The 68,923-nt window shown below is 51.7% G+C and overlaps 5 protein-coding genes across 6 annotated transcripts; 4 read left to right on the forward strand and 1 right to left on the reverse strand.

Annotated features, from left to right (window-relative positions):
- Positions 1-582: 582 nt before the first annotated feature.
- On the forward strand, positions 583-4,731 carry LOC130022427 (CD209 antigen-like protein E). Of its 2 annotated transcripts, none has more exons than XM_056113197.1 (8): positions 583-690; positions 819-893; positions 1,001-1,087; positions 1,361-1,423; positions 1,686-1,763; positions 2,374-2,525; positions 3,350-3,459; positions 4,420-4,731. In XM_056113197.1, exons 1-8 carry the CDS (start codon positions 651-653, stop codon positions 4,565-4,567), a joined length of 753 nt encoding a protein of 250 aa, XP_055969172.1. In that variant the 5' UTR covers positions 583-650; the 3' UTR covers positions 4,568-4,731. The 2 variants fall into 2 exon arrangements, with proteins under 2 accessions (XP_055969172.1, XP_055969173.1); XM_056113198.1 differs by having other exon boundaries at positions 603-690; positions 824-893.
- An 11,799-nt stretch (positions 4,732-16,530) lies between these two features.
- On the forward strand, positions 16,531-19,842 carry LOC130022470 (CD209 antigen-like protein C). Its single transcript, XM_056113242.1, has 8 exons — positions 16,531-16,618; positions 16,722-16,793; positions 16,891-16,977; positions 17,414-17,476; positions 17,926-17,997; positions 18,183-18,334; positions 18,697-18,809; positions 19,701-19,842. Exons 1-8 carry the CDS (start codon positions 16,531-16,533, stop codon positions 19,840-19,842), a joined length of 789 nt encoding a protein of 262 aa, XP_055969217.1.
- An 8,218-nt stretch (positions 19,843-28,060) lies between these two features.
- Positions 28,061-31,309, reverse strand: LOC130022471 (CD209 antigen-like protein C). The gene is made up of 7 exons (XM_056113243.1): positions 31,270-31,309; positions 31,095-31,166; positions 30,911-30,997; positions 29,910-29,981; positions 29,577-29,725; positions 29,099-29,211; positions 28,061-28,202 (listed from the first exon to the last, which is right to left on the reverse strand). Exons 1-7 carry the CDS (start codon positions 31,307-31,309, stop codon positions 28,061-28,063), a joined length of 675 nt encoding a protein of 224 aa, XP_055969218.1.
- Positions 31,310-39,881: 8,572 nt separating this feature from the next.
- Positions 39,882-44,205, forward strand: LOC130022472 (CD209 antigen-like protein C). Its single transcript, XM_056113244.1, has 6 exons — positions 39,882-39,930; positions 40,038-40,124; positions 40,725-40,802; positions 41,590-41,741; positions 42,563-42,672; positions 44,064-44,205. The coding sequence occupies exons 1-6, from the start codon at positions 39,882-39,884 to the stop codon at positions 44,203-44,205; spliced, it is 618 nt and encodes a 205-aa protein (XP_055969219.1).
- Positions 44,206-47,918: 3,713 nt separating this feature from the next.
- On the forward strand, positions 47,919-51,239 carry LOC130022473 (CD209 antigen-like protein C). The gene is made up of 8 exons (XM_056113245.1): positions 47,919-48,003; positions 48,108-48,179; positions 48,277-48,363; positions 48,810-48,872; positions 49,323-49,394; positions 49,582-49,730; positions 50,096-50,208; positions 51,098-51,239. Exons 1-8 carry the CDS (start codon positions 47,919-47,921, stop codon positions 51,237-51,239), a joined length of 783 nt encoding a protein of 260 aa, XP_055969220.1.
- The last annotated feature ends 17,684 nt before the right edge of the window (positions 51,240-68,923 follow it).

Genomic DNA, 68,923 nt, shown 5'->3' on the forward strand with positions numbered 1-68,923 from the left:
TGTGACCCAAAAAGAAAAAAAAGCGCCCAGAATTATCCCTTGAGCACAGAGCCAGGAGTAGCCAAGTAACAGCTCCAATAGCATTAGGAGAGAAATAAAGGATTCAAGTGTTGCTTTATGTACCTGGTCCCACCTCCAAACCTTCACAAACCTTTTCACAGGATTCATCAATGTCTCACCTTCCCCGCTCCCGTCCATCAGGAGAGTTGGGTGGTTTTTTTTAAATGAATGACACTAGGCCAACAGGAACCCCTCCATTGATGGGTCCAGGATCCTGAGCACTGAAAGGCATTGATGACCGAGCAAAACCCAGAACCTCACGGAGCATGTCCCTGAGTTTGACTCTTTGGACTGGGTCATGACTTTTTTTCTTTTTTTTTTTTTAAAAAAAAAAGGGAAAAGAAAGATCTGCCCTGCCCAACGTTCTCCCTCCAGCTGTGTCAGGAAGTTTTCTCTTCCGGTCCTTTCCCCCACCCCCATTCCATCCACACATACACACCCACACACCCAGTGACTTTTCGGGGAAAAGTGAGGACACCAAGCTCTTCCTTGTTCTCCTTTCTGACGGAGACGGGGGCCAGATCAGGGATCAAGCTCTGGATTATAAAAACCAGAGTCCGTGGGAGGCGGTGGAGCAGGGAGACCAGAGGATGGGGGAGATGCTTCACCCCCAAGGACCAAGGGACCAAGGTGAGGCCGGAAGATAAGGGGAGCATGGAGCTTTGGGGTGCTGGGGAAACCCAGGCTGGCTTCCAGCTCTCATTCCGGGGAGTTGGGTTTATCTAGGGAAAGACTCAGTATGTGTCTGTCCCGATCAGAGCAGGGCACGTTTGGGGATGTGAACATGGCTGAGGAGGAGGCTGGAATATTCCAGAACGTGAGGAGGTGGTCAGGTAGGGAGTGTGTCAGCCACCTGGCGAAGGGTGTGGGGTTCTGGGAGGCGTCTCTGGAATAGGAACTAGGAACGTTGGTCTCAGCTCTGCCCCTGGCCACTCCGCAGGGCGCCTGCCCCGGGTCAGCCTGTCTCTGTTTCAGCTTCTAATCAGCCTGATCTTCTTCCTGGTCCTCATCACCATCTTGGCCCGCGGTGAGTCCTGGGAACTGTGTGTCCAGGCTCACACTGGCTTTTCCCGCTAGGATGTCCTTGACCCTTTTCTCCCTGGTCCCCCCAAATGCTGAGGGTTTGGGCTCCGTGTCCCGTGCTCTGTGGTGTTGCAGCTCTGACACACTCTCTCTGAGCCCGATTTCCCGGCCATGGCAGGCTGCTCTGCTTCCTGGCTCTCTGCAACCTCCAGTCGTGAGGTGGCATCACACACACGGTTCAGGGGCCACTCAAGGGGGTTTCTCTGTTGCTTTGTAGTCTCTAGGGTCCACCAGACCCTGCAGAGCTGGCCTGGGGCCCATCAGAGGAGCCAGAGCTCAGGTGAGGAGTGGATATCACACATTCCAGCGTTGGGGGGTTCCCAGCTCAGTGCCTGGAGGGACCACCCAGCTCCGGGGGAAAGCTGGGGGGGGTGTATGCGTGCTGGAGCCCTGAGAGCTCACTGGGCTATGCGGCTCTGTGAGCCTCACTCTTCTCATCTGTAAAATGGGCTTCGAGTCTCTGTGGGACCCACCCAGCATGCTCTGGGGGGCGGGAGGGAGCCTCTATCGTTGGTGCTTAATCTCTGAGTCCTCGTCTGCAGCTGATGCACGTGAGCAACAGATCCAGGCCGGTCTGCACTTGGTCAACCAGCAGCTTTCCCGGATAAACGACTCCCTGGGTAGGTTCGAGTCAGGTCCCAGTCTGGAGGGGCTGTGTGTGGGGTGCTGGGACGGAAGGGCTGCTCCCACTTTTTTCTTTTTCCTATTTTTCTTTTTGGGTCACACCCGGCGATGCTCACGGGTTACTACTGGCTCTGCACTCAGGAATTACTCCTGGCGGTGCTTGGGGGACCCTATGGGATGCTGGGAATCGAACACGGGTTGGTCGCGTGCTAGGCAAACGCCCTCCTCGCTGTGCTGTTGCTCCAGCCCTGCTCCCATTTTCTAGGCTAAAGGTGTCTGGAAGGGACTGGAGCAATAGCACAGAGGGTAGGGCGTTTGCCTTGCGTGCAGCCAACCCGAGTTTGAATCCCAGCCTCCCATAGGGTCCCCCGAGCCACGCCAGGAGTGATTCCTGAGTGCAGAGCCAGGAGTAACACCTGTGCATCGCCGGGTGTGACCCAAAATAAAAAAATAAAATAAAATAAACTCGAGCAAAATAAAATAAAATAAAATAAAGGTGTCTGGAAGGCTGTGTGGGTCGGAGCTGTTCCCTGCGGGTCCCACGCGCTGAGCTGACCCCAGGCTCGAGTCTCTGAGATCTGACCCACTCCCTTCTCTCCTTCCCAGAGAGGCTCTGCCGTGCCTGCCCCTGGGGCTGGGAGCACTTTCGGGGAAACTGCTACCTGTACTCCAGGTCCGCAGGAGATTGGTTTCATGCTATGTCCGCCTGTCGGCGCACGAATTCCCAGCTGGTGATCGTCAACAGTGCCCCGGAGGAGGTGTGTTGGCCGGGCGTCCTTGGCTGCTCTCAAGACCCTCTCTCCCACCTTCCTCTATCTCCTGCGATTGGGAGACTCAGGGGTTCGGATGTGGTCAGGGGAGAGTCACTCAGGGAAGTCTTCCTGGAGGAAGAAGCGGCGGGCTCATGAGGCGTGTCCCAGAGAGAAAACATAGAGAAAAGGAACATTTTTTTTTTTTTTTAGCTTTTGGGTCACATCCTGAGCATTGCCAGAGTTCCTCCTAACTCTGCGTTTAGGAATTATTCCTGGCGGTGCTCGGGGGCCTTATGGGATCCTGGGGATCGAACCCTTGTCAGCTGTGTGCAAAGCAAAGGTTTGCCTTGCTATGCTATTGTTACTGCCCTAGGAGCTTTTTATTTATTTATTTATTTATTTATTTATTTAATTTTTGGACAGACAGGAGGTCTTCATGAGGTCTTTGCTCACGATATACACACATGCTCTCACACCTACTACTGATTTTATTTTATTTTATTTTTTGCTTTTTGCTTTTGGGATGTGCAGGGGTTACTCCTGGCTCTGCACTCAGGAATTACTCCTGGCGGTGCTCAGGGGACCATGTGGGATGCTGGGAATCGAAGTGGGATCGGCCACATGCAAGGCAAACGTCCATCACTCTAGCCCCTCACGTGTCCTACTGAAACACACATGCGATTCCACGCGCAGGGCAAGTTTGGAGGTTCAAGGTAGACTGGCCCCCAGAAGAACCGCTCTGGGAACAGGAAAGGGAAGGGGTGCGTTTGGGAGTCTTCCTTCGGACGCCCCTCCCCCCGACCCCTATCCTTGGATGCTTCCACCTCCAGAAATTCCTACAATTTTGGGAAGTGCAGAAGAAGGGTCTGTGGATTGGCCTCAGCGACCATCACGAAGAGGGGTCCTGGCAGTGGATAGACGGAAGTCCCCTCAATATCAGGTAAACTTTCAGAGACACTGGCTGGGGTGGGCAGTGGGGGTGGGGGAGACCCGGGAAACCTTCCCTCCAATTCAGGTGATGCCCCCAAAATGGCCTCGAAGAGTATGAGGGAGCCTCACCTTCAGCTTCAGAGCCCCCCTGAGCAAGTGGGGGGAACAGTGGAATCCTGGCACCACCCTCAGGGGGTGGAGGTGGGGCTATCCTACTGATTTTATTTTATTTTGGGTCACATCCTGAGCATTGCCAGAGTTCCTCCTAACTCTGCGTTTAGGAATTATTCCTGGCGGTGCTCGGGGGCCTTATGGGATGCTGGGGATCGAACCCTTGTCAGCTGTGTGCAAAGCAAAGGCTTGCCTGGCTATGCTATTGTTACTGCCATTAACAATAGCATTGTTGCTATTGTTGGGGTGCTGCCATTTGTTTTTTGTTTATTTGGGGGTGTCTGGGGCCCACCGGCAATGTTCAGGTTGGAGTCCTGGCTCTGCACTCAGGAATTGCTCCTGGCAGTGCTCAGGGCCTTTTGGGATGCGGGAAATCAAACCTGGGTTGCCTGTGTGCCAGGCCAGCGCCCAGCATGGCACCCACTGAACTTTTTTTTTGCTTTTGGGGGTCACACCTAGCGATGCTCAGGAGTTACTCCTGGCTCTGCACTCAGGAATTACTCCTGGCGGTACTCGGGGTACCATATGGGATGCTGGGAATCGAACCTGGGTCCGCCAGGTGCATGGCAAACGCCCTACCCGCTGTGCTATTGCTCCAGCCCCAGCACCTACTGAACTTTTATTCCGAGGTGGTTCGGTCCACACGTGCTCACGCTGCCCGCATGGGGGCGCCTTCTCTGCCCTCGTGGCTTTGCAGATATCTCCCGACTCCCACCTCCTCCACGTGGGTCCAGATGGGCTGGGAGATGGGGGTGGGGGTGGGCTAAGGAAGGGGCTCGGACCTCCCCTGTCCTCATAGCTTCTGGAGTCCAGGAGAACCCAACAACTCTGGCAATGAGGACTGCGTGCAGGTGCTGGAGCGCGGCTGGAACGACGTCAAGTGTCAGTCAGAGCTTCCTTGGGTCTGTGAGAAGCCAGCCTCCCCCTGCCCCGAGCTCTGGCTCTGACTGGGCACCCTGGGGTCATGCCCTCTGCCCACTGCTCTTCTGCTCCCCTCCCCCAAGCTATGGTCCATCCCCCCGTAGACGAGCGACAACCCCCTCCTATGGACGGTTTCAACCTGCACCTGCCTCCTGTCATTCCCCTTAATAAATTTACACGTGGAACTGTGTCTATGCCTCCGCCATGGCTTCCATTCTCTTACTTTTAGAGATGTCAAATATATATCCCCTGTATCACTCGTGTCACTTGTCATCCCGTTGCTCATCGATTTGCTCCAGTGGGCACCAGTAACCTCTCCATTCGTCCCTGTCGTGTGCTAGTGTAGCCCAGCGGATTCCACGGGATGTCAAAAGAACAGCTGGCTGCCCACCTACGAGATGGTCGGACTTCTTCGTCAAGACCCTGAATGAGGGGCCGGAGTCATAACACGGTGGGTAGGGCGTTGGCCTTGCATGCGGCCGACCCTGGTTAGATTCCCAGCATCCCATATGGTTCCCTGAGCACTGCCAGGAGTGATTCCTGAGTGCAAAGCCAGGAGTAACCTCTGTGCATCACCAGGTGTGACCCCCCCAGAAAAGGCCCGGAATGAACAGTTTGATGCTCTTCATGTTTCTAGAGCAAGCAGATGCCACTGGATTAAATATATATATACATATATTGTATATTATGTTTGGGGGTCACACCCAGCGACCCTCAGGGGTTAGTCCTGACTCTGGGCTCATGCATCCCCCCTGGTAAACTCAGGGAACCATATAGGATGCCAGGGATTGAATCTGGGTAAGCCGTATGCAAGGCAAACTCTCTATCTTCTGTATTATGACACTAGACTCCCGTTATATTTTCTAGGACAATGTCTATTTGCATATTTTTGCATATTTTCCTCTACTGTTGAGTATTTAATTGCCCAGGGGTCATTTCAGTAGGTGTGAACTTTTTTTTAATGTAGGAGTATTGCTATTTATTCAGCCATTGATTAGGCTGATTGAATTGGGCATGAATTCCACCTTACCTTTTTTTTCTTTTTCATAAATTTATTTATTGAATCACCGTGAGAGCAGTTACAAGCTTTCGGGTTAAAGTCTCGGTCATACTATGCTGAAACACCCGTCCCTTCACCAGTGCCCATTCTCCACCACTAGAACACCCAGTATGCCCCCGATCCCACATCCTCCCCCTTCCTGTGGGGTAGATTATTTCCACATTACTCTCTACTTTGATTACATTCAATATTTCAACACCAGATCCACCATTATTATTTGGGATTTTACCCCAAGACTCAGATCTGCCGAAAAGGCAACTGTAGACAATTTGTTTTCTATTGCTTGTTGTGAATAACATATGATGTTGTGCGGCCGCAGCAGTGGCTGTGCGATTTTGGAATTCCGACAATTTAACAATTAAATCTGGAGGAATTTCTGCCAAAACCTTCTGGGTTCCGAGATTTGTTCCTGCGTCTCTGGGATCATGGCCGTTAAGTAGCTTGATCAGGAGCCAGAGAGGTCATTTATGGGCAGCAACTCGGGGTCTCGTTGGCGCGGGGAGGACAGAACCGGCTCCACCCCCATCCTGTAAGGCCCCGCGTGTCTCGTCACTGCGGGCCCAAACCTGACTGTCCAGTGGTCTCAGGAGGATGGTGGCAACCGAGCCACCAGGGAAAACAGGCCAAGGCACAAAACCTATTCCCACCTGGGCTTGCCCCACGTCGGTAACAGTAGGTGTGAACTTTTTTTTTTTGGTAAGACTCTTCTGTACTTATCTTAAAACTTTTTTTTAAGCTTTATTAGTGAAACACCATGAGGTACAGTTGTAGACTTACACATTTTTGTGCTTGGGTTTCAGTTATACAATGATTGAACACGGATCCCTCCACCAGTGCCCATTCTCCACCACCACTGATCCCAGTATCCCTCCCATGAGATTTCATTTGAATGTCTGTTCTTCAGGTCTGTCTTTCATTCCACACCCACCCATCCACGTACCCATTCATCACCATTTGGCCATTCATCCTCCATCTATCCATCCACCCACCTATCCATCACCCATCAACAATTCATCCATCCACCCACCCACCCATCCATCATCCACTCACCCACTCACCCACCCACTGACCCATCCATCCACCCACCCACCCATCCATCCCTCATCCATTCATCCATCATCCATCAATTAATCCATCCTTCATCCATTCATCCATTCATTATCCATACATCCATCCATGCACCCGCTCATCCATTCATCCTCTCACCTACCCACCCATCCATCATTCCTCTGTCCATCCATCCATTCATATACCTATCACCCATCTGTCCATCCTCCTGGTACCTAGTGAGAGCCCTTCCCCAGGGAGCAGAGGGGTGCGGTGGGCAGTTCTTCCCTCTGAGTGTCTAGCACTGGAATAAGAAAATGCATGCGGTCCTGTTGGACATTGATCTGTCAGACTTCATCATCAGAGAGTGAAGTGGGTCTCTTCCTGGAGGGTAAGCGGAGGATCTGATAATGTGAGCTGAAGATCACAGCGTCAAGACCGTATTTTGAAGCTGGCCATTTAACTGACCAAGGGCCTCCGTGCATGTGCTATGTATGGTTATCCTCGCCTACGTGACCCTGAAAAAGCGGGTCCTGACTTGCGCTAATCTGGTACTGCGTCTGCTCTGACCGCAGCCTATGCATATTCTGAGCTATGGATTGTTATCTAAAAGAAAACATTTGTCACAGCTAGCCCAAGAATAAGAAGTAACTGACACTGATTAACCAAGCATATGAAACATGTAGTCTTTGTAACTCTCCTAACCGTGATGTAATTGCCTTCTGTGATGTAAGCATAGTTTCCTGCGTCACAAAGTATATAATACCCCTGCAGCCCTGAATAAAGTCCTGTCCTGTCCCTTTTTATCTCTGCTTCTAAACTTCATTATGTCTCTTGTGTCTTGTGTTCATTCAGTTGGTCTCTCCTTGCACCTACGGACCCTAGGGCCACCTCCGCAGGCCAGAGGAGTGGTCTGGCGGACCCCCCCGCAACTGGCGCCCACGCGGGGCGGTGTCTGGGAGACGACCTGCGAACTCCCCTCCAGGAAGCGGTGGCCGTCGGGACGCACGGAAAACTAAGTGCGTGCCTAATCTGGAAATCCCAGTCTCGTTCAAGGCCAAGTGGGTAGAGATCCCCGTCTCGTTCGAGGCTGAGAGGATACAATCTCCCGTCTCGTAATTGAGGCTGAGAGGATGGCATCAGGGGAGAATTGAGTGTTCAGTCTCATAATAGGTGTATGAGACGGTCACTGGTAGGGATAAGGCCCCCCGGCGCCCCTTTGTCGTGTCCTCTGTGGAATGTGTGTGTGAGTGAATGAGCGGTCAGAGGCGTCCTCGCCTCTGATTCGAGTCTGTGGTTCCACGGCTGGGCACCCTTAAGGTCCCTGAAAGGCTACGAAATCCGAGTGGGCTGTCCGCAATTCCACGGGAAACATATGGTCTATGGTGGTGTTGACTTAGACGTCTGTTGCAAGTCACCTTTGGATGATCCACTACGGCTAAGTTTCCCACTGGCCAGACAAGCACCTGAGTGGGCCCCTTTGTCGGGCCTCCCCCATGTCTCGCATCTGTTTCTCCCAGGTATTCACGTGGGGGACAGTATTCCAGTGACCCATTTATGTTGCGTCTTCTTTCTCTTTCATGTGAGTGTCTTTCTCCTTCTTTTTTCTCCTCTGTAGTTTTCTCTTTTTCCCTCTTTTGTTCACTCTTGTCCCTTGGTCCACCATCAGTAGTCATAGGGCAGACCCTGACTAAGAGGGAATTGTTTAAGACTTCCCTTAAACATCGCAGAAGTCAAGGTGAAGAAAAAGGACCTTGTTGATTTCTTCCTTCTTCTTGAAAATGTGTGTATAAGAGATGCTGGGGGCGTGTGGAGACTGTAAAATCCCCGCCCTGACCTTTTTCCTATTGGAACCTTATCAATGGACGCTGGGGCCGTGTGGGAGACTGTCTTAAATCCCCGTCCTGGCCTTTTACTACTGGCAATGAGAGTTAGAGACCTTCTTAAAGGGCTACTGGCCCCTCTCCTCCACAGTCACGCGGCCCTTCTAGGACTCCCTCTGTTCTCTCCCAACTCCCATCAGCCCGAATTTGTTTTGGGTGGCCCGGTTATTGGGCCGATCTCTCTTCCTCTCAATTTCTCAGTCACTTTCTCCGCTCTTTACCCCCCTCCCCTTTCCTTTTTCTGGCGGTTCCTCCCTGCGGGCACGGGTCGAGCACTTAAAAGCCTCTAGGGCACTCGCCACTAGAAGTCTCCTGTGACAGGATGAGGGGGTCACAGCCACGATTCCCAGAATAAAATCGCGTCCCCCGCAAAAGAAAAACTGTGCCTTGTTAGATACTCGTAAGCCAAGCACATCCATGCCCCCACATTTGAAAACGCCGCCTTTCTCTCTCCCTCTCCCTTCCCCTCCTTTCTCACTACCAGACCGTGGGAAGTTCTCTTATAATTGAAAAAATAAAACTTGGGCCCCTATGGGGGAGTGCCTGAGTGAAGCACTGCTAATTAGTAACTTGATCTGTCCCTCCGCTAATAACTCTCCCCTTATGAGCCTCCACAGGAATGCAGGTGTCCACAGCTGTAAATCATAGGGAGCTCAAAACCAGATGTCTGAGTTATGAGATACCCGCTAGTCACAATGCCCATGATTGGGAGGACATATTCTCTGGGTTCTCATCTGTTCTGGAAAACCTGGCGCCAGGAGAAGACTTGGAAGAACTAAACCCTCTGAAGGTGAAAATCACGTTCACGCCCTTTGGGCAAATTCGGGAATCCCAATGTGACTGTGGTGAGTGTGGTGCGCACCTGTGTGAATGGAGGACCGGTCCTAGCGAGTGTAGGAGTGTGATCTGTGCGTGTGTCCCTAGTGTGTGTATTGTCTTATAATCTTTCTCCTGGTTCTGTTTATTAAGATTGTTTAACATGGGTCAGAATCGATCGACCCCCAGAGCTTTAATTCTTGATCAGTTCTCTGAGATCCACAGGAAAGCTCAGGATCTGGGCTTGAGGATCAAGAAAGGTAAGCTTGGCATTTCTTGTTCATCAGAATGAACTTCGTTTGGTGTGGATTGGCCCCCACAAGGTTCCTTCTCACCAAACCTTGTGGCTCCAGTAAAAGAGGTAATCTGTAGAAAATCTGCTCTGAAGGTATGCTCCCTTGGAAATCTCTAGGGGGGATGGGGAAGGAATGTGATAACCTCTGTGTGAATGGTCTCTGCAAAGAGGCACCCCTTCTTTCTCTGTTTTGCGTAACCGTCCACCATGGGAGGGACAGGAGGAAACCCACTAGTGAGAAGGATTCTGGGAAACTGAGGCAGACCAATTTCCAGGCATAAGATCCTTTTCCCCACCCAGTGTCAGTCTAACCAGAAGATCAGCTAGAGGTCAATTGAAATGCTAATAAAGGCAGTTCAGATGTAAGGCAAAAAAGAAAAAAAAGGGGGGGTGTAAAAGGCAGGTAAGAGGCCTGAGAAGAGCTGCAAGCCAGCGAAAAGCAAAAAGCAGGGAAGAGGCAGCAAGCTAAGCAAGTCAGAACTGTTTTTTAAGAGGCAAAGTTTTTAAGACCACAGCACTAGGTTCAGCGGGCACACAGCTGTGGGTCTGCCCAACGCCAGGCCCGCCCAGGTGGAGACGTCCAAATCCAATGAGCCTCTGAGTAAAGGCCAACTTACAGGGCGGTTAGAGTCCCCTTGGGAGAGGCCAAAGTGATAGACCTGGAGAAAAGTTTTGCCAAGGAACTATCCTTTTTCATAGATTATTGATTGCAATTAGAAAAACATCCTAGGAGCTTCCAACTAGGTAGTTTAGATAAAGAGTATCCTGCTGACCTCTGTAACACCATGTGGCCTGAGTATAGTGGGGAAAGATAGTCAGTGAATGGCAGTTTGCATTACCAGATTATTTTGGAGTCAGATCTTTGCAGGTAACAAAAGAAATAGGAGTATCAAAGCAGAGGAGGCAGGAAAGTGTAAGATCTTATGATTAACTGTTTGACATCAGAAACAAAGAAGTGTGTCACTAAGGCAGCCTATTCCCATGTCTGATAAGAATCTCCCTGCCTCAGAATTAGCCTTGGCCAAAATATGGTAACATCTTTGTCATAGTTTATTTTGCCAGCTTATACCAACAAAAGTGCTTTCCTGACCCATTTTTAACAAGCAGGAGACTGGCTGGTCAGGCTGGGAAATGGGGAGCAGTGTTCCCAATTGGCCGATAAGGTTTCTTCGCCCTGGGAACTGTCCCTTCCTTTCTCAGTTCCTCAATTTCTCCCTGTCATCTTTTGAAGGGTCAGATCGATCGATCAACTGCAGATGTGTGCACATGTACGTGTGGTGTTTTTAGTCAGTTCATTGTCTGTCTGTCTGTCTGTCTATGTGAACACTCGAGTGTTGAAACCAGGCTGATATCAGAAGTAGAAATTTTAGAGAAGTCAGTGATATGCAACCCAGTGATTTAAGAAATGCAGTTGTTTTGGGAACCTGTTAGACAAGGGTTAAGCAATGAGTTCTTATCAGAAGGTTGAGCCTACAGAGAAAGCAGAATTCTCAAACTAAATTTCTTGTTAGAAGAACATTAATGATTATATGATTATTAACAGTTGAAATTGTTTCGAACTGAAGAATCTGTACTATCTAGAAGAGCTATGGAACTAGAGCCTGAAACTAAAGTGAAATAAAGTTCAGAGAACACAAGGCTTTATCTTACAAGCCTCAGTCAATTGTAATGAGGAATTTAGCTGTTTAAAAACAACAGAGGTACAGAAGACATCAAAATACACAACGTTTTCTTATGGTTACACAAACATTGATAGTCCAAGTGTTATTTTTTATGATAATATCAAAGTTTGGTAAACACCCAAAAGGATTTTTTTCTGTGTCTGAAAGCATGTTTGTATTCTTGTGGAATTGTTAAAAGTATCTGGTGTAGAGAGCTCATGATTTTAAATAAGTTAGGTATAAGAATTATTGAAATTAAGCCAAAGAAGGTTTTATCATGTTTTATAAAAACATATATTTTTTAATATAAAATCCAGCTCCCGGACGAGAACAGTGCAGTCTGCCCCCACGCCTGGCTGTTCCTCGCCGGGGCTCGTTGGAGGGGAGCGGGTTGAGCTTTCCTCCCTGCCCCAACCAGGGCTCAGGCAGCTGAAGACCTCCAGGACCAGCCACCACCATGCTGAGACCACTCTCTGCACACCTGAAGGTACTGGCAGAGGGACAGATTCACGCGGGTTCCGGGGCCGAGATCTCCCAGCCTACTCGAATTGGAGTCGAGCATCCTCCACCCAGATCCTCCAAATTCCAGTAGGCGGGGGTCACACCCACCACCTGGCCCCCTGGCGCCGTGTAATCCCATCAACGGCCAAGACTCAGAGACTATAAAATCCAGCTCCCGGAATCCAGCATTCGCGGCCGCGCGACATCTTATCAGACATCTTTTATGACATCTTATTATCTCATTCCTACTTTGGACAAACTTGCAGGCTATCGAATGTAGCCTGCCCACAGGGCAGAGTCTGGCAAACTCCCCGTGGCGTACCAAATATGCCAAATACCAGTAACAATGATGGGTCTCATTCTCCTAAAGAGCCTTGAATATAATCTCAGGGTTAGGATGAAAGAGACGTTACTGGGGCCTGCTCGAGGCAATCGACGAATAACAGGATGATGAAATGAAATGAAAAATAAAAATTGATTGTTCATAGGTCTTATGCTGTTATGTTACTGTATATATTTGTATTTGTATTGGATTAGAATATTTGACCTAGAAAATCTTGTGAGTTAAAATAACTATGACACATGAAAACAGGCTCAAAAAGTAATGGTTTAGTTTAAACATGAGTTTCTAGAGTTATAAAATTGGTTTCAAAACTTGCCCTACCAGTGCTCTATCTGATCTCTGAGACTCCTGGTAACTAAAATTTCTAGAACTACTAAGAGTTATAAAGTGGGTTAATCTCAGATGTCAGCCTTCTGTAATGGCTTCGGAGTATGGAGAATTTCATGGAAAATGTGGGAAATTTTACTAACTATATTGGTAATCAGCCTGTGCAGGGCTTGAAAGTACATGCTACTATTTTGATAACTTTATTTCATGCAAAGCCTTGTCACCAGGTATCAACTTGGCCCTGTTCTTCAGAAAGCTTTGCACACGAGTGTGAAATACTTAATGTTTCATAACAATCTATGAGCGCTTTAATCTTTTTGTATTTGTGCTTTCCTGGAAATCAGAATTTTAAGATGTCTTCTGGTTAACTTCTAATGTAAAGTGATCTTTTGCCCAGTGAATATACCTTGTAAGAGCTTGAATTGTGAGCATTTTTAAGGCTTTTTGAATATCTATGGAAGCACTGCAGAGTACAGTTTTCTCATGTTAAGTGAGATTAAGATAAGGTCAGCACTTCCAGGTGGTCCCCCGTATTTTGTACCACCCAACTTCCACCCTTTATGATTACTGGTCCCTGCGTGATATTGCCTCAGCCTGCCAATTCCGCCTGTCTCCGCCATTACCATCCCACCCTGTTCACCCTTGGCCTTGCGGGTGCCGGTACAGGCATCATCACCCTGGCTTCTCAGCACTCCGGTCTAGCTACACTTTGTGCCGCCATGGATGCCGACTTAGAGCGCCTTGAACAACTCATCTTTCACCCCAAGGATTCGCTGACGTTTCTTTCGGAGGTTGCTCTTCAAAACCACCGGGGACTGGACTTGCTCTTTATGAAAGAGGGGGTTTGTGTGCTGCCTTGGGGGAGGAGTGTTGCTTTTAACCACAGTGGAGTGATTAAAAACTGCATGTGAAGAACTAAGGAAAGGTTTGGAGCAGAGACAACCGGGACGTGGGTCTTCTAGCTCTCGGTGGGCCCGGCACTCTCTACTCCCTTACTTGTTGCCACTGTTGGGTCCCCTGACTGCCCTTTTCTTGATTGCTATTGTGGGCCCCTGCATTTTTAACCGGATTATCGCTTTTGTTACACAACACATAGCTTCTTTATCTGCCGACTTCATACAAGTGCATTACCACCGCCTGGCAATGAAAGGTGCTTCCCTGGACCATGCGACCACAAAATCTGCTGCAGCAGAGGATGGTTCACGGGTCGTGGGTGGTTGGACCCAACCTTGAGTTGTTTATGGCGAGCTCTCCCGCCCCTCTCTGATCTGACACTCTGGGTACGAAAGAGTCGGACTTTATCCTATTCCATTTTTGTTCAGCCACCAGGTGTCTGGAAAAGCACTGCAAAGGAGGCCGCATGGCTGCTTCCAACTCCCTGTGGAGTACACTGGGCCTGCATGGAGGTTTCCTCTGCCTAGCCTGGCCCTTTTCCGCAGCTCCCCTCCGCTAGTAGAATGAGCAGGGGAAACGGGCTCTGTTTACTCTCCTCCCCTCGGCAAAACAGAGGTCTTCTTGATATCCTGGAGGGGTCCAGTCAATGCTCCCCCTAGCTGGCGTCTTTTATAAAAAAGGAAGGGCGAGATGGTCGGACTTCTTTGTCAATACCCTGAATGAGGGGCTGGAGTGATAGCACGGAGGGTAGGGCGTTTACCTTGCACGCGGCCGACCCTAGTTCGATTCCCAGCATCCAATATGGTTCCCTGAGCACCGCCAGGAGTGATTCCTGAGTGCAAAGCTAGGAGTAACCCCTATCCATTACCAGGTGTGATCCAACCAAAATAAGGCCCTGAAAGAACTGTTTGATGCTCTTCATGTTTCTAGAGCAAGGAGACGCCAGATAGTACAGCGGGTAGGGCGTTCGCCTTACAAGCGGCCAACATGGCCGACCCGAGTTTGATTCCTCCGCCCCTCTCGGAGAGCCCGGCAAGCTCCCCGTGACGTATTCGATATGCCAGACACAGTAACAACAAAGTCTCCAATGGAGACGTTACTGGGCCCGCTCGAGCAAATCGACGATCAACGGGAGGGCCTTTACCTTTACCTGGGATTAAATATATACATATATATTAGATATTAGGTTTGGAGGTCACACCCAGCGACGCTCAGGGATTGGTCCTGACTCTGGGCTCATGAATACCCCCTGGTAAACTCAGGGAACCATAAAGGATGCCAGGGATTGAATCTGGGTAAGCTGTATGCAAGGCAAACTTCCTAGCTCCAGTATTATGACTCTAGACTCCCGTGATATTTTCTAGGACAATGTATATTTGCATATTTTTGCATATATTCCTCTATTATTGAGTATTTAATTGCCCAGGAATCATTACAGTAGGTGTGAACTTTTTTTTTAAATGTAGGAGTATTGCTATTTATTCAACCATTGATTAGGCTGATTGAATTGGGCATGAACTCCACCTTCCTTCCCCCCCCCTTTTTTTTTTATAAATTTATTTATTGAATCACCGTGAGAGCAGTTACAAAGATTTTGGGTTTAAGTCTCTGTCATACAATGATGAAACACCCGTCCCAACACCAGTGCCCATTCTCCACCACCAAAAAACCCCCAGTATGTCCCTGATCCCGCATCCTCTCCCTACCTGTGGGGCAGATTATTTCCACATTACTCTCTCTCTACTTTGATTACATTCAATATTTCAACACAAGATCTATCATTATTATTTGGGATTTTACCCCAAGACTCAGATCTGCCGAAAAGGCAACTGTAGACAATTTGTTTTCTATTGCTGGTTATGAATAACATATGATGTTGTGCGGCCACAGCAGTGGCTGCGCGATTTTGGAATTCCGACATTTTAACAATTAAATCTGGAGGAATTTCTGCCAAAACCTGCTGGGTTCCGAGATTTGTTCCTGTGAGGACATGGCCCCCACAGGATCATGGCCATTAAGTAGCTTGATCAGGAGCCAGAGAGGCCATTTGTGGGCGGCAACTCGGGGTCTCGTTGGTGTCGGGAGGAAAGAGCCAGCTCCACCCCCATCCTGTGAGGCCCCACGTGTCTCGTCACTGCGGGCCCAAACTTGACTGTGCAATGGTCTCAGGAGAATGGCGGTCACTGAGCCACCCGGGGAAACTGGTCAAGGCACAAAACCTATTCCCACCTGGTGTTGCTCCGTGTCGGTAACAGTAGGTGTACTTCAGATGAGATTTCCTTTTAATGTGTGGGTCTGTTTCTCATTCCCCATCCACCCATCCATGTACCCACTCATCACCATTTGGCCATCCATACACTCACCCATACTTCACGATCCATCTATCCATCCACCCACCTATCCATCATCCATCCATCCATCCATCCATCCATCCATCCACCCATCCATCAACAATTCATCCATCCATCCATCCACCCATCCATCAACAATTCATCCATCCACCCACCCACCCATACATCCATCATCCATCAATTCATCCATCCCTCATCCATTCACCCATTCACCCATTCACCCATTCATTATCCATACATCCAACCATGCACCCGCTCATCCATTCATCCTCTCACCTACCCACCCATCCATCATTCCTCTGTCCATCCATCCATTCATATACCTATCACCTATCTGTCCATCCTCCTGGTACCTAGTGAGAGCCCTTCCCCAGGGAGCAGAGGGGTGCGGTGGGCAGTTCTTCCCACTGAGTGTCTAGCACCAGAATAAGCAAATGCATGGGGTCCTGTTGGACACTGATCTGTCAGACTTCAACATCTGAGAGTGAAGCGGAGTTACGTCCTGGAGAGGAAGCAGAGGATCTGATAATCTGAAGATCACAGGGTCAAGACTGGGGGCCCAGGGCCCGAGCTGCTCTTGCCATCAGAGTCGCTGGGAAACATCTCTGCAATGCTATAAAGTTCCCTCCTCCCTCCTCGGCGGGCGGAAGTGTGGTGTTCGATTGGCTTCTTGTTCTTCTCATCGTGTGCACGGACAAGGTAAGGAGCCACGAGGCAACCCCTGAGCTCTAAAACTAAAACTAGAGAGGAGAAGGAGGAGGAGGAGTTGGAGGAGGAAGAGGAAGAGGGAGAGGAAGAAGAGAAAGAGAAGATGATGGAGAAAGAGGAGAAGGTGGAAAGGAGCAGGGAGCACTGCACGATGGACAGTAACTCTGACTACGAGGAGCCAGATGGTTCCGGTAAGGCAGGCGGGGCTAGTGGGTCTGTGTCACTGGGTCCTGGGTGCCGGGGTGGAAAGCCCAGCCCAACTGTGGCACTCACAGACGTCTCTGTCCCCTTCAGAAAGGGTCTATGTCAACTTAAAGGTGGCTGAGAATGAGGTTCCGCAGCCCCAGACCGTGAGGTTCTGTTCGGGTAGGTCAGCCGCCTGGGGACGAGGGTGCCCGGGAGGCGGGTCTGGTAGAGACACTGTGGGCCTGAGCCTCAGCCCTGCCCCCGGCCACTCCCGCAGGGCGTCTGGTCCGGGTCAGCAAGTACCTCCTGCAGCTTCTCACCTGTCTGGGCGTCTTCCTGCTCCTCGTGTTCATCCTGGTCCAGGGTGAGTTCAAGGGACATGGGCTTGGAGTCAGCTTTTCTTTCTTTTTTTTTTTTTTGCTTTTTTGGGGGCTCACATCCGGCGATGCACATGGGTTACTCCTGGCTCTGTACTCAGGAATTATTCCTGGCGGTGCTCGGGGGACCCTTTGGGATGCTGGGAATAGAACCGGGGCCTCTTCCTGCTCCTAGTGACCATCCTGGCCCAGAGTGAGTCCAAGGGGCCGTGGGCTTGAGTTTGAGGTCCCTTTGGGTTCTCTCTCTGATACGTTAGTTCTCTAAAGGCATAGGGTTTTGACTCCATCTCATCTGCTGTGTGACATTGTCCCTCCTACACACCCTCTCTGAGCCCATTTCCCACTCAGGATCCCTGCATGGGACACAGAGTCACAGACGGTTTGGGGAGGGGCACTCACGGGGGCTTCTCTGCTCTCTTGTAGTCTCCAGATTCCACCAGTCCCTGCAGAACTGGCCTGAGGCCTGTCAGAAAAGCCAGAGCCTAGGTGAGGAGTTGAACAGCAGATAGTCCAGTGGGTGGGCTCCCAGGATGCAGGGCCTGGAGGGAGCCCCCAGCTCAGGGGAAATGAGGGAGAGCTGGGTGGGCTGGAACCCCGCGTGTGCTCACTGGATAGAGCTCTTCTGTGAGCCTTACTCTTCCTCTCTGTAAAATGGGCTCTGAGGGGGCTGGAGTGACAGCACAGAGGGGATGGCGTTTGCCTTGCATGTGGCCAATCCAGGTTCGATCCCCGGCATAACATAGGATCCCCTGAGCACCGCCAGGAGTAACTCCTGGGTGCAGAGCCAGACAAAAAGGCAAAAAACAAAACAAAAAACAACAACAACAAAAAAAAACTCTAGGGGGAGCTTTGCGGTCTCTGTGGGATTTGCCAGCACATCCTCGCGGGGACTTTCCACCCGTGGTTGTTGCTTGACACTGAGTCCTTGCCTGCAGATACGCAGAAGCAGATTCCAGAAGAACTCGAAGTCATCGGCAAGCGGCTTGCTTGGATGAATGGCATTCTGGGTACGTCAGGAGGAGGACCCGGGTCAGGAAGGGCGTGCAGGGGGCCGGGGGCTTCTGGCTACAGGCTTGAGGAGGGCGGGTGTGCTGGGGACACTTCCTTGAAGGACCCCATGCTCTGAGCTGACACAGCACAATGGGACCCAGCGCCCCCCACCCCGGGATCTGACGCTGCCCTTCTCCCCCAGACAGACTCTGCCGCCAGTGCCCCTGGGGCTGGGAGTTCTTCCAGGGAAGCTGCTACTGGTTCTCCAGGTCCCAGACCGATTGGGCGTCTTCAGACCCTGCCTGTCAGAGCATGAACGCCCGGCTGGTGGTTGTCAACAACGTCTCCGAGGAGGTGTGGCCCCCTGGCTGGTCTCAACACACTCTTTGGCACCCTTCTGGGTGGTCAAGCCCAATAGGCATAGGATGGACCATGGGTGTAGTCAGGGGAGGCTTCCTGGAGGAGCAGGAGGAAGGTCCCGTGATAGGTCATGTATGAGAGCCACTGCGGTGAGGACAGATGGGGCCTCTCTCCACCACCCACCCCATCCCGCGAAGGAGACTCAGCACTGCAAACAGCTACTCTGGTGTCCTGGGTTCAGGCTGTGCCCGGACTTCAGGACTTTCCTGGGTGCAGGGTCCACGGGAGTGTGGACAGGGGTGCTCAGCGCTGTGTGTGGGATCTTCCCTCTGATGTCCCCCATTTTCCACCCACAGAAATTCCTCCAGTCTTGGGAGGTCCGGCATGAGAAAAGAACTTGGATCGGACTCAGTGACCACCACGAAGAGGCGTCCTGGCAATGGGTGGACGGGACCCCTTTCCAACTCAGGTGACCCCGCCCAAACACTGCGTGAGGGGCGGAACATGGAGGGGGAATCCCAGATCCAAGCAGAGCGTGCGATCGATTTCTGGGATCACCACCCCAGTTTCCCGGGCCACGACAGAGAGCCCCATTCAAGACCCAGGTCCAGGAATCAGCCATTTATTCCCATGTCATCTGAATCTTGATTTCTTTTTTTTTTGCTTTTTGGGTCACACCCAGCGATGCTCAGGGGTTACTCCCGGTTCCGCACTCAGGAATTACTCCAGGCAGTGCTCAGGGGACCCTACGGGATACCAGGGATAGAACCTAGGTCTGTCGAGTGTGAGGCAAATGCCCTACCTGCTGTGCTATTGCTCCGGCCCCAGATTCTTGATTTCTTTGTTTCATGCCACATCCAGTGGTGGGCAAGGCTTAGTCCTGGTTTTGTGACCAGGGATCATTCATGGTGGGATTCAGGGGACAAGATGCGATGCCAGAGTTCAAACCCAAGTTTGCTGCGTGTGAGGCAAGAGCCGTCCCCGCTGTGCTATCTCTCCAGCCCCTTATAGGAATAAATTTTTACAACCCTTTCTTTGGAGCTGGAGTGATGGGACAGCGGGGAAGGCACTTCCTCTGCATGTGGCCACTTGGGCTCAGTTCCCAGCACCACTGATGATGTCCTGAGCCCCACCAAGGGTGACCCCTGAGCACAGAGCTAGGAATAAGCCAGGAGTAAGCGCTGGCAAACGTGGCCCTGACACCAACTATATTTAACAAACCTGCCTCGGAATTTCTCCCCTCCTGTTGGAAACTGGCTGCAAAGTGCCAGAGAGCATCCCCTCACGGAGCGGGGCAGGTGGGATTGGTTGGAGCTGAGGACAGGCCGTGGGGGGCTCATTGCATCACTGCTGTTCACAGCTTTTGGAGACCAGGAGAACCCAACAACCATGGCGATGAGGACTGTGTGGAATTGTTCAATGATGGCTGGAACGATATCCCGTGTAGTCAAGAGAAGCCGTGGATTTGTGAGAAGCCCGCGGTGTCCTGCTCCCAACCGTGATGACCATTGTCCCCCTCGGTGAGGCTGCTCTGGGGCTCCGTGAGGCGCTCCTGCCCCAACTGTGGCTTCCTCCTCCTGGACCCTGGAGATCCCCAGAGATCCCGAGACCCCCTTGCCCACGTCCTGCCCCCCATCGGCTAGAGGTCACCCCCTCCCTTGGGTTCCACTTCCTCCCCTCGGCCCCTGTGGCATCCCCTGAATAAAGTCACACACTGGATAGTGTCGTCGTTGAACACGGTGTCTGTGCTTTCGCCGCTGCTTCAAGTGGTTTTGTCGATGACATTTGCTCTTTGCTACGACAGTGTTTCTTTCTTCCTCTTTTTTTAAAAATTTTTTGCTTTTCGGGTCACACCTGGCGATGCATAAGGGTTACTCCTGGCTCTGCATTCAGGAATTACTCCTGGTGGTGCTTGGGGGGCCATATGGGATGCTGGGAATTGAACCCGGGTCGGCTGCGTGCAAGGCAAACGCCCTACCCGCTGTGCTATCTCTCCAGCCCCACCACACTGTTTCTTTCAATGTCTTTCTTTCTCTAGGGGCGTTAATTTGCTTTCTTGCGTACCATTTTGATATGCTTTGTAAAGCTGATGACAAGTACACCTGTGTGGACATATATCTACCAGACTTTGTTTTGACTGTTTATCCATCTGTCTGCCCAAACCCTGACCTATCCTTCATCATTCATCTATCCATCAGTCCATCCACCTACACACCTACACATCCCTTTCTTTCTTTCTTTCTTTCTTTCTTTCTTTCTTTCTTTCTTTCTTTCTTTCTTCCTTCCTTCCTTCCTTTTTTTACTGTCACTGTAGTATACTGTCCTCCGTTGTTCATTGATTTTGCTCTACCAGGCACCAGTAACGTTTCCATTGTGAGACTTGTTGTTACTGTTTTTGGCATATCGAATACACCACAGGGAACTTACTCTCGGTAGCTTGCCGGGCTCTCTGAGGGATGGAGGAATCGAACCTGGGTCGGCTGCATGCAAGGCAAACGCTGTACCCGCTGTGCTATCATTTTTTAAATTTTTATTTTATAAGATGGTTCACGGGCTGGAGTGATAGCACAGCGGGTAGGGCGTTTACCTTGCAAGCGGCCAACATGGCCAACCCGAGTTTGATTCCTCTGCCCCTCTCCGAGTAGCCCGGCAAGCTACCGAGAGTATCTCGCCCGCACGGCAAAGCCTGGCAAGCTCCCCGTGACGTATTCGATATGCCAAATACAGTAACAACAAGTCTCATGATGGAGACGTTATTGGGCCCGCTCAAGCAAATCGATGAACAATGGGAGGACAGTGAAGATGCAGCCCAGTTGATTCCACGGGACGTCAAAAGAACGCCTGGCTGCCCACCTACGAGATGGTCGGACTTCTTCGTCAAGACCCTGAATGAGGGGCTGGAGTGATACCACGGTGGGTAGGGCGTTTGCCTGGCACGCGGCCGACCCTGTTTTGATTCCCAGCATCCCATATAGTTCCCTGAGCACCGCCAGGAGTGATTCCTGAGTGCAAATCCAGGAGTAACCCCTGTGCATCGCCAGGTTTAACCTCCCCAGTCACCCCTGAAAAAAAAAGGCCCTGAAAGAACGATTTGATGCTCTTCATGTTCCTAGAGCAAGCAGATACCATTGGACTAAATATATATACATATGTATTAGATATTAGGTTTTGGGGTCACACCCAGCGACCCTCAGGGGTTAGTCCTGACTCTGGGCTCATGAATCCCCCCTGGTAAACTCAGGGAACCATAAAGGATGCCAGGGATCGAATCTGGGTAAGCCGTATGCAAGGCAAACTCCCTAGCTCCTGTATTATGACTCTAGATTCCCGTGATATTTCCTAGGACAATGTCTATTTGCATATTTTTGCATAGATTCCTCTACTATTGAGTATTTAATTGCCCAGGGATCATTTCAGTAGATGTGAACTTTTTTTAAATGTAGGAGTATTGCTATTTATTCAGCCATTGATTAGGCTGATTGAATTGGGCATGAACTCCACCTTACTTTTTTCCCCCTTTTTATAAATTTATTTATTGAATCACAGTGAGAGCAGTTACAAAGTTTTCGGGTTTAAGTCTCGAAACACCCGTCCCTACACTAGTGCCCATTCTCCCCCACCAAAAAAACCCAGTATGCCCCCGATCCCACATCCTCCCCCTACCTGTGGGGCAGATTATTTCCTCATTACTCTCTACTTTGATTACATTCAATATTTCAACACCAGATCCACCATTATTATTTGGGATTTTACCCCAAGACTCAGATCTGCCGTGGTGGTGCCAGGATTCCACTGTTCCCCCCACTTGCTCAGGGAACCATATGGGGTGAGGCTCCCTCATACTCTTTGAGGCCATTTTGGGGGATCACCTGAGTTGGAGGAAAGGTTTCCCGAGTGTCCCCCACCCCCCCGCCCAGCCCGGCCAATGTCTCTTAAGGTTCACCTGATATTGAGGGGGCTTTCGTCTATCCACTGCCAGGACCCCTCATCATGGTGGTCGCTGAGGCCAATCCACAGACCCTTCTTCTGCACTTTCCAAAATTGTAGGAATTTCTGGAGGTGGAAGGATCCAAGGATAGGGGTCAGGGGGAGGGGCGTCCGAAGGAAGACACCCAAACGCTTCCCTTCCCTTTCCTGTTCCCAGAGCTGTTCTTCTGGGGGCCAGTCTACATTGAACCTCCAAACTTGCCCTGCGCGTGGAATTGCATGTGTGTTTCAGTAGGACACGTGAGGGGCTAGAGTGATGGGCATCTGCCTTGCATGTGGCCGACCGCGGTTCGATTCCCAGCATCCCACATGGTCCCCTGAGCACCGCCAGGAGTAATTCCTGAGTGCAGAGCCAGGAGTAACCCCTGCACATCCCAAAAGCAAAAAGCAAAAAATAAAATAAAATGAAATAAAATCAGTAGCAGGTGTGAGAGCATGTGTGTATATCGTGAGCAAAGACCTCATGAAGACCTCCTGTCTGTTCAAAAATAAATAAATAAATTAAAAGCTCCCAGGGCAGAAACAATAGGCAAGCCTTTGCTTTGCACACAGCTGACCAGGGCTCGATCCCCAGCATCTCATATGGCTCCCGAGCACCGCCAGGAATAATTCCTGAAGGCAGAGCCAGGAGGAACTCTGGCGATGCTCAGGGTGTGACCCAAAAGTTAAAAAAAAATCAACCAAAAAATAAACAAAGGAAAAAGTTCCTTTTCTCTATGTTTTCTCTGGGGGACACGCCTCATGTGCCCGCCGCTTCTTCCTCCAGGAAGACTTCCCTGAGTGACTCTCCCCTGACCACATCCGAACCCCTGAGTCTCCGAATCGCAGGAGAGAGAGGAAGGTGGGAGAGAGGGTCTTGAGAGCAGCCAAGGACGCCCGGCCAACACACCTCCTCCGGGGCACTGTTGACGATCACCAGCTGGGAATTCGTGCGCCGACAGGTGGACATAGCATGGAACCAATCCCCCGCGGACCTGGAATACAGGTAGCAGCTTCCCCGAAAGTGCTCCCAGCCTCAGGGGCAGGCACAGCAGAGCCTCTCTGGGGAGGAGAGAAGGGAGTGGGTCAGATCTCAGAGACTCGGGCCTGGGGTCAGCTCAGCGCGTGGGACCCTTAGGGAACAGCTCCGACCCACACAGCCTTCCAGACACCTTTATTTTATTTTATTTTATTTTTGGATTTTGGGTCACACCCGGTGATGCACAGGGGTTCCTCCTGGCTCTGCACTCAGGAATTACCCCCTTGGCGGTGCCTGGGGGACCCTATGGGATGCTAGGATTCAAACCCGGGTTGGCCGCGCTCAAGGCAAACGCCCTACCCTCTGTGCTATTGCTCCAGTCCCTTCCAGACACCTTTAGCCTAGGAAATGGGAGCAGGGCTGGGGCGACAGCACAGCGAGGAGGGCGTTTGCCTTGCACGCGGCCAACCCAGGTTCGATTCCCAGCATCCCATAGGATCCCCTGAGCACCACCAGGAGTAATTCCTGAGTGCAGAGCCAGGAGGAACCCCTGTGCATCGCCTGGTGTGACCCAAAAAGCAAAAAAAAAAAAAAAAAAAAAAAAAAAAAGAAAAGAAAAGAAAATGGGAGCAGGGCTGGAGCGATAGCACAGCGAGGAGGGCGTTTGCCTTGCATGCGGCCAACCCAGGTTCGATTCCCAGCATCCCATAGGGTCCTCTGAGCACTGCCAGGAGTAATTCCTGAGTGCAGAGCCAGAGTAACCCCTGAGCATTGCTGGGTGAGACCCAAAAAGAAAAATAGAAAGAAGAAAAAAGTGGGAGCAGCCCTTGCGTCCCAGCACCCCACACACAGCCCCTCCAGACTGGGACCTGACTCAAACCTACCCAGGGAGTCGTTTATCCGGGCAAGCTTCTGTTTGACCAAGTGGAGACCGGCCTGGATCTGTTGCTCACGGGCATCAGTTGCAGACGAGGACTCAAAGTCTAAGCACCAACAATAGAGGCCCCCTCCCGCCACCCAGAGCATGCTGGGTGGGTCCCACAGAGACCTCGAAGCCCATTTTACAGATGAGAAGAGTGAGGCTCACAGAGCCGCATAGCCCAGTGAGCTCTCGGGGCTCCAGCACGCAAACACCCCCCCAGCTTTCCCCCAGAGCTGGGTGGTCCCTCCAGGCGCTGAGCTGGGAATCCCCCACGCTGGAATGTGTGATATCCACTCCTCACCTGAGCTCTGGCTCCTCTGATGGGCCCCAGGCCAGCTCTGCAGGGTCTGGTGGACCCTAGAGACTACAAAGCAACAGAGAAACCCCCTTGAGTGGCCCCTGAACCGTGTGTGTGATGCCACCTCACGACTGGAGGTTGCAGAGAGCCAGGAAGCAGAGCAGCCTGCCATGGCCGGGAAATTGGGCTCAGAGAGAGTGTGTCAGAGCTGCAACACCACAGAGCACGGGGCACAGAGCCCAAACCCTCAGCATTTCAGGGGACCAGGGAGAAAAGGGTCAAGGACATCCTAGCGGGAAAAGCCGGTGTGAGCCTGGACACACAGTTCCCCAGGACTCACCGCGGGCCAAGATGATGATGAGGACCAGGAGGAAGATCAGGCTGATTAGAAGCTGAAACAGAGACAGGCTGACCCGGGGCAGGAGCCCTGCGGAGTGGCCAGGGGCAGAGTTGAGACCAACGTTCCTAGTTCGTATTCCAGAGACGCCTCCCAGAACCCCCCACCCTACGCCAGGTGGCTGACACACTCCCTACCTGACCACCTCCTCACGTTCTGGAATATTCCAGCCTCCTCCAGGGCCATGTTCACATCCCCAAACGTGCCCTGCTCTGATCGGGACAGACACATACTGAGTCTTTCCCTAGATAAACCCAACTCCCCGGATTGAGAGCTGGAAGCCAGCCTGGGTTTCCGCAGCACCCCAAAGCTCCATGCCCCCCTTATCTGCCGGCCTCACCTTGGTCCCTTGGTCCTTGGGGGTGAAGCATCTCCCCCATCCTCTGGTCTCCCTGCTCCACCGCCTCCCGCGGACTCTGGTTTTTATAATCCAGAGCTTGATCCCTGATCTGGCCCCCGTCTCCGTCAGAAAGGAGAACAAGAAAGGGCTTGGTGTCCTCACTTTTCCCCGAAAAATCACTGGGTGTGTGTGTGTGTGTGTGGATGGAACGGGGGTGGGGGAAAGGACCGGAAGAGAAAACTTCCTGACACAGCTGGAGGGAGGACGTTGGGCAGGGCAGATCTTTCTTTTCCCTTTTTTTTAAAAAAAAAGATAAAAAGTCATGACCAGTCCAAAGAGTCAAACTCAGGGACATGCTCCGTGAGGTTCTGGGTTTTGCCCGGTCATCAATGTCTTTCAGTGCTCAGGATCCTGGACACCTCCTTTGAGGGGTTCCTGTTGGCCCAGTGTCATTCGTGAAAAAAAAAAAAAACCAGCCAACTCTCCTGATGGACAGGAGCGGGGAAGGCGAGACATTGATGAATCCTGTGAAAGGGTTTGTGAAGGTTTGGAGGCGGGACCAGGTACATGAAACAACACTTGAATCCTTTATTTCTCTCTTAATGCTCTTGGGGCTGTTACTTGGCTACTCCTGGCTCTGTGCTCAAGGGATAACTCTGGGTGTTTTTTTTTCTTTTTGGGTCACACCCGGCTGTGCACAATGCTTATTCCTGGCTCTTCACTCAGGAATTATTCCTGGCGGTGATCAGGGACCATAAGGGATGCTGAGAATCGAACCTGGGTTGGCCACGTGCAAGGCAAATGTCCTACCCGCTGTTCTATCGCTCCAGCACTTCTGGGCACTTTCTTAGTATCTGATACAGCACTGGAGATTGAACCATAGCCAGCTGCATGCAATGCAAACACCTTAACCCTTGTATTATCTCTCTCCTGCTGCACCCTCAAAACTATCTGATATACATCCAGGGAAGAAGGCAGGCCGAGAAGTCCACACCTCCCAGGCAAGGTGCACCAAGCAATGTTGGAAAAACAGCGCACCAGTCAAAAATGACTGTGTGAAACCTCATTTGTGAGAGTGACAAGATCAGATCCCTTTGTTCTGAATAAGCTGTGTCTCCCCCACCAAAAAAAGTGTAAAAACCGCTGAAGTTCTGAATCCAAGGGTAAGTCAGCAGGGCTGGAATGAGAGCACAGCAGGTAGGGCATTTGCCTTGCACGTGGCTGACCAGCATTCAAGTCCCAGCATCCCGTATGGTCCTCTGAGCACCGCCAGGAGTAACTCCTGAGTGTGGATCAAGCAGTAACCCCTGTGCATCGCTGGGTGTGATCCAAAAACGAAAAAAAAAAAGAGTAAGCCAGTACTGCCCTAACTCAACCAGACTTTCATATGAAGAAGTCTTCCATAGAGAAGGTAGATTGGATAGATGGATGGATGGATGGATGGATGGATGGATGGATGGATGGATGGATGAATTGGTGGGTGGGTAGATGGATGTATCGGTAAGTGTATAGATGGGTGCATGCATGGGAGGATAAATAGATGATAGGTAGATGAATGAATGGATGCATTAATGTATGGATGAATGAATGGTTGGATGGATTGGTTGGCGGGTGGATGAATGGGACGTGTGGAGGGTAGGTAGTGGATGGGTTGACGGATGGGTGGATGGGTGGGTGGGTTGGTGGTGGGTGGGTAATGTGTAGATGAATGGATGGATTGATAGGTATAGAAATGAATGGATGGGTCACATCACCATAAGTCACCTCCTGCTGGCGCCAGATAATTTCCTCATCGGCCGCCATCCAGATCACACGGCTTTTTCTCCCAGAAGAAAGCAACATGACGCCCGCCATAGCTATGCCACCGAACTCCGCACCAGGCTGTTTCACTCGGGGCACCCCAGAGGGCTTAGGTGAGAGCCCTCCCTGCCCCAAGGGACCCAGCTCCAGTAGCCGAAAACCTCCAGAACCCAACCGCCACCACACTCAAGGCCATTCCCCAGTGCTCGGGCTGAACCTCACATACGAGACACATCATGAAATGGTTTTGCACAACAAACAATATAAAATATATTATTTCGGTTGTGCTGTGGGACAGGGATTGGCCTTGGGATGGAAACATCCCAAATTTGGTGCTGGGAAGGTGTCATGGTGATGGGGTTGGTTTTTGAATATTAACTGTAATCAAATACTGGGAACGACCTTATAAAATAAAAATTTAAAAAATGATAGCACAGGGGCTGGAGTGATAGCACAGCGGGTAGGGTGTTTGCCTTGCATGGAGCCGACCCGGGTTCGATTCCCAGCGTCCCATATGGTCCCCCAGGCAACACCAGGGGTAATTCCTGAGTGCATGAGCCAGGAATAACCCTTGTGCATTGCCTACTGTGACCCGAAAAGCAAAAAATTAAAAAGTAGAAGAAGAAGAAGAAGAAAAAGAAAGAAAGGAAGAAAGAAAGAAAGAGGGAAAGGAAGAAAGAAGGAAAGAAAGAAAGACTGTCGTAGCAAACAGCAAATGTCATCGACAAGAGCACTTGAAGCAGTGGCGAAAGCACAGACACCGTGTTCAACGACGACAGTATCTAGTGTGTGACTTTATTCAGGGGATGCCACTGGGGCCGAGAGGAGGAAGAGGCACCCAAGGGAGGAAGAGACACCCAAGGGAGGGGGTGACCTCTAACCGATGGGGGGGCGGGCTGTGGACAAGGGGGTCTCGGAATCTCTGGGGATCTTCAGGGTCCAGGAGGAGAAAGCCACAGTTGGGGCAGGAGCGCCTCACGGAGCCCCAGAGCAGCCTGACCGAGGGGGACAATGGTCATCACGGTTGGGAGCAGGACACCAAGGGCTTCTCACAAATCCACGGCTTCTCCTTACTACACTGGTCATCGTTCCAGCCATCATTCCACAATTCCACACAGTCCTCATCCTCATCGTTGTTGGGTTCTCCTGGTTTCCAGAAGCTGTGAACAGCAGTGATGCAATGAGCCCCCCACGGCCCGTCCTTAGATCCAATCGAGCCCACCTGACCCGCTCTGTGAGGGGCTGCTCTCTGGCACTTTGCAGCCAATTTCCAACAGGAGGGGAGAAATTCCGAGGCAGGATTGTTAATATAGTTGGTGTCAGGGCCACGTTTGCCAGTGCTTACTCCTGGCTTACGCCTAGCTCTGTGCTCAGGGGTCACCCTTGGTGGGGCTCAGGACATCATCAGTGGTGCTGGGGACTGAGCCCACGTGGCCACATGCAGGGCAAGTGTCTTCCCCGCTGTCCCATCACTCCAGCTCCAAAGAAAGGGTTGTAAAAATTTATTCCTATAAGGGGCTGGAGAGATAGCACAGCGGGGACGGCTCTTGCCTCTCACGCAGCAAACTGGGGTTTCATCTCTGGCATCGCATCTTGTCCCCTGAATCCCACCATGAATGACCCCTGGTCAAAAACCAGGACTAAGCCGTGCCCACCACTGGATGTGGCTTAAACCAAAGAAATCAAGAATCTGGGGCCGGAGCAATAGCACAGCAGGTAGGGCATTTGCCTTACACTCGACAGACCTAGGTTCTATCCCTGGCATCCCATAGGGTCCCCTGAGGACCGCCTGGAGCAATTCCTGAGTGCAGAACCGGGAGTAACCCCTGAGCATCGCTGAGTGTGACCCAAAAAGCAAAAAAAAAAAAAAAGAAATTAAGATTCAGATGACATTGGGGTAAATGGCTGATTTCTGGGCCTGACTCTTGAATGGACCTCTCTGTCGTGGCCCCGGGCAACTGGGGTGGCGATCCCAGAAGTCGATCGCACGCTCTTCTTGGGGTCGGGGATTCCCCCTCCATGTTCCGGCCCCAAGGCAGTGTTTGGGAGGGGTCACCTGAGTTGGAAAGGGGTCCCGTCCACCCATTGCCAGGACGCCTCTTCGTGGTGGTCACTGAGTCCGATCCAAGTTCTTTTCTCATACCGGACCTCCCAAGACTGGAGGAATTTCTGTGGGTGCAAAATGGGGGACATCAGAGGGAAGATCCCCAACACAGCCCTGAGCACCCCTGTCCACACTTCCGCGGACCCTGCACCCAGGAAAGTCCTTCTGCAGTCCGGGCACAACCTGAACCCAGGACACCAGAGTAGCTGTTTGCAGTGCTGAGTCTCCTTCCCAGGATGGGGTGAGGTGTGGAGAGAGGCCCCATCTGCCCTCACCACAGTGCCCCTCATACATGACCTATCATGGGACCTTCCTCCTGCTCCTCCAGGAAGCCTTCCCTGACTGTACCCATGGTCCATCCTATGCCCATTGGGCTTGACCTCCCATAAGTGTGGCAGAGAGGGTGTTGAGACCAGCCAAGGTGCCACACCTCCTCAGAGACGCTGTTGACGACCACCAGCCGGGCGTTCATGCTCTGACAGACTGGGTCTGAAGACGTCCAATTGCTCTTGGACCTGGAAAACCAGTAGCAGCTTCCCTGGAAGAGCTCCCAGCCCCAGGGGCACTGGCAGAGTCTCTCTGGGGGAGAAGGGCAGCGTCAGATACAGGGGTGGGGGGCGCTGGGTCCCAGTGTGCTGTGTCAGCTCAGAGCATGGGGTCCTTCATGGAAGTGTCCCCAGCACACCCGCCCTCCTCAAGCCTGTAGCCAGAAGCCCCCGGCCCCATGCACGCCCCTCCTGACCCGGTCCTCCACCTGACGTACCCAGAGTGCCATTCATTCGAGCAATCCGCTTGCCGATGATTTCAAGTTTCTCTTGAATCTGCTTCTGCGTATCTGCAGGCAAGGACTCAGTGTCAAGCACCAACCACGGGTGGACAGTCCCTGGGAGGATCTGCTGGCAGATCCCGCAGAGACCGCAAAGCTCCCCCTAGAGTTTTTTTGTTGTTCTGGTTGTTTTGTTTTTCCTTTTTGTCTGGCTCTGAACCCAGGAATGACTCCTGGTGGCTCTCAGAGGATCTTATGGGATGCCGGGGATCGAACCTGGATTGGCCGCATGCAAGGCAAACGCCATCCCCTCTGGGCTGTCACTCCGGCCTCCTCAGAGCCCATTTTACAGACGGGAAGAGTGAGGCTCACAGAATAGCTCTCCCCAGCGAGCACACGCTCTCCCTCGTTTCCCCTGAGCTGGGGGCTCCCTCCAGGCCCTGCATCCTGGGAGCCCACCCACTGGACTATGTGCTGTCCAACTCCTCACCTGGGCTCTGGCTTTTCTGACGGGCCCCAGGCCAGTTCTGCAGGGACTGGTGGAATCTGGAGACTACAAGAGAGCAGAGAAGACCCCGTGAGTGACCCCCATCCCAAACCGTCTGTGACTCTGTGTCCCATGCAGGGATCCTGAGTGGGAAATGGGCTCAGAGAGGGTGTTTGGGAGGGACAATGTCACACAGCAGATGAGATGGAGTCAAAACCCTATCCCTTTAGAGAACTAACGTATCAGAGAGAGAATCCAAAGGGACCTCAGACTCCAAGCCCACGGCCCCTTGGACTCACACTGGGCCTGGATGGTCACTAGGAGCAGGAAGACGCCTCGGTTCGATTCCAAGCATCCCATAGGGTTCCCCGAGCACCGCCAGGAATAATTCCTGAGTACAGAGCCAGGAGTAACCCCTGTGCATCGCCGGGTGTGACCCCCCAAAAAAAAGCAAAAAAAAAAAAAAAAAAGAAAGAAAACCTGACTCCAAGCCCACGTCCCTTGAACTCACCCTGGACCAGGATGAACACGAGGAGCAGGAAGACGCCCAGAGAGGTGAGAAGCTGCAGGAGGTCCTTGCTGACCCAGGCCGGACGCCCTGCGGGAGTGGCTGGGGGCAGGGCTGAGGCTCAGGCCCACAGTGTCTCTGCCAGACCCGCCTCCCGGGCACCCTCTTCCCCAGGCGGCTGACCTACCCGAACAGAACCTCACGGTCTTTGGCTGCGGAACCTCATTCTCATCCACCTTTAAGTCGACATAGATCCTTTCTGAAGGGGACAGAGACGACTGTGAGTGCGACAGCTGGGCTGTGGCTTTCCACCCCGGCACTCAGGACCCAGTGGCATAGACCCACTAGCTCGCTTGCCTTACCGGGACCATCTGGGTCCTCGTAGTCAGAGTTACTGTCCATCGTGCAGTGCTCCCTGCTCCTTTCCACCTCCTCCTCTTTCTCTATTGTCTCCTGTTTCTCTTCTTCCTCTCCCTCTTCTTCCTCCTGCTCCTCCTCTTCTTTCTCCTCCTCTTTTCTGGCTAGTTTTAGAGCTCAGGGGTTGCCTCGTGGCTCCTTACCTTCTCCGTGCACACGAAGAGAAGAACAAGAAGCCAATCGAACACCACACTTCTGCCCGCCGAGGAGGGAGGAGGGAACTTTATAGCATTGCAGAGATGTTTCCCAGCGACTCTGATGGCAAGAGCAGCTCGGGCCCCGGGCCCCCGGTTTTGACCCTTTGATCTTCAGATTATCAGATCCTCTGCTTCCTCTCCAGGACGTAACTCTGCTTCACTCTCAGATGATGAAGTCTGACAGATCAGTGTCCAACAGGACCCCATGCATTTGCTTATTCTGGTGCTAGACACTCAGTGGGAAGAACTGCCCACCGCACCCCTCTGCTCCCTGGGGAAGGGCTCTCACTAGGTACCAGGAGGATGGACAGATAGGTGATAGGTATATGAATGGATGGATGGACAGAGGAATGATGGATGGGTGGGTAGGTGAGAGGATGAATGGATGAGCGGGTGCATGGATGGATGTATGGATAATGAATGGATGAATGGATGAGGGATGGATGAATTGATGGATGATGGATGTATGGGTGGGTGGGTGGATGGATGAATTGTTGATGGATGGGTGGATGGATGGATGGATGATGGATAGGTGGGTGGATGGATAGATGGATCGTGAAGTATGGGTGAGTGTATGGATGGCCAAATGGTGATGAGTGGGTACATGGATGGGTGGATGGGGAATGAGAAACAGACCCACACATTAAAAGGAAATCTCATCTGAAGTACACCTACTGTTACCGACACGGAGCAACCCCAGGTGGGAATAGGTTTTGTGCCTTGGCCAGTTTCCCCGGGTGGCTCAGTGACCGCCATTCTCCTGAGAGCATTGGACAGTCAAGTTTGGGCCCGCAGTGACGAGACACGTGGGGCCTCACAGGATGGGGGTGGAGCTGGCTCTTTCCTCCCCGCCCCAACGAGACCCCGAGTTGCCGCCCATAAATGGCCTCTCTGGCTCCTGATCAAGCTACTTAATGGCCATGATCCTGTGGGGGCCATGTCCTCACAGGAACACATCTCGGAACCCAGCAGGTTTTGGCAGAAATTCCTCCAGATTTAATTGTTAAAATGTCAGAATTCCAATATTGCGCAGCCACTGCTGTGGCCGCGCAACATCATATGTTATTCATAACCAGCAATAGAAAACAAATTGTCTACACTTGCCTTTTCGGCAGATCTGAGTCTTGGGGTAAAATCACAAATAATAATGGTGGATCTGGTGTTGAAATATTGAATGTAATCAAAGTAGAGAGAGAGTAATGTGGAAATAATCTGCCCCACAGGTAGGGAGAGGATGTGGGATCAGGGACATACTGCGTTTTTTTGGTGGTGGAGAATGGGCACTGGTGTTGGGACGGGTGTTTCATCATTCTATGACAGAGACTTAAGCCCGAAAGCTTTGAACCTGCTCTCAAGGCGATTCAATAAATAAATTTATGAAAAAGAAAAAAAAAGTAAGGTGAAGTTTATGCCCAATTCAATCAGCCTAATCAATGGCTGAATAAATAGCAATACTCCTACATTTAAAAAAAGTTCACACCTACTGTAATGATTCCTGGGCAACTAAATACTCAATAGTAGAGGAATATATGCAAAAATATGCAAATAGACATTGTCCTAGGAAATATCACGGGAGTCTAGAGTCATAATACAGGAGCTAGGAAGTTTGCCTTGCATACAGCTTACCCAGATTCGATCCCTGTCATCTTTTATGGTTCCCTGAGTTTACCAGGGGGTATTCAGGAGCCCAGAGTCAGGACTAATCCCTGAGCGTCGCTGGGTGTGACCCCTAAACCTAATATCTAATATATATGTATATATATTTAATCCACTGGCATCTGCTTGCTCTAGAAACATGAAGAGCATCAAAAGTTCTTTCAGGGCCTAATTTTGGGTGAGTCACACCTGGTAATGGACAGGGGTTACTCCTGGCTTTGCACTCAGGAATCACTCCTGGCGGTGCTCAGGGAACCAAATGGGATGCTGGGAATCGAACCAGGGTCGGCCGCGTGCAAGGCCAATGCCCTCCCCAACGTGCTATCACTCTAGCCCCTCATTCAGGGTATTGACGAAGAAGTCCGACCATCTCCCCCTTCCTTTATTATAAAAGACGCCAGCTAGGGGGAGCATTGACTGGACCCCTCCAGGATATCAAGAAGACCTCTGTTTTGCCGAGGGGAGGAGAGTAAACAGAGCCCGTTTCCCCTGCTCATTCTACTAGCGGAGGGGAGCTGCGGAAAAGGGCCAGGCTAGGCAGGGAAAACCTCCATGCAGGCCCAGTGTACTCCACAGGGAGTTGGAAGCAGCCATGCGGCCTCCTTTGCAGTGCTTTTCCAGACACCTGGTGGCTGAACAAAAATGGAATAGGATAAAGTCCGACTCTTTCGTACCCAGAGTGTCAGATCAGAGAGGGGCGGGGGAGCTCGCCATAAACAACTCAAGCTTGGGTCCAACCAACCACGACCCGTGAACCATCCTCTGCAGCAGCAGATTTTGCGGCCGCATGGTCCAGGGAAGCACCTTTCATTGCCAGGCGGTGGTAATGCACTTGTATGAAGTTGGCAGATAAAGGAGCTATGTGTTGTGTAACAAAAGCGATAATCCGGTTAAAAATGCAGGGGCCCACAATAGCAACCAAGAAAAGGGCAGTCAGGGGACCCAACAGTGGCAACAAGTAAGGGAGTAGAGAGTGCCGGGCCCACCGAGAGCTAGAAGACCCACGTCCCGGTCGTCTCTGCTCCAAACCTTCCCTTAGTTCTTCACATGCAGTTTTTAATCACTCCACTCTGGTTAAAAGCAACACGCCTGCCCCAAGGCAGCACACAATCCCCCCTCTTTCATAAAGAGCAAGTCCAGTCCCCGGTGGTTTTGAAGAGCAACCTCCGAAAGAAACGTCAGCGAATCCTTGGGGTGAAAGATGAGTTTTTCAAGGCGCTCTAAGTCGGCATCCATGGCGGCACAAAGTGTAGCTAGACCGGAGTGCTGAGAAGCCAGGGCAGTGATGCCTGTACCGGCACCCGCAAGGCCAAGAGTGAACAGGGTGGGGATGGTAATGGCGGAGACAGGCGGAATTGGCAGGCTGAGGCAATATCACGCAGGGACCAGTAATCATAAAGGGTGGAAGTTGGGTGGTACAAAATACGGGGGACCACCTGGAAGTGCTGACCTTATCTTAATCTCACTTAACATGAGAAAACTGTACTCTGCAGTGCTTCCATAGATATTCAAAAAGCCTTAAAAATGCTCACAATTCAAGCTCTTACAAGGTATATTCACTGGGCAAAAGATCACTTTACATTAGAAGTTAACCAGAAGACGTCTTAAAATTCTGATTTCCAGGAAAGCACAAATACAAAAAGATTAAAGCACTCATAGATTATTATGAAACATTAAGTATTTCACACTCGTGTGCAAATCTTTCTGAAGAACAGGGCCAAGTTGATACCTGGTGACAAGGCTTTGCATGAAATAAAGTTATCAAAATAGTAGCACGTACTTTCAAGCACTGCACAGGCTGATTACCAATATAGTTAGTAAAATTTCCCACATTTTCCATGAAATTCTCCATACTCCGAAGCCATTACAGAAGGCTGACATCTGAGATTAACCCACTTTATAACTCTTAGTAGTTCTAGAAATTTTAGTTACCAGGAGTCTCAGAGATCAGATAGAGCACTGGTAGGGCAAGTTTTGAAACCAATTTTATAACTCTAGAAACTCATGTTTAAACTAAACCGTTACTTTTTGAACCTGTTTTCATGTGTCATAGTTGTTTTAACTCACAAGATTTTCTAGGTCAAATATTCTAATCCAATACAAATACAAATATATACAGTAGCATAACAGCATAAGACCTATGAACAATCAATTTTTATTTTTCATTTCATTTCATCATCCTGTTATTCGTCGATTGCCTCGAGCAGGCCCCAGTAACGTCTCTTTCATCCTAACCCTGAGATTATATTCAAGGCTCTTTAGGAGAATGAGACCCATCATTGTTACTGGTATTTGGCATATTTGGTACGCCACGGGGAGTTTGCCAGACTCTGCCCTGTGGGCAGGCTACATTCGATAGCCTGCAAGTTTGTCCAAAGTAGGAATGAAATAATAAGATCTCATAAAAGATGTCTGATAAGATGTCGCGCGGCCGTGAATGCTGGATTCCGGGAGCTGGATTTTATAGTCTCTGAGTCTTGGCCGTTGATGGGATTACACGGCGCCAGGGGGCCAGGTGGTGGGTGTGACCCCCGCCTACTGGAATTTGGAGGATCTGGGTGGAGGATGCTCGACTCCAATCCGAGTAGGCTGGGAGATCTCGGCCCCGGAACCCGCGTGAATCTGTCCCTCTGCCAGTACCTTCAGGTGTGCGGAGAGTGGTCTCAGCATGGTGGTGGCTGGTCCTGGAGGTCTTCAGCTTCCTGAGCCCTGGTTGGGGCAGGGAGGAAAGCTCAACCCGCTCCCCTCCAACGAGCCCCGGCGAGGAACAGCCAGGCGTGGGGGCAGACTGCACGGTTCTCGTCCGGGAGCTGGATTTTATATTACAAATATATGTTTTTATAAAACATGATAAAACCTTCTTTGGCTTAATTTCAATAATTCTTATACCTTACTTATTTAAAATCATGAGCTCTCTACACCAGATACTTTTAACAATTCCACAAGAATACAAACATGCTTTCAGACACAGAAAAAAAACCTTTTGTGTGTTTACCAAACTTTGATATTATCATAAAAAATAACACTTGGACTATCAATGTTTGTGTAACCATAAGAAAACTTTGTGTATTTTGATGTCTTCTGTACCTCTGTTGTTTTTAAAACAGCTAAATTCCTCATTACAATTACAATTGGTTGAGGCTTGTAAGATAAAGCCTTGTGTTCTCTGAACTTTATTTCACTTTAGTTTCAGGCTCTAGTTCCATAGCTCTTCTAGATAGTACAGATTCTTCAGTTCGAAAGGATTTCAACTGTTAATAATCATATAATCATTAATGTTCTTCTAACAAGAAATTTAGTTTGAGAATTCTGCTTTCTCTGTAGGCTCAACCTTCTGATAAGAACTCATTGCTTAACCCTTGTCTAACAGGTTCCCAAAACAACTGCATTTCTTAAATCACTGGGTTGCATATCACTGACTTCTCTAAAATTTCTACTTCTGATATCAGCCTGGTTTCAACACTCGAGTGTTCACAGAGACAGACAGACAGACAGACAGACAGACAATGAACTGACTAAAAACACGACACGTACATGTGCACACATCTGCAGTTGATCGATCGATCTGACCCTTCAAAAGATGACAGGGAGAAACTGAGGGACTGAGAAAGGAAGGGACAGTCCCCAGGCGAAGAAACCTTATCGGCCAATTGGGAACACTGCTCCCCATTTCCCAGCCTGACCAGCCAGCCTCCTGCTTGTTAAAAATGTGTCAGGAAAGCACTTTTGTTGGTATAAGCTGGCAAAATAAACTATGACAAAGATGTTACCATATTTTGGCCAAGGCTAATTCTGAGGCAGGGAGATTCTTATCAGACATGGGAATAGGCTGCCTTAGTGACACACTTCTTTGTTTCTGATGTCAAACAGTTAATCATAAGATCTTACACTTTCCTGCCTCCTCTGCTTTGATACTCCTATTTCTTTTGTTACCTGCAGAGATCTGACTCCAAAATAATCTGGTAATGCAAACTGCCATTCACTGACTATCTTTCCCCACTATACTCAGGCCACATGGTGTTACAGAGGTCAGCAAGATACTCTTTATCTAAACTACCTAGTTGGAAGCTCCTAGGATGTTTTTCCAATTGCAAGCAATAATCTATGAAAAAGGATGGTTCCTTGGCAAAACTTTTCTCCAGGTCTATCACTTTGGCCTCTCCCGAGGGGACTATAACCCCCTGTAAGTTGGCCTTTACTCAGAGGCTCATTGGATTTGGACGTCTCCACCTGGGCGGGCTTGGCGTTGGGCAGACCCACAGCTGTGTGCCCGCTGAACCTAGTGCTGTGCTCTTAAAAACTTTGCCTCTTAAAAAAACAGTTCTGACTTGCTTAGCTTGCTGCCTCTTCCCTGCTTTTTGCTTTTCGCTGGCTTGCAGCTCTTCTCAGGCCTCTTACCTGCCTTTTACACCCCCCTTTTTTTTCTTTTTTGCCTTACATCTGAACTGCCTTTATTAGCATTTCAATTGACCTCTAGCTGATCTTCTGGTTAGACTGAGACTGGGTGGGGAAAAGGATCTTATGCCTGGAAATTGGTCTGCCTCAGTTTCCCAGAGTCCTTCTCACTAGTGGGTTTCCTCCTAGTGGAGGGTGACGCAAAACAGGCAAAGGAGGGGTCCCTCTTTGCAGAGACCATTCACGCAGAGGTTATCACATTCCTTCCCCATCGGCCCTAGAGATTTCCAAGGGAGCATACCTTCAGAGCAGATTTTCTACAGATTACCTCTTTTACTGGAGCCACAAGGTTTGGTGAGAAGGAACCTTGTGGGGGCCAATCCACACCAAACGAAGTTCATTCTGATGAACAAGAAATGCCAAGCTTACCTTTCTTGATCCTCAAGCCCAGATCCTGAGCTTTCCTGTGGATCTCAGAGAACTGATCAAGAATTAAAGCTCTGTGGGTCAATCGATTCTGACCCATGTTAAACAATCTTAATAAACAGAACCAGGAGAAAGATTATAAGACAATACACACACTAGGGACACACGCACTGATCACACTCCTACACTTGCTCGGACCGGTCCTCCTCTCACACTGGTGCGCACCACACTCACCACAGTCACATTGGGATTCCCGAATTTGCCCAAAGGGCGTGCACGTGATTTTCCCCTGCAGAGGGTTTAGTTCTTCCAAGTCTTCTCCTGGGGCCAGGTTTTCCAGAACAGATGAGAACCCAGAGAATATGTCCTCCCAATCATGGGCATTGTGACTAGCGGGTATCTCATAACTCAGACATCTGGTTTTGAGCTCCCTATGATTTACAGCTGTGGACACCTGCATTCCTGTGGAGGCTCATAAGGGGAGAGTTATTAGCGGAGGGACAGATCAAGTTACTAATTAGCAGTGCTTCACTCAGGCACTCCCCCATAGGGGCCCAAGTTTTTTTTTTTCAATTATAAGAGAACTTCCCACAGTCTGGTAGTGAGAAAGGAGGGGAAGGGAGAGGGAGAGAGAAAGGCGGCGTTTTCAAATGTGGGGGCGTGGATGTGCTTGGCTTACGAGTACCTAACAAGGCAAAGTTTTTCTTTTGCGGGGGACGTGATTTTATTCTGGGAATCGTGGCTGTGACCCCCTCATCCTGTCACAGGAGACTTCTAGCGACAAGTGCCCTAGAGGCTTTTAAGTGCTCCACCCGTGCCCGCAGGGAGGAACCGCCAGGAAAAGGAAACGGGGGGGGGGGGGGGGAGGTAAAGAGCAGAGAAAGTGACTGAGAAATTGAGAGGAAGAGAGATCGGCCCAATAACCGGGCCACCCAAAACAAATTCGGGCTGATGGGAGTTGGGAGAGAATAGAGGGAGTCCTAGAAGGGCCGCGTGACTGTGGAGGAGAGGGGCCAGTAGCCCTTTAAGAAGGTCTCTAAGTCTCATTGCCAGTAGTAAAAGGCCAGGACGGGGATTTAAGACAGTCTCCCACACGGCCCCAGTGTCCATTGATAAGGTTCCAATAGGAAAAAGGTCAGGCGGGGATTTTACAGTCTCCACATGCCCCCAGCATCTCTTATACACACATTTTCAAGAAGTAGGAAGAAATCAACAAGGTCCTTTTTCTTCACCTTGACTTCTGCGATGTTTAAGGGAAGTCTTAAACAATTCCCTCTTAGTCAGGGTCTGCCCTATGACTACTGATGGTGGACCAAGGGACAAGAGTGAACAAAAGAGGGAAAAAGAGAAAACTACAGAGGAGAAAAAAAGAAGGAGAAAGACACATGAAAGAGAAAGAAGACGCAACATAAATGGGTTGCTGGAAGACTGTCCCCCTCGTGAATACCTGGGAGAAACAGACCCGAGACATGGGGGAGGCCCGACAAAGGGGCCTAGTCAGGTGATTGTCTGCAAAGTGGGAAACTTGCCCGTAGTGGATCAGCCAAAGGTGACTTGCGACCGACGTCTAAGTCAACACCACCATAGACCATATGTTCCCCGTGGAATCGCAGACAGCACACTCGGATTTCATAGCCTTTCAGGGACCTTAAGGGTGCCTAGCCGTGGAACCACAGACTCGAATCAGAGGCGAGGACGCCTCTGACTGCTCATTAACTCACACACACATTCCACAGAGGACACGACAAAGGGGCGCGGGGGGGCCTTATCCCACCCAATGACCGTCTCATACACCTATTATGAGACTGAACACTCAATTCTCCCCTGATGCCGTCCTCTCAGCCTCAATTACGAGACGGGAGATAGTATCCTCTGCTGTGAACATGGCTGAGGAGGAGGCTGGAATATTCCAGAACGTGAGGAGGCAGTCAGGTAGGGAGTCTGTCAGCCACCTGGCGAAGGGTGGGTGGTTCTGGGAGGCGTCTCTGGAATAGGAACAAAGAATGTTGGCCTAAGCTCTGCCCCTGGCCACTCCGCAGGGCGCCTGCCCCGGGGCAGCCTGTCTCTGTTTCAGCTTCTCATCAGCCTGATCTTCTTCCTGGTCCTCCTCATCATCTTGGCCCACGGTGAGTCCTGGGAACTGTGTGTCCAGGCTCACATTGGCTTTTCCCGCTAGGATGTCCTTGACCCTTTTCTCCCTGGTCCCCCCAAATGCTGAGGTTTGGGCTCTGTGTCCCATGCTCTGTGATCTTGCAGCTCTGACACACCCTCTCTGAGCCCGATTTCCTGACCATGGCAGGCAGCTCTGTGTCCCGGCTCTCTCCAACCCCCAGTCGTGAGGTGGCATCACACACACGGTTCAGGGGCCACTCAAGGGGGTTTCTCTGTTGCTTTGTAGTCTCCAAGGTCCACCAGACCCTGCAGAGCTGACCTGGGGCCCATCAGAGGAGCCAGAGCTCCGGTGAGGAGTGGTATTACACATCCCAGCGTGGGGGGATTCCCAGCTCAGCGCCTGGAGGGACCACCCAGCTCCGGGGGAAAGCTGGGGGGTGTTTGTGTGCTGGACTCCGAGAGCTCACTGGGCTATGCGGCTCTGTGAGCCTCACTCTTCTCATCTGTAAAATGGGCTTCGAGGTGTCTGTGGGACCCACCCAGCATGCTCTGGGGGGGGGGGGCGGGAGGGAGCCTCTATCGTTGGTGCTTAATCTCTGAGTCCTCGTCTGCAGCTGATGCGCGTGAGCAACAGATTCAGGCCGGTCTTCAGTTGATCAACCAGCAGCTTGCCCAGATAAACGACTCCCTGGGTAGGTTCGAGTCAGGTCCCAGTCTGGAGGGGCTGTGTGTGGGGTGCTGGGACGGAAGGGTTGCTCCCACTTTTTTCTTTTTCCTATTTTTCTTTTTGGGTCTCACCCGACGATGCTCAGGGGTTACTCCTGGCTCTGCACTCAGGAATTACTCCTGGCGGTGCTCGGGGACCATATGGGTTGCTGGGAATCGAACGCGGGTTGGCCGCGTGCAAGGCAAACGCCCTCCTCGTTGTGCTATCGCTCCAGCCCTGCTCCAGTTTTCTTTTCCTTTTTTTTTTTTTTTGCTTTTTGGGTCGCACCCAGCGATGCACAGGGGTTCCTCCTGGCTCTGCACTCAGGAGTTACTCCTGGCGGTGCTTGGGGACCCTATGGGATGGTGGGAATTGAACCAGGGGTTGGCCGCGTGCAAGGCAAACGCCCTCCTCGCTGTGCTGTCACTCCAGCCCTGCTCCCATTTTCTAGGCTAAAGGTGTCTGGAAGGGGTTGGAGAAATAGCACAGAGGGTAGGGCATTTGCCTTGCACGCGGCCAACCCGGGTTTGAATCACAGCATCCCATAGGGTCCCCCGAGCATCGCCAAGGGGTAATTCCTGAGTGCAGAGCTAGGAGAAACCCCTGAGCATCGCTGGGTGAGACCCAAAATCCAAAAATAAAATAAAATAAAATAAAATAAAGGTGTCTGGAAGGCTGTGTGGGTCGGAGCTGTTCCCTGCGGGTCCCACGCGCTGAGCTGACCCCAGGCCCGAGTCTCTGAGATCTGACCCACCCCCTTCTCTCCTCCCCAGAGAGGCTCTGCCGTGCCTGCCCTTGGGGCTGGGAGCACTTTCGGGGAAGCTGCTACCTGTACTCCAGGTCCGCAGGAGATTGGCTCCATGCTATGTCCGCCTGTCGGCGCAAGAATTCCCAGCTGGTGATCGTCAACAGTGCCCCGGAGGCGGTGTGTTGGCCGGGCGTCCTTGGCTGCTCTCAAGACCCTCCCACCTTCCTCTCTCTCCTGCGATTCGGAGACTCAGGGGTTCGGATGTGGTTAGGGGAGAGTCACTCAGGGAAGTCTTCCTGGAGTAAGAAGCGGCGGGCTCATGAGGCGAGTCCCCCAGAGAAAACATAGAGAAAAGGAACTTTTTGGTTTGTTTATTTTTTTGGTTGTTTTTTTTTTTTAACTTTTGGGTCACACCCTGAGCATCGCCAGAATTCCTCCTGGCTCTGACTTCAGGAATTATTCCTGGCGGTGCTCGGGGGCTATATGGGATGCTGGGGATCGAACACTGGTCAGCTGTGTGCAAAGCAACGGCTTGCCTATTGTTTCTGCCCTGGGAGTTTTTATTTATTTACTTATTTTTGGACAGACAGGAGGTCTTCATGAGGTCTTTGCTCACGATATACACACATGCTCTCACACCTGCTACTGATTTTATTTCATTTTATTTTATTTTTTGCTTTTTGCTTTTGGGATGTGCAGGGGTTACTCCTGGCTCTGCACTCAGGAATTACTCCTGGCGGTGCTCAGGGGACCATGTGGGATGCTGGGAATCGAACCGGGGTCGGCCACATGCAAGGCAAACGCCCATCACTCTAGCCCCTCACGTGTCCTACTGAAACACACATGCGATTCCACGCGCAGGGCAAGTTTGGAGGTTCAATGTAGACTGGCCCCCAGAAGAACAGCTCTGGGAACAGGATAGGGAAGGGAAGCGTTTGGGGGTCTTCCTTCAGACGCCCCTCCCCCTGACCCCTATCCTTGGATCCTTCCACCTCCAGAAATTCCTACAATTTTGGGAAGTGCAGAAGAAGGGTCTGTGGATTGGCCTCAGCGACCACCACGATGAGGGGTCCTGGCAGTGGATAGACGGAAGCCCCCTCAATATCAGGTGAATCTACAGACACACTGGCCGGGGTGGGTGTTGGGGTGGGGGACACTCAGGAAACCTTCCCCCCAACTGAGGTGATCCCCCCAAAATGGCCTCAAAGAGTATGAGGGAGCCGCACCTTCAGCTTGAGAGCCCCTCTGTGAAAGTAGGGGGAACAGTGGAATCCTGGGACCACCCTCAGGGGGTGGAGGTGGGGCTATTCTGATTCTCTCTTGGGGTGCTGCCATTTGTTTTTTGTTTGTTTATTTTGGGGGTGTCTGGGGCCCACCGGCAATGCTCAGGTCGGAGTCCTGGCTCTGCACTCAGGAATTACTCCTGGCGGTCCTCGGGGTACCATATGGGTTGTTGGGAATCGAACCTGGGTCCGCCAGGTGCAAGGCAAACGCCCTACCCGCTGTGCTATTGCTCCAGCCCCGGCACCCACTGAACTTTTATTCCGAGGTGGTTCGGTCCACACGTGCTCACGCTGCCCGCCTGGTGGTGCCTTCTCTGCCCTGCCTGGCTTTGCAGAGATCTCCCGACTCCCACCTCCTCCACGTGGGTCCGGATGGGCTGGGAGATGGGGGTGGAGGTGGGCTAAGGAGGTGGCTCGGACCCAGTTGCCCGGGGTCACGACAGAGAGGCCCATTCAAGAGCCAGGCCCAGGAATCAGCCATTTACTCCCATGTTATCTGAATCTTGATTTCTTTTTTTTGCTTTTTGGGTCACACCGAGCCATGCTCAGGGGTTACTCCCGGTTCTGCACTCAGGAATTACTCCAGGCGGTGCTCAGGGGACCCTACGGGATGCCAGGGATAGAACCTAGGTCTGTCGAGTGTAAGGCAAATGCCCTACCTGCTGTGCTATTGCTCTGGCCCCAGATACTTGATTTCTTTGTTTCATGCCACATCCAGTGGTGGGCAAGGCTTAGTCCTGGTTTTGTGACCAGGGATCATTCATGGTGGGATTCAGGGGCCAAGATGCGATGCCAGAGATGAAACCACAGTTTGCTGCGTGCGAGGCAAGAACCGTCCCCGCTGGGCTATCTCTCCAGCCCCTTATAGGAATAAATTTTTACAACCCTTTCTTTGGAGCTGGAGTGATGGGACAGCGGGGAAGACACTTGCCCTGCATGTGGCCACCTGGGCTTAGTCCCCAGCACCACTGATAATGTCCTGAGCCCCACCAAGGGTGATCCCTGAGCACAGAGCTAGGCGTAAGCCAGGAGTAAGCACTGGCAAACGTGGCCCTGACACCAACTATATTAACAATCCTGCCTTGGAATTTCTCCCCTCCTGTTGGAAATTGGCTGCAAAGTGCCAGAGAGCGGCCCCTCACGGAGCGGGGCAGGTGGGCTCGGTTGGAGCTGAGGACAGGCCATGGGGGGCTCATTGCATCACTGCTATTCACAGCTTCTGGAAACCAGGAGAACCCAACAACGAAGGCGATGAGGACTGTGTGGAATTGTACAATGATGGCTGGAACGATATCCCGTGTAGTCAAGAGAAGCCGTGGATTTGTGAGAAGCCCGCGGTGTCCTGCTCCCAACCGTGATGACCATTGTCCCCCTCGGTCAGGCTGCTCTGGGGATCCGTGAGGCACTCCTGCCCCAACTGTGGCTTCCTCCTCCTGGACCCTGGAGATCCCCAGAGATCCCGAGATCCCCTTGCCCATGTCCTGCCCCCCCATCGGCTAGAGGTCACCCCCTCCCTTGGTTTCCACTTCCTCCCCTCGGCCCCTGTGGCATCCCCTGAATAAAGTCACACACTGGATACTGTCGTCGTTGAACACAGTGTCTGTGCTTTCGCCGCTGCTTCAAGTGCTTTTGTCGATGACATTTGCTCTTTGCTACGACAGTGTTTCTTTCTTCTTCTTTTTTAAAAAATTTTTTGCTTTTCGGGTCACACCTGGCGATGCACAAGGGTTACTCCTGGCTCTATACTCAGGAGTTACTCCTGGAAGTACTCAGGGGACCATATTGCATGCTGGGAATCGAACCCGGGTCGGCTGCGTGCAAGGCAAACGCCCTACCCGCTGTCCTATCTCTCCAGCCCCACCACACTGTTTCTTTCAATGTCTTTCTTCCTCAAGGGGCGGGAATTTGCTTTCTTGCATACCATTTTGAGGTGCTTTGTAAAGCTGATGACAATACACCTGTGTGGACATATATCTACCAGACTTTGTCTTGACTGTTTATCCATCTGTCTATAACCTGTGAGGGGTTATCCAACCCCTCACCTATCCTTCATCATTCGTCTATCCATCAGTCCATCCACCTACACACCTACACATCCAATTCATTCTTTCTTTCTTTCTTTCTTGCTTGCTTGCTTGCTTGCTTTTTTTTACTGTCACTGTAGTATACTGTCCTCCCATTGTTCATTGATTTTCCTCTATCAGGCACCAGTAACGTTTCCATTGTGAGACTTGTTGTTACTGTTTTTGGCATATCGAATACACCACAGGGAACTTACTCTCGGTAGCTTGCCGGGCTCTCTGAGAGGGATGGAGGAATCGAACCCGGGTCGGCTGCATGCAAGGCAAACGCCGTACCCGCTGTGCTAATCATTTTTTAAATTTTTATTTTATAAGATGGTTCATGGGCTGGAGTGATAGCACAGCGGGTAGGGCGTTTACCTTGCAAGCGGCCAACATGGCCAACCCGAGTTTGATACCTCTGCCCCTCTCCGAGAGCCCGGCAAGCTACCGAGAGTATCTCGCCTGCACGGCAGAGCCTGGCAAGCTCCCCGTGACGTATTCGATATGCCAAACACAGTAACAACAAGTCTCATGATGGAGACGTTATTGGGCCCGCTCAAGCAAATCGATGAACAACAGGAGGACAGTGAAGATGCAGCCCAGTTGATTCCACGGGACGTCAAAAGAACGCCTGGCTGCCCACCTACGAGATGGTCGAACTTCTTCGTCAAGACCCTGAATGAGGGGCTGGAGTGATACCACCGTGGGTAAGGCGTTTGCCTGGCACGCAGCCGACCCTGGTTCGATTCCCAGCATCCCATATAGTTCCCTGAGCACCGCCAGGAGTGATTCCTGAGTGCAGAGCCAGGAGTAACCCCTGTGCATCGCCAGGTTTGACCACCCTCCCCCCCAAAAAAAGGCCCTGAAAGAATGATTTGATGCTCTTCATGTTCCTAGAGCAAGCAGATACCATTGGACTAAATATATATACACATATATATTAGATATTAGGTTTTGGGGTCACACCCAGCGACCCTCAGGGGTTAGTCCTGACTCTGGGCTCATGAATCCCCCCTGGTAAACTCAGGGAACCATAAAGGATGCCAGGGATCGAATCTGGGTAAGCCGTATGCAAGGCAAACTCCCTAGCTCCTGTATTATGACTCTAGACTCCCGTGATATTTTCTAGGACAATGTCTATTTGCATATTTTTCGTATTTTCCTCTACTGTTGAGTATTTAATTGCCCAGGGATCATTTCAGTAGGTGTGCACTTTTTTTATGTAGGAGTATTGCTATTTATTCAACCTTTGATTAGGCTGATTGAATTGGGCATGAACTCCACCTTACTTTTTTTTTCTTTTTCATAAATGTATTTATTGAATCGCCTTGAGAGCAGGTACAAAGTTTTTGGGTTTAAGTCTCGGTTATACAATGATGAAACACCCGTCCCTACACCAGTGCCCATTCTCCACCACCAAAAAAACCCAGTATACCCCCAATCCCACAACCTCTCCCTACCTGTGGGGCAGATTATTTCCACATTACTCTCTACTTTGATTACATTCAATATTTCAACACCAGATCCACCATTATTATTTGGGATTTTGCCCCAAGACTCAGATCTGTTGAAAAGGCAACTGCAGACAATTTGTTTTCTGTTGCTGGTTTTGAATAGCATATGATGTTGCGTGGCAACAGCAGTGGCCGCACAATTTTGGAATTCCGACATTTTAACAATTAAATCTGGAGGAATTTCTGCGAAAACCTGCTGGGTTCTGAGATTTGTTCCTCTGGCATATGGCCCCCACAAGATCATTATCATTAAGTAGCTTGATCAGGCGCCAGAGAGGTCATTTTGGGCGGCAACTCGGGGTCTCATTGGGGCGGGGAGGACAGGACCGGCTCCACCCCCATCCCATAAGGCCCAGCCTGTCTCTTCACTGCCGGCCCAAACTTGACTGTCCAGTGGTCTCAGGAGGAAGGCGGCAACCGAGCCACCTGGGGAAACAGGCCAAGGCACAAAACCTATTCCCACCTGGGGTTGTCCCGAGTCGGTAACAGTAGGTGTGAACTTTTTTTTTGGTAAGACTCTTCTATACTTATCTTAAACCATTTTTTTTAAGTTTTATTAGTGAAACACCATGAGGTACAGTTGTAGACTTACACATTTTTGTGCTATGATTTCACTTATACAATGATTGAACACGGATCCCTCCACCAGTACCCATTCTCCACCACCACTGATCCCAGTATCCCTCCCATGAGATTTCATTTGAATGTCTGTTCTTCAGGTCCGTCTGTCATTCCACACCCACCCATCCACGTACCCACTCATCACCATTTGGCCATCCAGGCACTCACCCATTCATCCTCCATCTATCCATCCACCCACCTATCCATCACCCGTCAACAATTCATCCATCCACCCACCCACCCATCCATCCATCATCCATCAATTCATCCATCCCTCATCTATTCATCCACTCATTATCCATACATACATCCATGCACCCACCCATCCATTCATCCTCTCACCTACCCACCCATCCATCATTTCTCTGTCCATCCATCCATTCATATACCTATCACCCATCTGTCTGTCCTCCTGGTACCTGGCGAGAGCCCTTCCCCAGGGAGCAGAGGATTGCGATGGACAGTTCTTCCCTCTAAGTGGGAGGGAATCAGCAAATGCATGAGGTCTTGTTGGGCATTGATTTGTCAGACTTCATCATCAGAGAGTGAAGCAGAGTCACGTTCTGGAGAGGAAGCTGAGGATCTGATAATCTGAAGATCACAGGATTAAGACCGGGGGCTTGGGGCCCGGGCTGCGCTTGCCATCAGAGTCGCTGAGAAACGTCTCCGCAATGACATAAAGTTCCCTCCTCCCTCCTCGGCGGGCGGAAGTGTGGTGTTCGATTGGCTTCTTGTTCTTCTCTTCGTGTGCACGGACAAGGTAAGGAGCCACGAGGCAACCCCTGAGCTCTAAAACTAGCCAGTGAGGAGGAGGAGGAGGAGTAGGAGGAAGAGGAGGAGGAAGAGGGAGAGGAAGAAGAGGAAGAGCAGATGATGGAGAAAGAGGAGGAGGTGGAAAGGAGCAGGGAGCACTGCAGGATGGACAGTAACTCTGACTACGAGGAGCCAGATGATTCCGGTAAGGCAGGCAGGGCTAGTGGGTTTGTGCCACTGGGTCCTGGGTGCCGGGGTGGAAAGCCCCTGCCCAACTGTGGCACTCACAGCCGTCTCTGTCCCCTTCAGAAAGGATCTATGTCAACTTAAAGGTGGCTGAGAATGAGGTTCCGCAGCCCCAGACCGTGAGGTTCTGTTCGGGTAGGTCAGCCGCCTGGGGAAGAGGGTGCCCGGGAGGCGGGTCTGGCAGAGACACTGTGAGCCTGAGCTTCAAGCCTACCCTCGGCCACTCCCGCAGGGCGTCCGGCCTGGGTCAGCAAGGACCTCCTGCAGCTTCTCACCTCTCTGGGCATCTTCCTGCTCCTCGTGTTCATCCTGGTCCAGGGTGAGTTCAAGGGGCGTGGGCTTGGAGTCAGGTTTTCTTTCTTTCTTTTTTTTTTTTTTGCTTTTCTTGGGGGCTCACATCCGGCGATGCACAGGGGTTACTCCTGGCTCTGTACTCAGGAATTATTCCTGGCGGTGCTAGGGGGACCCTTTGGGATGCTGGGAATCGAACCGGGGCGTCTTCCTGCTCCTAGTGACCATCCTGGCCCAGAGTGAGTCCAAGGGGCCGTGGGCTTGAGTCTGAGGTCCCTTTGGATTCTCTCTCTGATACGTTAGTTCTCTAAAAGCATAGGCTTTTGACTCCATCTCATCTGCTGTGTGACATTGTCCCTCCTACACACCCTCTCTGAGCCCATTTCCCACTCAGGATCCCTGCATGGGACACAGAGTCACAGACGGTTTGCGGGGGGGGGGGGCACTCACGGGCGTTTTTCTGCTCTCTTGTAGTCACCAGATTCCACCAGTCCCTGCAGAACTGGCCTGGGGCCCGTCAGAAAAGCCACAGCCTAGGTGAGGAGTTGAACAGCACATAGTCCAGTGGGGGGTGGGCTCCCAGGCTGCAGAGCCTGGAGGGAGCCCCCAGCTCAGGGGAAACGAGGGAGAGCTGGATGGGCTGGAGCCCCGCGTGTGCTCACTGGATAGAGCTCTTCTGTGAGCCTTACTCTTCCTCTCTGTAAAATGGGCTCTGAGGGGGCTGGAGTGACAGCACAGAGGGGATGGCGTTTGCCTTATATGTGGCCAATCCAGGTTTGATCCCCGGCATAACATAGGATCCCCTGAGCACCGCCAGGAGTAACTCCTGAGTGCAGAGCCAGACAAAAAGGGAAAAAACAAAACAAAACAAAACAACAACAAAAAAACTCTAGGGGGAGCTTTGCAGTCTCTGTGGGATCTGCCAGCACATCCTCTCGGGGACTGTCCACCCGTGGTTGGTGCTTGACACTGAACTCTTGCCTGCAGATACGCAGAAGCAGATTCAAGAGGAACTTGAAGTCATCGGCAAGCGGCTTGCTCGGATGAATGCCACTCTGGGTATATGTCAGGAGGAGGACCCGGGTCATGAGAGGCGTGCAGGGGGCCGGGGGCTTCTGGCTACAGGCCTGATAAGGGCGGGTGGGTAGAGGACCCTTCCATGAAGGACCCCATGCTCTGAGCTGACTTAGCACACTGGGACTCAGCGCCCCCCACCCCGGCATCTGACGCTACCCTTCTCCCCCAGAGAGACTCTGCCAGTGCCCCTGGGGCTGGGAGCTCTTCCAGGGAAGCTGCTACTGGTTCTCCAGGTCCAAGCGCGATTGGGCGTCTTCAGACCCAGTCTGTCAGAGCATGAACGCCCGGCTGGTGGTCGTCAACAGCGTCTCCGAGGAGGTGTGGCCCCTTGGCTGGTCTCAACACCCTCTCTGCCACACTTCTGGGAGGTCAAGCCCAGTAGGCATAGGATGGACCGTGAGTGCAGTCAGGGAAGGCTTCCTGGAGGAGCAGGAGGAAGGTCCCATGATAGGTCATGTATGAGGGGCACTGTGGTGAGGGCAGATGGGGCCTCTCTCCACCCCCCACCCCATCCCGGGAAGGAGACTCAGCACTGCAAACAGCTACTCTGGTGTCCTGGGTTCAGGCTGTGCCCGGACTGCAGAAGGACTTTCCTGGGTGCAGGGTCCTCGGGAGTGTGGACAGGGGTGCTCAGGGCTGTGTTGGGGATCTTCCCTCTGATGTCCCCCATTTTCCACCCACAGAAATTCCTCCAGTCTTGGGAGGTCCGGTATGAGATAAGAACTTGGATCGGACTCAGTGACCACCACGAAGAGGCGTCCTGGCAATGGGTGGACGGGACCCCTTTCCAACTCAGGTTACCCCTCCCAAACACTGCCTTGGGGTCGGAACATGGAGGGGGAATCCCCGACACCAAGCTGAGCATGCGGTCTGCTTCTGGGATCAACACCCCAGTTGCCCGGGCCACAACAGAGAGGCCCATTCAAGAGCCAGGCCCAGGAATCAGCCATTTACTCCCATGTCATCTGAATCTTGATTTCTTTTTTTTGCTTTTGCGTCACACTCAGCGATGCTCAGGGGTTACTCCCGGTTCTGTAGTCAGGAATTACTCCAGGCGGTACTCCGGGGACCCTACGGGATGCCAGGGATAGAACCTAGGTCTGTTGAGTGTAAGGCAAATGCCCTACCTGCTGTGCTATTGCTCCGGCCCCAGATTCTTGATTTCTTTGGTTTAAGCCACATCCGGTGGTAGCCAAGGCTTTTTCCTGGTTTTGTGACCAGGGATCATTCATGGTGGGATTCAGGGGACAAGATGCGATGCCAGAGATCAAACCCGAATTTGCTGCGTGCGAGGCAAGAGCGGTCCCTGCTGGGCTATCTCTCAAGCCCCTTATAGGAATAAATTTTTACAACCCTTTCTTTGGAGCTGGAGTGATGGGACAGCGGGGAAGGCACTTCCTCTGCATGTGGCCACTTGGGCTCAGTTCCCAGCACCACTGATGATGTCCTGAGCCCCACCAAGGGTGACCCCTGAGCACAGAGCTAGGAATAAGCCAGGAGTAAGCGCTGGCAAACGTGGCCCTGACACCAACTATATTAACAATCCTGCCTCGGAATTTCTCCCCTCCTGTTGGAAACTGGCTGCAAAGTGCCAGAGAGAAGCCCCTTCACGGAGCGGGGCAGATGGGTTTGGTTGGAGCTGAGGACGGGCCATGGGGGGCTCATTTCATCACTGCTATTCACAGCTTCTGGAAACCAGGAGAACCCAACAACGATCAGGATGAGGACTGTGTGGAATTGTACAATGATGGCTGGAACGATGACAAGTGTAGTAAAGAGAAGCCGTGGATTTGTGAGAAGCCTTTGGTGTCCTGCTCCCAACCGTGATGACCATTGTCCCCCTCGGTGAGGCTTCTTTGGGGTTCCGTGACGCGCTCCTGCCCCAACTGTGGCTTCCTCCTCCTGGACCCTGGAGATTCCCAGAGATCCCGAGACCCCCTTGCCTACAGCCAGCCCCCCCATCAGCTAGAGATCACCCCCTCCCTTGGGTGTCTCTTCCTCCCTTGGGTGCCTCTTCCTCCTCTCGGCCCCAGTGGCATCCCCTGAATAAAGTCACACACTGGATACTGTCGTCGTTGAACACGGTGTCTGTGCTTTCGCCGCTGCTTCAGGTGCTCTTGTCGATGACATTTGCTGTTTGCGACGACAGTGTTTCTTTCTTCTTCTTCTTGTTCTTGTTCTTGTTCTTGTTCTTGTTCTTCTTGTTCTTCTTCTTCTTCTTCTTCTTTTTAATTTTTTGCTTTTCGGGTCACAGTAGGCGATGCACAAGGGTTATTCCTGGCTCATGCACTCAGGAATTACCCCTGGTGGTGCCCGGGGGACCATATGGGATGCTGGGAATCGAACCCGGGTCGGCTGCATGCAAGGCAAACACCCTACCCGCTGTGCTATCACTCCAGCCCCTGTGCTATCATTTTTTAAATTTTTATTTTATAAGGTCATTCCCAATATTTGATTACAGTTAATATTCAAACACCAACCCCATCACCATGACACTTTCCCACCACCAAATTTGGGATGTTTCCATCCCAAGGCCAATCCCTGTCCCACAGCACAACCGAAATAATATATTTTATATTGTTTGTTGTGCAAAACCATTTTATGATGTGTCTCGTATGTGAGGTTCAGCCCGAGCACTGGGGAATGGCCTTGAGTGTGGTGGCGGTTGGGTTCTGGAGGTTTTTGGCTACTGGAGCTGGGTCCCTTGGGGCAGGGAGGGCTCTCACCCAACCCCTCTGGGGTGCCCCGAGTGAAACAGCCTGGTGCGGAGTTCGGTGGCATAGCTATGGCAGGCGTCATGTTGCTTTCTTCTGGGAGAAAAAGCCGTGTGATCTGGATGGTGGCCGATGAGGAAATTATCTGGCGCCAGCAGGAGGTGACTTATGGTGATGTGACCCATCCATTCATTTCTATACCTATCAATCCATCCATTCATCTACACATTATGCACCCACCACCAACCCACCCACCCATCCATCCATCCGTCAACCCATCCACTACCTACCCTCCACACTTCCCATTCATCTACCCGCCATCCAATCCATACAACCATTCATTCATCCATACATTAATGCATCCATTCATTCATCTACCTATCATCTATTTATCCTCCCATGCATGCACCCATCTATACACTTACCGATACAACCATCTACCCACCTACCAATTCATCTATCCATCCATCTCTCCATCTATCCAATCTACCTTCTCTATGGAAGACTTCTTCATATGAAAGTCTGGTTGAGTTAGGGCAGTACTGGCTTTCTCTCTCTCTTTTTTTTTTTTCGTTTTTGGATCACACCCAGCGATGCACAGGGGTTACTGCTTGATCCACACTCAGGAGTTACTCCTGGCGGTGCTCGGAGGACCATACAGGCAGGTTGCTGGGAATTGAATGCTGGTCAGCCACGTGCAAGGCAAATGCCCTACCTGCTGTGCTCTCATTCCAGCCCTGCTGACTTACCCTTGGATTCAGAACTTCAGCGGTTTTTACACTTTTTTTGGTGGGGGCGACACAGCTTATTCAGAACAAAGGGATCTGATCTTGTCACTCTCACAAATGAGGTTTCACACAGTCATTTTTGACTGGTGCGCTGTTTTTCCAACAGTGCTTGGTGCACCTTGCCTGCGAGGTGTGGACTTCTCGGCCTGCCCTCTTCACAGGATGTATATTAGATAGTTTTGAGGGTGCAGCAGGAGAGAGATAATACAAGGGTTAAGATGTTTGTATTGCATGCAGCTGGCTATGGTTCAATCTCCAGTGCTGTATCAGATCCTAAGAAAGTGCCCAGAAGAGCTGGAGCGATAGCACAGCGGGTAGGACGTTTGCCTTGCACGCGGCCAACGCAGGTTCGATTCTCAGCATCCCATATGGTCCCTGATCACCGCCAGGAATAATTCCTGAGTGAAGAGCCAGGAATAAGCATTGTGCACAGCCAGGTGTGACCCAAAAAGAAAAAAAAATCACCCAGAGTTATCCCTTGAGCACAGAGCCAGGAGTAGCCAAGTAACAGCCCCAAGAGCATTAAGAGAGAAATAAAGGATTCAAGTGTTGTTTCATGTACCTGGTCCCGCCTCCAAACCTTCACAAACCCTTTCACAGGATTCATCAATGTCTCGCCTTCCCCGCTCCCGTCCATCAGGAGAGTTGGCTGTTTTTTTTTCACGAATGACACTGGGCCAACAGGAACCCCTCAATGGAGGGGTCCAGGATCCTGAGCACTGAAAGGCATTGATGACCGAGTAAAACCCAGAACCTCACGGAGCATGTCTCTGAGTTTGAATCTTTGGACTGGGTCATGACTTTTTTTCTTTTTTTTTTTTTTAAAAAAGGGAAAAGAAAGATCTGCCCTGCCCAACGTTCTCCCTCCAGCTGTGTCAGGAAGTTTTCTCTTCCGGTCCTTTCCCTCACCCCCGTTCCATCCACACACACACACACCCACACACCCAGTGATTTTTCGGAGAAAAGTGAGGACACCAAGCCCTTCCTTGTTCTCCTTTCTGATGGAGATGGGGGCCAGATCAGGGATCAAGCTCTGGATTATAAAAACCAGAGTCCGCGGGAGGCGGTGGAGCAGGAAGACCAGAGGATGGGGGAGATGCTTCACCCCCAAGGACCAAGAGACCAAGGTGAGGCCGGAAGATAAGGGGAGCATGGAGCTTTGGGCTACTGGGGAAACCCAGGCTGGCTTCCGGCTCTCAATCCGGGGAGTTGGGTTTATCTAGGGAAAGATTTAGTATGTGTCTGTCCCGATCAGAGCAGGGCACGTTTGGGGATGTGAACATGGCCGAGGAGGAGGCTGGAATATTCCAGAACGTGAGGAGATGGTCAGGTAGGGAGTGTGTCAGCCACCTGGCGAAGGGTGGGGGGTTCTGGGAGGCGTCTCTGGAATAGGAACTAGGAACGTTGGTCTCAACTCTGCCCCTGGACACTCCGCAGGGCGCCTGCCCGCGTCAGCCTGTCTCTGTTTCAGCTTCTCATCAGCCTGATCTTCTTCCTGGTCCTCATCATCATCTTGGCCCGCGGTGAGTCCTGGGAACTGTGTGTCCAGGCTCACACCGGCTTTTCCCGCTGGGATGTCCTTGACCCTTTTCTCCCTGGTCCCCCCAAATGCTGAGGGTTTGGGCTCTGTGTCCCGTGCTCTGTGGTGTTGCAGCTCTGACACACTCTCTCTGAGCCCAGTTTCCCGCCCATGGCAGGCTGGTCTGCTTCCTGGCTCTCTGCAACCTCCAGTCGTGAGGTGGCATCACACACACGGTTCAGGGGCCACTCATGGGGGTTTCTCTGTTGCTTTGTAGTCTCCAGGGTCCACCAGACCCTGCAGAGCTGGCCTGGGGCACATCAGGGGAGCCAGAGCTCAGGTGAGGAGTGGATATCACACATTCCAGCGTTGGGGATTCCTAGCTCAGCGCCTGGAGGGACCACCCAGCTCCGGGGGAAAGCAGGGGGGTGTATGCGTGCTGGAGCCCCGAGAGCTCACTGGGCTATGCGGCTCTGTGAGCCTCACTCTTCTCATCTGTAAAATGGGCTTCGAGTCTCTGTGGGACCCACCCAGCATGCTCTGGGTGGCGGGAGGGAGCCTCTATCGTTGGTGCTTAGACTTTGAGTCCTCGTCTGCAACTGATGCCCATGAGCAACAGATCCAGGCCGGTCTCCACTTGGTCAAACAGAAGCTTGCCCGGATAAACGACTCCCTGGGTAGGTTCGAGTCAGGTCCCAGTCTGGAGGGGCTGTGTGTGGGGTGCTGGGACGGAAGGGTTGCTCCCACTTTTTTCTTCTTTCTATTTTTCTTTTTGGGTCTCACCCAGCGATGCTCGGGGTTACTCCTGGCTCTGCACTCAGGAATTACTCCTGGCGGTGCTCGGGGGACCCTATGGGATGCTGGGAATCGAACCCCGGTTGGCCGCTTGCAAGGCAAACACCCTCCTCGATGTGCTATCGCTCCAGCCCTGCTCCCATTTTCTTTTCTTTTTTTTTTCTTTTTGGGTAACACCAGGCGATGCACAGGGGTTCCTCCTGGCTCTGCACTCAGGAATCACTCCTGGCGGTGCTCAGAGGACCCTATGGGATGCTGGGAATCGAACCCGGGTTGGCCGCGTGCAAGGCAAACACCCTCCTCGCTGTGCTGTCGTTCCAGCCCTGCTCCCATTTTCTAGGGTAAAGGTGTCTGGAAGGGACTGGAGCAATAGCACAGAGGGTAGGGCGTTTGCCTTGAGCGCGGCCAACCCGGGTTTGAATCCCAGCATCCCATAGGGTCCCCCGAGCACCGCCAAGGGGGCAATTCCTGAGTGCAGAGCCAGGAGAAACCCCTGTGCATCGCCGGGTGTGACCCAAAATCCAAAAATAAAATAAAATAAAATAAAGGTGTCTGGAAGGCTGTGTGGGTCGGAGCTGTTCCCTGCGGGTCCCACGCGCTGAGCTGACCCCAGGCCCGAGTCCCTGGGGCTGGGAGCACTTTCGGGGAAGCTGCTAACTGTACTCCAGGTCCGCAGGAGATTGGCTCCATGCTATGTCCGCCTGTCGGCGCACGAATTCCCAGCTGGTGATCGTCAACAGTGCCCCGGAGGAGGTGTGTTGGCCGGGCGTCCTTGGCTGCTCTCAAGACCCTCTCTCCCACCTTCCTCTCTCTCCTGCGATTCGGAGACTCAGGGGTTCGGATGTGGTCAGGGGAGAGTCACTCAGGGAAGTCTTCCTGGAGGAAGAAGCAGCGGGCTCATGAGGCGAGTCCCCCAGAGAAAACATAGAAAAAAGGAACTTTTTGGTTTGTTTATTTTTTTGGTTGTTTTTTTTTTAACTTTTGGGTCACACCCTGAGCATCGCCAGAATTCCTCCTGGCTCTGACTTCAGGAATTATTCCTGGCGGTGCTCGGGGGCCATATGGGATGCTGGGGATCGAACACTGGTCAGCTGTGTGCAAAGCATTGGCTTGCCTATCGTTTCTGCCCTGGGAGCTTTTTATTTATTTATTTATTTTTGAACAGACAGGAGGTCTTCATGAGGTCTTTGCTCACGATATACACACATGCTCTCACACCTGCTACTGATTTTATTTCATTTTATTTTATTTTTTGCTTTTTGCTTTTGGGATGTGCAGTGGTTACTCCTGGCTCTGCACTCAGGAATTACTCCTGGCGGTGCTCAGGGGACCATGTGGGATGCTGGGAATCGAACCGGGGTCGGCCACATGCAAGGCAAACGCCCATCACTCTAGCCCCTCACGTGTCCTACAGAAACACACATGCGATTCCACGCGCAGGGCAAGTTTGGAGGTTCAAGGTAGACTGGCCCCCAGAAGAACCACTCTGGGAACAGGATAGGGAAGGGGAGTGTTTGGGGTGTCTTCCTTCGGACGCCCCTCCCCCTGACCCCTATCCTTGGATCCTTCCACCTCCAGAAATTCCTACAATTTTGGGAAGTGCAGAAGAAGGGTCTGTGGATTGGCCTCAGCGACCACCACGATGAGGGGTCCTGGCAGTGGATAGACGGAAGCCCCCTCAATATCAGGTGAATCTACAGAGACACTGGCCGGGGTGGGCGTTGGGGTGGGGGACACTCGGGAAACCTTCCCTCCAACTGAGGTGATCCCCCCAAAATGGCCTCAAAGAGTATGAGGGAGCCTCACTTTCAGCTTGAGAGCACCCCTGTGCAAGGGGGGGGAACAGTGGAATCCTGGCACCACCCTCAGGGGGTGGTGGTGGGCTATCCTGATTCTCTCTTGGGGTGCTGCCATTTTTTGTTTGTTTATTTGGGGGTGTGTGGGGCCCACCGGCAATGCTCAGGTTGGACTCCTGGCTCTGCACTCAGGAGTTACTCCTGGCGGTGCTCAGGGGACCATATGGGATGCTGGGAATCGAACCTAGGTCCGCCAGGTGCAAGGCAACTGTCCTACCCGCTGTGCTATTGCTCCAGCCCCGGCACCCACTGAACTTTTCTTCCGAGGTGGTTCGGTCCACACGTGCTCACGCTGCCCGCCTGGTGGTGCCTTCTCTGCCCTGCCTGGCTTTGCAGAGATCTCCCGACTCCCACCTCCTCCACGTGGGTCCGGATGGGCTGGGAGATGGGGGTGGGGGTGGGCTAAGGAGGTGGCTCGGACCTCCCCTGTCCTCATAGCTTCTGGAGTCCAGGAGAACCCAACAACTCTGGCAATGAGGACTGCGTGCAGGTGCTGGAGCACGGCTGGAACGACGTCAAGTGTCAGTCAGAGCTTCCTTGGGTCTATGAGAAGCCAGCCTCCCCCTGCCCCGAGCTCTGGCTCTGACTGGGCACCCTGGGGTCATGCCCTCTGCCCACTGCTCTTCTGCTCCCCTCCCCCAAGCTATGGTCCATCCCCCCGTAGACGAGCGACAACCCCCTCCTATGGACAGTTTCAACCTGCACCTGCCTCCTGTCATTCCCCTTAATAAATTTACACGTGGAACTGTGTCTATGCCCCCGCCATGGCTTCCATTCTCTTACTTTTAGAGATGTCAAATATATATCCCCTGTATCACTCGTATCACTTGTCATCCGTTGCTCATCGATTTGCACTAGCGGGCACCAGTAACGTCTCCATTCCTTCCTGTCGTGTGCTAGTGTAGCCCAGTGGATTTCACGGGACGTCAAAAGAACGCCTGGCTGCCCACCTACGAGATGGTTGGACTTCTTCGTGAAGACCCTGAGTGAGGGGCTAGAGTGATAGCACGGTGGGTAGGGTGTTGGCCTTGCACGTGGCTGACCCTGGTTTGATCCCCAGTATCCCATATGGTTCCCTGAGCACCGCCAAGAGTGATTCCTGAGTGAAAAGCCAGGAGTAACCTCTGTGCATCGCCAGGTGTGACTCCCCCCCCAAAAAAAGGCCCTGAAAAAAACGATTTGACGCTCTTCATGTTTCTAGAGCAAGCAGACGCCATTGGCTTAAATATATATAGATATATATTAGATATTAGGTTTGGGGGTCACACTCATGGGTTATTCCTGACTCTGGGCTCATGAATCCTTCTGGTAAACTCAGGGAACCATATAGGATGCCAGGGATCGAATCTGGGTAAGCCGTATGCAAGGCAAACTCTCTATCTTCTGTATTATGACACTAGACTCCCGTATTTTCTAGGACGATGTCTATTTGCATATTTTTGCATATTTTCCTCTACTGTTGAGTATTTAAATGCCCGGGGATCATTTCAGTTGGTGTGAACTTTTTTTTATGTAGGAGTATTGCTATCTATTCAGCCATTGATTAGGCTGATTGAATTGGGCATGAACTCCACCTTACTTTTTTTTTCTTTTTCATAAATTTATTTATTGAATCACCGTGAGAGCAGTTACAAAGCTTTCGGGTTTAAGTCTCGGTCATACAATGATGAAACACCCGTCCCTTCACCAGTGCCCATTCTTCACCCCCCAAAATCCCAGTATACCCCCAATCCCACATCTTCTCCCTACCTGTGGGGCAGATTATTCCACATTACTCTCTCTACTTTGATTGCATTCGATATTTCAACACCAGATCTACCATTATTATTTGGGATTTTACTCCAAGACTCAGATCTGCCGAAAAGGCAACTGTAGACAATTTGTTTTCTATTGCTTGTTGTGAATAACACATGATGTTGTGCGGCCGCAGCAGCGGCTGTGCAATTTTGGATTTCCGACAATTTAACAATTAAATCTGGAGGAATTTCTGCCAAAACCTGCTGGGTTCCGAGATTTGTTCCTGCGTCTCTGGGATTATGGCCGTTAAGCAGCTTGATCAGGAGCCAGAGAGGTCATTTATGGGCAGCAACTCGGGTCTCGTTGGGGCGGGGAGGACAGGACCGGCTCCACCCCCATCCCGTAAGGCCCCGCGGGTCTCGTCACTGCGGACCCAAACCTGACTGTCCAGTGGTCTCAGGAGGATGACGGCAACTGAGCCACCAGGGGAAACAGGCCAAGGCACAAAACCTATTCCCACCTGGGGTTGCCCCATGTCGGTAACAGTAGGTGTGAACTATTTTTTTCATTTTTTTATAAGACTCTTCTGTACTTAAACTTTTTTTTAAAAAGTTTTATTAGTGAAACACCATGAGGTACAGTTGTAGACTTACAGATATTTGTGCTTTGGTTTCAATTATACAATGATCAAATACCCATCCCTCCACCAGTGCACATTCTCCACCACCACTGATCCCAGTATCCCTCCCATGAGATTTCCTTTGAATGTCTGTTCTTCAGGTCTGTCTGTCATTCCACACCCACCCATCCACGTACCCATTCATCGCCATTTGGCCATCCAGGCACTCGCCCATTCATCCTCCATCTATCCATCCACCCACCTATCCATCACCCATCAACAATTCATCCATCCACCCACCCATCCATCATCCACTCACCCACTCACCCACCCACTGACCCATCCATCCACCCACCCACCCATCCATCCATCATCCATTCATCCATCATCCATCAATTCATCCATCCTTCATCCATTCATCCACTCATTATCCATCCATCCATCCATGCATCCACCCACCTATCCATTCATTCATTCACCTACCCACCCACCCATCATCGTTCGGTCCATTCATCCATTCATATACCTATCACCCATCTGTCCATCCTCCTGGTACCTGGCGAGAGCCCTTCCCCAGGGAGCAGAGGGTTGCGGTGGACAGTTCTTCCCTCTAAGTGGGAGGGAATCAGCAAAAGCATGTGATCCTGTTGAACATTGATCCGTCAGTCTTCATCATCAGAGAGTGAAGCGGAGTCACTTCCTGGAGAGGAAGCAGAGGATCTGATAATGTGAGCTAAAGATCACAGGGTCGAGACCGGGGGCCCAGGGCCCGGGCTGCTCTTGCCATCTGAGTTGCTGAGAAACATCTCTGCAGTGCCAGAAAGTTCCCTCCTTCCTCCTCGGCGGGTGGAAGTGTTGTGTTCGATTGGCTTCTTGTTCTTCTCTTTGTGTGCACGGACAAGGTAAGGAGCCACGAGGCAACCCCTGAGCTCTAAAATTAGCCAGAAAGGAGGAGGAGAAAGAGGAGGAGGAGCAGGAGGAAGAGGGAGAGGAAGAAGAGAAACAGGAGATGATGGAAAAAGAAGAGGAGGTGGAAAGGAGCAGGGAGCACTGCATGATGGACAGTATCTCTGACTACGAGGAGCCAGATGATTCCGGTAAGGCAGGCGGGTTTAGAGGGTCTGTGCCACTGGGTCCTGGGTGCCAGGGTGGAAAGCCCCAGCCCAGCTGTGGCACTCACAGCCGTCTCTGTCCCCTTCAGAAAGGACCTACGGTAACTTGAAGGTGTCTGAGAATGAGGTTCCGCAGCCCCAGACAGTGAGGTTCTGTTCGGGTAGGTCAGCCGCCTGGGGACGAGGGTGCCCGGGAGGCGGGTCTGACAGAGACACTGTGGGCCTGAGCCTCAGCCCTGCCTCTGGCCACTCCCGCAGGGCGCCCGGCCCGGGTCAGCACCAAGTTCTTGCAGCTTCTCACCTCTCTAGGCCTCTTCCTGCTCTTCGTGTTCATCCTGGTCCAGGGTGAGTTCAATGGGCTTTGGGCTTGGAGTCAGGTTTTCTTTTTTGTTGTTGTTGTTGGTTTTTTTTGGGGGGTCACACCCGGAGATGCACAGGGGTTCCTCCTGGCTCTGCACTCAGGAGTTATTCCTGGCGGTACTCGGGGGACCCCATGGGATGCTGGGAATCGAACCTGGGTCAGCCGCGTGCAAGGCAAATGCCCTCCCTGCTGTGCTATCGCTCCAGCCCCCTGGAGTCAGGTTTTCTAACTCTTGGATGTTCTTTGCTCGTTTCCCCTCCTGTCATCCCCTAACTGAATCGACTTTGGCCTGTGTCCTGTGCTGTGTGATGTTGTCTCTTTCACACACCCTCTCTGAGCCCATTTCCCTCTCTTTGGAACACAGCTATGCTCTGCCCCCCAAGGGAGCTGTAGCTCTCCGCAGTCCTTGGATGTCTATTTGGGGGCCACTCAGGGGGGCTTTTCTGCTCTCTTGTAGTCACCAGGATCCACCAATCCCTGCAGCTCCAGGCTGGGGGACCCTCAAAGGAAGAGATCCTGGATGAGGATCAAGATCTTTCTGGATCTGGCATGGGGGACGGTAGGGGTCTGCAGAGTCTGGGGAAATGCTCAGTAGGTGAGGGGGGTGGAGCAGGAGGATGGGGTGGGTGGTGCTGGAGTCCCGAGTGAGGTCACAGGGCCGAGTTGCTCTGTCAGCCTCACTTTTCCCATCTGTAAAATGGACTTTGAGTTCCCCATGGCCACCACCCTGCATGGCCCCTCCACACACGGTCGGTGCTTAATCACTGAGTCCTTTTGTGCAGTTGAGCCTTCTCGGAAGCTGATCCAGGCGGACCTGTATGCCATCAGGCAGCAGCTGACTCAGCTGAGAGTCACCCTGGGTATGTCACGGTCAGGATCGAGAGGGGCCATGGGGACGGCGAGGGAGGCGACTGCTCCCAGGTTCCAGGTGGCAAATTGGTTTGTTTGCTTTTTGGGTTACACCCAGCGATGCACAGGGGTTCCTCCTGGCTCTGCACTCAGGAATTACCCCTGGCGGTGCTCAGGGGACCACATGGGATGCTGGGAATCGAACCCAGGTCAGCCGCATGCAAGGCAAACGCCCTACCCGCTGTGCTATCACCCCAGCCCCAAGGCTGCAGGTTTGAGGAGGTTGGGAGCGGGGTGGGCTGGAGTCACTCTGAGCTGACAGGAGGACATTAGACTCAGTCCCCCCGCCACCCCCCACCCGAATTCTGATCCTCCCTCATTCTCCTCCCCAGGGAGGCTTTGCCGCTCCTGCCCCTCGATTTGGACGAAATTCCAGGGAAGCTGCTACCTGTTCTTCAGGTCCAAACGCACCTGGGACGATGCCCTCTTCGCCTGCCAGCAAGTGAATGCTCTCCTGGTGATCATCAATAATGAGGCCGAAGAGGTGCGCCCCGCAGGGGGGTCGGAGGCAGCTGATAGAGAACCAGAAGCATGCCGGGAAGACTTCCTGGGAGAGGAGGCAGTGTGGCATTGGTGGGGGGTGGTCCCATGAGCAGTCAAGTCGGGAAGGTCTCCGTGTTTGGACCCCTCGCTCATCCCTGTCCCTGCCCTGCCAGCTTTGCCAGGGCCACACGTGCTCTGGGCTCTGACCCCCCTCAGGACTGGCTTCCCCAGGGACTGGGACCGGGAGGGGAGTGAGCAGACATGGAATCCTCCATCTGATTCGCTTATCTCGCACCCCCACCCCGACACCACATGCAGAGATTTCTCCAGTCTTGGCAAGTCAGAAATCGAACAGACACATGGATTGGCCTCAGTTACCGTCACCAAAAGGGGTCTTGGCGATGGGTGGATAACACACACCTGAAATCCAGGTGAGTCCCCCACTGGCTTGGGAGGGAGAGCCGGGGAAGGAGAAGACTTGGAAAGGAGACTCACTCCTCAGCTTGAAATGTCACCGGAAGAGAAGCATTGTGGGGTATATTCGATTCTTTAATTTATTTTGTTTTTCTGGGTCACACCCAGCAATGTACAAGGTTTACTCCTAGCTCATGCACTCAGGAATTACTCCTGATGGTGCTCAAGGGACCATATAGGATGCTGGGCATCGAACCCAGGTCGGTCGCATTCAAAGCAAACACCCTGCCCACTATACTATTGCTCCAGCCCCCCGATTCTTTATTAAGATTCAATGATGCACAACTTTTTTTCTTTCTGCTTTTTGGGTCACACCCAGCAATGCACAGGGGTTACTCCTAGCTCATGCACTTAGGAATTACTCCTGATGGTGCTCGAGGGACCATATAGGATGCTGGGCACCAGGTCGGTCACGTTCAAAGCAAACACCCTACCCACTATACTATTGCTCTGGCCCCCCGATTCTTTACTGGGGTTCAGTGACGCACAACTTTTTTTGGGGGGTCACACCCAGCGATGCTCAGGGGTTACTCCTGGCTTTGCACTCAGGAATTACTCCTGGCGGTGCTTGGGGGATCATATGGGATGCCGGGGATCGAACCCGGATTGGCCGTATGCAAGGCAAACGCCCTACCCATTATGCTATTGGTCTGTCCCAATGACGCACAACTTTTGGAACACCACCTAGCGGTGCTTAGGGCTGACTTCTGGCTCGCTCTGCACTTGCGATCTCTCCTAGCAGGGCTCGGGGGACCCTATCGGGGTACTGGTGAACCAGGGATTCAACTTGGGTCGCCTGCATGCAAGGAAAACACACTAACCATTGTGCTATCTCTTTGGCCCCTCAGTGATCCACACTGTGACTCTGATATTGCTTGGCTCACATTTGGGAACATTCCAACAGGGGGGTGTCCCATCTCTGTTTCTGGTTGGGATTTGGCCTGGTGCCACCAGCTGCCAATGACCCCCTCATTCCAGCTGGGTGTGGGGTAGCCATGGCTTGGAGTAGAACACTTCCAAGCCACTAGGAGTGAGTTTACATTTCCTTTTTTTTTTTTCTTTTTGGGTCACACCCGGCGATGCACAGGGGTTACTCCTGGCTCTGCACACAGGAATCACTCCTGGCAGTGCTCAGGGAACCATATGGGATGCCGGGGATAGAACCTGGGTCTGCCGCATGCAAGGCAAATGCCCTACCCGTTCTACTATCACTCCAGCCCCGAGTTTACACTTCTATCACCATTCACAGCTTCTGGAATAAAGGCGAACCCAACAGTCAACGCAACAAAAACTGCGTGGAAATGCAAGATGGTGGATGGAATGATATCTCGTGCACTCGACGTAGGATGTGGGTCTGCGAGAAGCCCTCTACCACCTGCCTCAAATATTAATGCTCCCCCCCCCAGCTTGATCCAAAGCCCCAACGTATTGCTTACAGCTCTTCTGATCCAGAACCTTAGTTCCTGAACCTTGGAGAGTCCAAGAGTTCCTTTTTTTAAAAAAAACTTTATTTTTATTTTATTTTATTCTAGTTTTTTGTTTTTTGGTCACACCCGGTGATGCACAGGGGTTACTCCTGGCTCATGCACTCAGGAATTGCTCCTGGCGGTGCTCAGGGGACCATATGGGATGCTGGGAATCGAACCTGGGTCAGCCGCATGCAAGGCAAACGCCCTACCTACTGTGCTATTGCTCCAGCCCTTCAGGGTTCATTCTTGGGGGACTATTATGTAGTGCCCGGGATCAAACATGAATCAGGCATGTGCGAAGAGAGTGCTCCAGCTCTTCCAAGAGTTCCTGAGACAGTGAGTGAGGATGAGGAACAGAGATAAAGGGGCAAAGGACCTTTGCGGACCCGAGAAAGATTGGGAATGGGTGGTCTCTTCCGCTGCCCGCCCCTCACCTCCATATCATACTTTTGCTGCCTGTATGCCGTCTCTCTCCGGATGGTCTCTGCACCCCCTCAGGACCCCATATCATACCCTTAATAAAGTCACAAGTGGAACTCTGTATGCATGAGAATTATTCCAATGCCTTTGCCACTGTTTCAACTGTTCTACTTTATTTTATTTATTTATTTATTTATTTATTTGCTTTTTGGGTCACACCCGGCGATGCTCAGGGGTTACTCCTGGCTCGTGCACTCAGAAATCGCTCCTGGAGGTGCTCAGGGGACCCTATGGGATGCTGGGAATTGAACCCGGGTCGGCCGTGAAAGGCAAACGCCCTACCCACTGTGCTATCCCTCCAGTTCCTCAACTGTTCTACTTTAGAAGTAGCACTGTAGCACTGTCCTCCCGTTGTTTATTGATTTGCTCAAGCGGGCACCAGTAATGTCTCCATTGTGAGACTTGTTACTGTTGGGTTTTTTTTTTTTTGGCTTTTTGAGTCACACCCAGCAATGCTCAGAAGTTACCCCTGGCTTTGCACTCAGGAATTACTCCTGGCAGTGCTTGGGGGACCATATGGGATGCCGGGGATTGTACCCGGGTCGGCCGCATGCAAGGCAAATGCCCTGCCCACTGTGCTATCACTCCGGCCCCCTGTTGTTACTGTTTTTGGCATATCGAATATGCCACGGGGAGCTTGGCAGGCTCTGCTGTGCGGGTGAAATACTCTCAGTAGCTTGCCAGGCTCTCCGAGAGGGATGGAGAAGTTGAACCCAGGTTGGCCGCATGCAAGGCAAATGCCCGACCCGCTGTGCTATCACTCCAGCCACTTTTGCAGTACATTTCATATTTGCTACTTTATTTTATTTTATTTTATTTTATTGCTTTTTAGGTCACACCCGGCGATGCTCAGGGGTTACTCCTGGCTCATGCACTCAGGAATTGCTCCTGGCGGTTCTCAGGGGACCATATGGGGTGCTGGGAATCAAACCTGTGTCGGTCATGTTGGCTGCGTGCAAGGCAAACGCCCTCCCCGCTGTGCTATCGCTCCAGCCCCCATATTTGCTACTTTAGCAGTACATTTTATATTTGCTAGGATATTGTTTTATCTCTATGCTTTTCTCCATTTGCATGGATTTCCCCCCCAGTTTTTGAATCACACCTGGAGATGCTTAGGGGTTACTCCTGGCTCTGCACTCAGGAATCACTCCTGGTGGTCCTCAGGGGACCATATATGGAAAGTCAGGGATAGAACCTGGGTCGATCGCAGGTAAGGCAAACACCCTACAGACTGTACTCTCTCCAGCCCTAATTTACATGTATTTTTTCCTCAGCACCATCTTGAGTCAGAAAGCAATTTTGGTGGAAAATACACCTGTGAGCATAAATGTGCCAACGTCATCCATACAACCACTCATTCATCCACCTACTCATCACGCTTACATGAATTAATTCATCCACCTATCCATCCATCCATCCATCCACCTACCCATCCATCCACCTACCCATCCACCCATCTACTCATCCATCCATCCACCTGTCCATCCATCCATCCATCCATCCCTCCATCCATCCATCCATCCACCTACCCATCCATCCATCCATCCATCCACCTACTCATCCATCCAACTACCCATCCACCCATCTACTCATCCATCCATCCACCTGTCCATCCATCCATCCATCCATCCATCCACCTACCCATCCATCCAACTACCCATCCACCCATCTACTCATCCATCCATCCACCTGTCCGTCCATCCATCCATCCATCATCCATCCATCCATCAACCTCCCTGTTCATACAATTTGGGGGTGGAGAGATAGGACAGTGGAGAAGGCACTTACTTTGCACGGAACTGACCAGAATTTGATCCTCTCTTCTCTCTCTCTCTCTCTCTCTCTCTCTCTCTCTCTCTCTCTCTCTCTCTCTGCTTCCCCCTTGCTGTTTGATGATTCTGGGAAGGAGGTATCTGGGAGACAGAAATTTACCACCATCAAATGCCCTGAGAGCTGCATAGCTACTCCCCTAGAAAATATCATGCTGCCAAAACAAGACTCTTCTGTCTCTAGGCTCCCAGGGGCCACTGTCAGGGTATTTCTCCCTCTACGTCAGACTGAGAATTGGCCACGGACACCCACAACAGTGTAGGGGTGAGGGAGTTGCTGCTGGTGTAGATTAAAACTCAAGAGACATCACGGGAACGCAGGAAGTTGGGAAGGAGGAAACAGCCCCGATGCCCATCCCCTGATAATGGCACATAATGACAAGTTGTCACATCCTGTCTCTACATGCAAAGAGGGACATTCAGTCCGAAGGGGCTGGGTGCAGTAGTAAGGCCACTTTAAGAATGTTGTGAATGTTTGTTTCTCTTGGGGGGTCACACCTGGTGACGTTCAGGAGTTCTTCCTGGCTCTTCACTCAGAGTCCCGGGGAATATTCGAGGGACCATATGGGATGTCGGGGATGGAACCTGGTTTGGTTGCGTGCAAGGGAAACGTCCTACCCGCTGTACTATCACTCCGGCCGATTTGAATTTTTTTTTTACTTTTTGGGTCACACCGGCAATGCTCAGGGGTTACTCCTGACTCTGCACTCAGGAATCACTCCTGGCGGTGCTCAGGGGACCATATGGGATGCTGGGAATCGAACCTGGGTTGGCCGCGTGTAAGGCAAACGCCCTACCCACTGTGCTGTCACTCCAGCCCCCGATTTGAATTTTTGACTGTCACTAAGTGATAGCCTGGGGCTGGGCAATAGGAGAGGATGAGGAACAGAGACAAAGAGGGCAAAGAAGGACCCTTGCGGACCCAGGAGAGACCAGGAATGGGTGGTCTCTGCCACGACCCGCCCCTCGCCAAACCCATCTAAACACACCGAGTCACAGCGATTTGATGTTTCACCGACAGGGGGCGCAAAGGCACCACGCATCCCATTCAATGCGCAGTTGTTGAAGGTGAGGAGGAAAAAAGGAGAAAAAATAGTTCATCCCCTGAGAGTGAGCCCTGGATAAAACTCAGGAGATGAAATCCACACAAATCCATTCACAAAAACAAATATCTTGGAAATTCAACACATTTGGGGGGGTTGCCCCAGCTGTATGCATTGCTGAGTCTCGTTCCCAGGATGTGGGGTGGGGAGGGGAATGGGGAGAGGCCCCTTCTGACCTCACTAGGGTGGCTCTCATATGTGACCTCTCACGGGACTTTCTTTCTGCTCCTCCAGGAAGCCTTCCCTGACTGCACCCATGATCCATCCTATGCCTATTAGACACGACCTCCCAGAAGGGTGGTAGAGAGGGTGTGCCCACACCTGGCAGTGATCAGGGATCACTTCTGGCAGCGCTCTGGGGACCATATGAGATGCCACGGATAAACCCCAAGTCTTCTGCGTGAAAGATCAGAGCTGTACCCACTGGACTCTGTTTATAGAGAGTTCTGGCTCTATAATAACACTTTTTTTTCCAAGGGGAGAATTGATACTGATGTGGGGAGGTGAAACTTACTCTTTATTTATTTATTTATTTATTTATTTATTTATTTTTGCTGTTTGGGTCACACCCAGCGATGCTCAGGGGTTATTCCTGGCTCTGCACTCAGGAATTACTCCTGGCGGTGCTTGTGGGACCGTATGGGATGCCAGGGATCGAACCCAGGTTGCCCGCGTGCAAGGCAAACGCCCTACCCGCTGTGCTATCACTCCGGCCTGGAATTTACTCTTTTAAACTTTTTTTTTCTTTTCACACCCAGCGATACACAGGAGCTACTCCTGGTTCATGCACTCAGAAATTACTCCTGGCGGTGCTCGGGGGACCATATGGGATGCTGGGAATCGAACCTAGGTCAGCTGCGTGCAAGGCAAACGCCTTACCCGCTGTGCTATTGCTCCAGCCCCTAAACTTTTTTTTTTAATCAAATCACTGTGAGATGGACCCTTACAAAGCTGTTCATTATTGGGTTTCAGTCATACAGTATTCCAACACTCATCCCTCCATCAATGTACACTTCCCAACACCAGTATCCCCAGGTTCCCTTCCATCACCCCCCACCCCCAGCCCCTGCCTGCCTATGTGGCAGGCGCTGGGGAAAAAAAACTTATTTTTAAAAAGGAATAAGTGAGAGGGAGCTGAATAAACTACCCAGACGCCGCCACACTCCAGGACGCTTTCCAGACCCGCGCAGCAGCTCCGGTCGAGACTCACGCACGACTGAAGACCCACCGAACAAGATAAGCGGAACTCTCTGAGACTTTGGA

Source organism: Sorex fumeus, unplaced genomic scaffold, assembly GCF_029834395.1.
Source record: "Sorex fumeus unplaced genomic scaffold, SorFum_2.1 ptg000019l, whole genome shotgun sequence".
Taxonomy (NCBI): Eukaryota; Metazoa; Chordata; class Mammalia; order Eulipotyphla; family Soricidae; genus Sorex; species Sorex fumeus.

Bases quoted from the DNA above. Each gene is read 5' to 3' on its own strand.
- LOC130022427 (XM_056113197.1), top strand. From the start codon at position 651: ATGGGGGAGATGCTTCACCCCCAAGGACCAAGGGACCAAG. The intron at 691-818 runs GTGAGGCCGGAA...TGTCCCGATCAG, and splicing joins CCAAGGACCAAGGGACCAAG to AGCAGGGCACGTTTGGGGAT. The intron at 1,764-2,373 runs GTAGGTTCGAGT...TCTCCTTCCCAG, and splicing joins CCGGATAAACGACTCCCTGG to AGAGGCTCTGCCGTGCCTGC.
- LOC130022470 (XM_056113242.1), top strand. From the start codon at position 16,531: ATGATGGAGAAAGAGGAGAAGGTGGAAAGGAGCAGGGAGCACTGCACG. The intron at 16,619-16,721 runs GTAAGGCAGGCG...TGTCCCCTTCAG, and splicing joins CGAGGAGCCAGATGGTTCCG to AAAGGGTCTATGTCAACTTA. The intron at 18,810-19,700 runs GTGACCCCGCCC...TGCTGTTCACAG, and splicing joins GGGACCCCTTTCCAACTCAG to CTTTTGGAGACCAGGAGAAC.
- LOC130022471 (XM_056113243.1), bottom strand. From the start codon at position 31,309: ATGGACAGTAACTCTGACTACGAGGACCCAGATGGTCCCG. The intron at 31,167-31,269 runs GTAAGGCAAGCG...TGTCCCCTTCAG, and splicing joins CGAGGACCCAGATGGTCCCG to AAAGGATCTATGTCGACTTA. The intron at 29,982-30,910 runs GTGAGTTCAAGG...CCTTGCCTGCAG, and splicing joins CGTGTTCATCCTGGTCCAGG to ATACGCAGAAGCAGATTCAA.
- LOC130022472 (XM_056113244.1), top strand. From the start codon at position 39,882: ATGGCTGAGGAGGAGGCTGGAATATTCCAGAACGTGAGGAGGCAGTCA. The intron at 40,803-41,589 runs GTAGGTTCGAGT...TCTCCTCCCCAG, and splicing joins CCAGATAAACGACTCCCTGG to AGAGGCTCTGCCGTGCCTGC. The intron at 42,673-44,063 runs GTGAATCTACAG...TGCTATTCACAG, and splicing joins GGAAGCCCCCTCAATATCAG to CTTCTGGAAACCAGGAGAAC.
- LOC130022473 (XM_056113245.1), top strand. From the start codon at position 47,919: ATGGAGAAAGAGGAGGAGGTGGAAAGGAGCAGGGAGCACTGCAGGATG. The intron at 49,395-49,581 runs GTATATGTCAGG...CTTCTCCCCCAG, and splicing joins TCGGATGAATGCCACTCTGG to AGAGACTCTGCCAGTGCCCC. The intron at 49,731-50,095 runs GTGTGGCCCCTT...TTCCACCCACAG, and splicing joins TCAACAGCGTCTCCGAGGAG to AAATTCCTCCAGTCTTGGGA.